General features: G+C 43.0%; 1 protein-coding gene across 6 annotated transcripts; it reads right to left on the bottom strand.

The window, feature by feature from the left end:
• Positions 1 to 20,641: 20,641 nt before the first annotated feature.
• Positions 20,642 to 57,339, bottom strand: LOC309400522 (transcription factor Sp2-like). Of its 6 annotated transcripts, XR_014176676.1 has the most exons (8): positions 57,239 to 57,338; positions 45,429 to 45,504; positions 27,366 to 28,310; positions 26,640 to 26,952; positions 25,542 to 25,695; positions 24,135 to 24,328; positions 22,600 to 22,823; positions 20,642 to 22,503 (listed from the first exon to the last, which is right to left on the bottom strand). XR_014176676.1 is itself a non-coding variant. In XM_081969075.1 (7 exons), the coding sequence occupies exons 2-7, from the start codon at positions 45,489 to 45,491 to the stop codon at positions 22,403 to 22,405; spliced, it is 1,479 nt and encodes a 492-aa protein (XP_081825201.1). In that variant the 5' UTR covers positions 45,492 to 45,504; positions 57,239 to 57,339; the 3' UTR covers positions 20,642 to 22,402. The 6 variants fall into 6 exon arrangements, 5 of the variants coding, with proteins under 5 accessions (XP_081825201.1, XP_081825197.1, XP_081825198.1 ...); XM_081969075.1 differs by lacking the exon at positions 22,600 to 22,823 and having other exon boundaries at positions 26,931 to 26,952; positions 57,239 to 57,339; XM_081969071.1 differs by lacking the exon at positions 22,600 to 22,823 and having other exon boundaries at positions 57,239 to 57,334.
• Positions 57,340 to 72,089: the final 14,750 nt, after the last annotated feature.

Genomic DNA, 72,089 nt, shown 5'->3' with positions numbered 1-72,089 from the left:
CCATGAACTGCCATCCTATGGTCATGCCAAACCAACCTTCTCTTCAGTCTTCCCTTCAGGGAATCATTGGTTTACAGAAGTCTTTCAAGAAACCTCTCCGGAAGCCAGATCCAGCTGCTTTTCACGGAGCTCTCTGTTCAACTAGCCATTTGTGCTGGCAGCTAGCCCCGCCTCCCAGAGGTGGCTCTTTTTTGTTGTTGTTAAGCACACATACAAAAATTTAAAATTAAAACCATCCCCCCTCCCCTTCCAACTAATTTTTATTGGGTTGTGGTCTGCCCATAAATTTGGTTCAATTTCAATCTCTTGTACATTTTGGAACACATCGAAACCAGAAGCGTCACGGCGAGACCAGTTGGAAAATAGCGGGCTCCAATTAGCACCATGAAAATCCAACCAGACAAACCGCTGCCAGGGGGTCTTCAGACCGGAACTATCTTGAAGAGATGGGGAAGGAGGAGAGGCGTCTTGGACAACCAAGAGGAACAGGCAAGTTCCTCGGTAGGTCGGAGAAAAGATCTTTAAACTGACAGCCGGGGGGGGGGGGGCTGCCACATTCAAATAACCGTTTTAAAGCTGGGGCAACCGGACTAAGTTTTTTGAGTAGAAGTGGTGTCGGAACAGAGTGTTGGAACCAGGTGAGTGATTGTCCAACTCACAGGTAAAAAGAAACTTTGAATCTGGACTTAAAAAGGGTCCTGGAGCTGAATTAGCAGCTAATTGGCATTTGGGAAATTTCATGGAGGAAGAAGAATAAAGCGGAGGTTAAAGTACTAAAGCCTTAGAAGATTCTTGTTTGTATATTTGGATTTGAAGACATTAAAAATAACAAAAGGAAAGAACCCGGGGGTAAAGTTCCTTTTTTTTTTTTTTTGTGGATTTAAAGTGGCTTTTGACAGTTTTTGACAATCAGCTGGTCAGAGTGTATTGCAGAGACAGAGCCATCTGCTGGTGAGAAGGGAATACTACAATACTGGCTAGACAAGAAGGAAGGAAAAGCGGGGATATATTACTAGTTTAAAGGGAATTGTATTACTATAGTTAATGGTATGTAGCCAATTAAGATATAAGGGAATTATAGTCAAAGCTAAAAACAAAATGGCCAAAGTATCAGATTTATGTTGCAGAATTGGATCCTTTTCGTAAGCATTATCCATTGGCTTTGGTAAATCATTATATGGATGATATTTTAATTGGAGCCCCAAAGATACAACCTAATTGGATTTCAGAAATTAAAAAAAAATGATTTAAGTGTTTATGAATTGCAGATTGCTCCAGAAAAAGTACATCTTCATGAAATGTTGCAATCTCTTCTTGCTCCAGTTTTTTCTTTGTTTAAATGTATACGAAGGTATTTTGCTAATTAATTTACAGCAGTCCTGGGACCCTTGCTGGTACATTTATTTGATTTATTGACCAAAGGAAAACAGTCCGGCGATCTCATTGCGATGTTTTTTCTTTTTTGCAGCCCTTGCCACAGTTGAAAAGATTAATGAGATTTTGAGCATTCCATTTGTGAATCATATAAATTGTCAGCTAACTCTTTTGATGTTTTTTAAGACAAAAAGACTCCGTTTCAAAATGTTTTGCCATTTTTTCAGGCAGTTGTTGAATTAATAACCTTGGGTTTGTAGTAGAAATTGGACTGACTTAATTAATATTATTTTTCCTCTTCCAAAATCTGATTTTAACTTTTATTTTCAGAATAATTTATCTCTTCAGTGTACTTTAACTGACTAACTGACTACGTGGGCTGTATTTCATATAATTTGCCTAAAGATCTTCGGGTTGCATGTTTAATGACTTTTCTTTTCCTATTCGTCTTTTGCTTTCATTTCTCTGCTTTCGCAAGATTGTTTTTTCAGATGGAGGGCGAACGAGAGGAGTAATTGCTTACAAGGACTCTCATGAAAGTTTCCTACCCTGCAATACAGTTGTTCCTGCAACACTTAGAATTGTTTGCTGCTAGTTTAGCTTTCTAAATCTTCTCTCAACAGCTTTTTAACTAAATTTCTGACTTTTATTATGTGTGTCAACTTATTTTTAATCTTCCATGTGCTTACATCACACCCAGGATTGATTCTAATCTGATGGCTTTGTTTTGGACTTTGCAGCAATTATTATAAAACTGAAAGCATTTATATTTTGTCTCTCATATACATAGTCATTTGTCTCTTTCCGGACCTCTTTCTGAAGGTTCCATTTAAGCACATGTTGTTGTTCATGTTTTATCTATTCTCTTTTCAGACCCATTTTTTTAATTATTATTTTTTCATTATGTTAGGGATGTAAACCTAGGCTTGGCTTGGCAATGTATATAAGCTATGATTGTAACAAATATATCTGTTACTTTAAATGCTAGAGAGATGCAATTGGCTTGTTACGTCAAGCAGCCATAAGAGGGAGCCAGAATGACTGTTAGCTCTCTGTTTGTTAGACGCTGATCGGTGTATTGTGAGGTACTGTGGTTTGTTACTGTTAGCTGTTTTGTGTGCTAGACTGACTATTTGATAACTGAATGACTGAACCGTGTATGACCTTGGACTGTTAACTGGACTCTGAATACCTCTATATTTCCACATAGTAAACTACTATATTTTATACTATTCAGTGTCCCTGTATGCTGGTTTGTGCGTGTTCATTCATACCACTCTCATTATGCTTCTCTGCACACTCGGTCTCCTAACGGGGAGCTTACTTACTTAACACATTAGAATGTCAGAGGGCTGGCACAAACTTGCCATATTCCATTCGACCAGGCCAAGCAGATTGCTTCATCTTGTCCCCAATATTCTGGGGCACCCCCTCTGGGGACACGGAAGTTAATCCCCGTGGTTTGGCCCCTAATCAACTATGGCAAATGGATGTCACCTATGTTCCCTCTCTGGCTCTCTGAAAGTATATTCATTTATCTATTGTTACCTATTCAGGAGTGCTGTGGGCCTCATCTTAACGAGGAGAAACAACTAATCATGTTATTTCTCTTTTTTTTTTCAGCCATTACTGCCTTGGGCAAATCTTTCTCTTTAAAAACTGATAACGGCCTATTTTTCATTGGCCTTTTTGCAATTTTGTATAACTTGGAACATTGTTTTAATTTTGGGGCTTTTTTATAATTCCACAGGTCAAGCCATTGTGGAACGTGGTAATTGGTCCTTTAAGGTGTCAGGCCTGTAGTTATGTTTCTTTTAGGATCTTTGGCCTGCCACACTTTCTATTATTTTCCTATGCTGTTTCATTAGTGTAGTAGTTGGGAGTGGGGAATAGAAAGGAGTAGGATTGTGGAATGTATTGTTGTGATTCTTTCTAGAAGCTCAAGGTCATCTTTTGTCTCCGCACCTCGACACCTGACCAGAAGCAGATGGGTGTAGATGCCAGTGTGGAAAAAAAGGATTGGACGTGATGGATTGTGGGTGTGGGGATAGGATGAGAATCAGAGTTGGAATTCCATAGCACAATGCCAACATGTCTGTCTTATTAAATTGGAACTTTAAGGAAAGTTTTGCCTTTGATTCTGATTTAATTCTGCATGATATTTGGAACGCTGACATTATTCCAACTCTCTCTTTAAAATAAATCACTAGCACCCCCCCTCGCACGGGGGGGGCGGCTGGTGAGGGGGGTGCTGAATTCCCAACACTGACCGGGACAATGTAAAATATCAGCGAACAATTATGAGAAAGCTTTTGGAGATAAGAAGCTGAAATGAGACGCTTCTCTGCTAACTTCAAAGGCAAAGGACTTTCTGCTTCAAGATTTATTGCATCTGGCAAGAAGCAGCAGCCTAAAGGGGATGAAATGGAGGGGCTGGAAAGGCTTTTCCTACCCACGACTAGAAGATGAAATGAATGGAGATCCCAGCCACCCTCACACGATCATCTCTGATGGGCTTCCCGGACCAGCTTGGACAACTAAACATGAGTGTATGCTCCCCCTCCTTCCCCCCAGCTTGGAAGCAAGGCTTGGAAAAAAACCTGGAGTGGAGGTTTTGACTCCTTCCAGACAGCGATAAATGAAATGACTTATTACCCTGCAACTGAGTGGGAGACAGATTCCCTATCAAAATGGGAATTTCAACCCAGACAGCAAGAAGGGATTTGGCCTGCATCTTTCACTTGCCAGCCACAAATTGGGCTGCAACCAGTGAATGAAGCACCACCAGATTGGGTTTTCTTCCCAGAGTATGGATGGATAAGATACCACTGGGCACCTCCTTTGCCATCAACATGGGAAAACGCTCCAAGCCAGCAGAGGGAACCTACTTGGCCCATAACTCCTCCAAGCCAATAGAAGGGTCCTTGGCACATAAACCCCCCTAGCCAGCCATTGTTGGTTGAGCTGAAACCTGTGAAGCAGCAACCCCGGGATGGGTCTTAACCCCAGGTCATGGATGGGAGGAATGCCAGTGGGCACCTGCCCTCCCTCAGCAGATGGCACCAGAGGAGGATCCCCAACTTAAGGTGACAAAGAGTCCTACCAAGGGGGAGGCCTCAGAGGGGGAAAAGCCCAAACGACCTCTGGAAGAGGATCCCCAGCTTAAGGTGACAAAAAGTCCTACCAAGGGGGAGGCCTCGGAGGAGGGAATTGCCGAAGAACAAACGTGTGTACCAATCGCCACGGTGGTAAAGAGAGGGCCCCAGATGCCACCACAGAAGAGTCATCTGGGCCAACAACCTCTGGAAGAGGATCCCCAACTTAAGGTGACGAAGTGTCCTACCAAGGGGAGGCCTCGGAGGAGGAAAAGGGCAAACAATCTCCGGAGGAGGATCCCCAACTTCAGGTGACAAAGAGTCCTACCAAGGGGGAGGCCTTGGAGGGGGAAAAGCCCAAACAACCTCTGGAAGACGATCCCCAACTTCAGGTGATGAAGAGTCCTACCAAGGGGTAGGCCTCGGAGGGGGAAAAGCCCAAACGACCTCTGGAAGAGGATCCCCAACTTCAGGTGACGAAGAGTCCTACCACGGGGTAGGCCTCGGAGGAGGAAAAGGGCCAGCCGTGGATGATTGAATCCAAGAGCCCAGAACCTACAGCACCTGCAGCAGAGAGCCCTAACCGACCATGGGAAGAGGTCGCAATGGACTTCATCGTGGAACTCCCAGACAGCAGTGGGCATAAAGTAATTTGGACAGTTATTGATTTGGTTTCTAAGCAGGCACACTTCATTGCTTGCTCAGGATTGCCATCCGCAAACGAATTAGCGAAAATGTTTTTGAAACACATTTATCGCCTGCACAGAGTAACCAAGAGGATCATTTCAGACCGCGGAGTCCAGTTCACAGCCAAGTTCTGGAGAGAGGTCCTGAGATCCATTGGGTCCACACAAGAACTGAGCTCAGAGGTTCATCCCAGCATGAACTGCGCAGCAGAGAGAGCCAATGCGGTGGTGGAACAATACATCTGGTGTTTTGTGGACTATCAACAAGACAAGTGGTCGGACTTGCTACCCTTCGCCGAAGTGGCATACAACGATGCGGTCCACAGCAGCACAGGATTAACGGGTTTCCAGATTACCAGTGGCATGGAATTTGTTGCCATGCCTGAGTTGCCTAGAGAACCTCCTTCCTCCATGTCTTTGAATGAATGGATGGACACGCTAAGGAAAGCATGGGAGAATACGAAGAAGGCTCTAGCAGTTGCGGCAGAAGCCTACAAGAAGCAAGCTGATAAACATCGCTCACTCCAAAACCCCTTCGGTGTGGGGGACAAAGTTTTTGTATCTACCAAATACATAAGATTAGGAATGCCTAGTAAGGAATTGGGTCCAAAATTTCTAGGTCCATTCCCAATAGTGAAGATAGTTAACCCAGTTACAGTTTGACTCAGTCTACCCAGAAGTCTAGGGAAAATTGACCCAGAATTTCATTGTAGCTTGTTGAAACCAGTAATTGGATCTAACATAAGAGCATCCACCCAAGCTCACACTCCACCTGTAGTAATAGGAGGGGAAGCACAATTTGAGGTTGAAAAAATTGTAGACTCCAGGCTGAATAGGGGTCGCTTACAGTACTTAGTGCACTGGAAGGGTTACCCTTTGTCTGAAGCTACTTGGGTGAACAGTGGGAACCTAAAAGTGGAGAAGTTAGTAGAACAATTCCATGATAAGTTTCCCGATAAGTCAAAGGGTCCCCCTGGGGGGAGGAGAGGTGGTTAATTTTGTTATGTTAACTTTTATGTTATTCTCTTTTCAGGAAACGTTTTTCTTCTGAGAGGCCGCCTGTCAGGCCTGTAGTTATGTTTCTTTTAGGATCTTTGGCCTGCCACACTTTCTATTATTTTCCTATGCTGTTTCATTAGTGTAGTAGTTGGGAGGGGGGAATAGAAAGGTGTAGGATTGTGGAATGTATTTTTGTGATTCTTTCTAGAAGCTCAAGGTCATCTTTTGTCTCCGCACCTCGACACCTGACCGGAAGCAGAGGGGTGTAGATGCCAGCAAGGAAGAAAAGGATTGGACCATGTGATGGATTGTGGGTGTGGGGATAGGATCATGAACTTTCAACTGGGTGGAATTCCAGGATGAGAATCAGAGTTGGAATTCCATAGCACAATGCCAACATGTCTGTCTTATTAAATTCGAACTTTAAGAAAAGTTTTGCCTCTGATTCTGATTTAATTCTGCATGATATTTGGAATGCTGACATAAGGACTGTCTTCACAAACAAATAAAAAAGGAGGGATCTCGGGTACCCAACAATTTGGCATACCCCAATTTGGCTAATTTGGCATGGGTAACACAACAGGTTAAAGAAGTTGGTTTGCCTCCCCCTCTAGGGGGACGAGGATATGCTGTGCTTGCCTCTACAGGTCTTTGTGCATTTTAGCATGTGGTGTTCGTCCAGCTAAGGATATCGTGGTACCAGCCCCTGAATCCAGTTTTAGAGATGATCAAGGTGACTCTACAGACAGCACAGTGGCCAATACGATCTTGTCAGACCAGCTGTCCAGTGATGTGAAAAACCCTGACCACCAAAGCGCAAGCAGTGCTGCAACAACGACACATGGAACAAATCCCCAAGAACTTATGCGCTGCCATTTTTGCGGTTTTCACTGCCAATTCCTTAGTCATCATTTGTTTATGTTTAATTGTTGTTTCCCTTTAGCGATAGCTGCTGTCATCTCACCTCAAAACTCACTTGAACAGAGACTGAAGCAAAAATCTATGGGTGCAGCTAGCATCACACACACACTGATGTCTCTTGCTTATCTGAATTGTACATGGAACATTTTCTTTCTACATGCTTGGTTCCTGTTTGTATCCTGCCTGCAGTATATCAACACTTCACTGGTTTGATGAAAACTTTAACTATAAGACTATATCTAGTTGGGGGTTGATTGCCTATGATCCGCCCCTGATGCAATTGCTTTATATACTCCAATAGTAGCAGTCCTTGAGAATACAACATGCGCAAAAGAAGTTAATTGTACAACTTCAAGTAAAAAAACCCTCAGTTTTCATATTAGTTCACCTGCTTTAAACTGTACAGCTTTGAGATTTCTTTTCACTTTGCTCACGTTTGGTTCCCGCAAGGATGATTTTTTATATATAGTCAAGAAACTTAACATTCCTGCTAATATTAGTGAAGCACAATGTTGCCTTAGCTGGTTAATTCCTGTTTTGCTTTCCAAACAGCAACTTCATTGCAGCCGTTTTCGACGTGGAGTCACGCTAGACATCACTTGTGACTCTGAGACAGCTTTGCTTAATAAAGTAGAATATGTAGCATTGTCTGCATTTATAGTGGGTGTGCCAGAGGCATCATTTGTGCTACTTTGATTGGTAGGTGCAGTTTTATTCAATGTCTTCCCTCCCTTTGCAAAATATGTGTATCACAGCTTTTTGCCCTAAACCCTCTTCTGCATTGCCTCAGGGTCAAGTATATGCCCTGTATAAACAATTGCAAGGATGTTCCTCTCCTGATTATGACCCTTTTATTAACCTCTCTTACGATGCCTTGTCAAACAAAACAAAAAAGTGTGAGATGTAGGAATGAGAGGAAACATTACATAAAGACATGCACAGCAAACTGCCATGATCTCAGTGGCTTTTACCTTTTAACCTATGATCTCACCTAGCAGAGACAGGCCGTACCAGGGAGTTATGTGAAGCCTCTACTCTGGCTCACATTTATGATGGTTGTAGTCTCCCAGGGTCATGTGATCTCCTTTTCCAACCTTCTGACTGTCAGGTTTCCAAAAATTGCCCTAATTGATTCATGAATCCTGAACCAAATTTCAAAAGAAAATTAATCATTTATTAGGAGCATTTATTTTGGCAAGACCTTTTTGCAGTCAGATCTGAGCATTATTTGAATTATAGCTGAACTTTACCCGTTCCTTCCCTCCCCTCAGTCTGTGTCATAAATCACATTCCCCAATGAGGTGTACCCCTCCCAAGTCTGCTGCGGTAATCTGAGATCCGACTCTAGCCAAAAGTTTACATGGAATGTGCTCCCAACCCCCTTTCCTCACCATGGCAACTTTAGGAGTTGACACTGACAAGCAAAGTCAATGGGGATGCCAGATTCACTTAACAGCCATGTTACTAACTTAACAACTGCAGTGATTCACTTAACAAATGTGGCAAGAAAAGCCGTGAAATGGGGCAAAATTCACTTAACAAATTTCTCACTTAACAACATAAATTTTGGGCTCAATTTCAAAAGTGAATTTTATTCAAGGAATTAAAGCGTGTCACAGAATGCAAAAATTGTCATCAATGGTGATTTAACTAATTCATGTGAAATTCAAAAGTGTACAAGACAAGGATGTTCTTTGTCCCCTTGGTTGTTTATTTTGGTTTTATAAGTCTTGAATAGAGATATTAGACAGGATGATAAAATATGGCATATAAATATTAAGAAAGAAGTTAATAAATTGAGAGTCTTTGCGGATGATTTCATTATATTTCTACAGGACCCAAAAAATAATATAGAACATTTGATGAGGAAATTGAATGAGTTTGGGGCCCTGGCAGGTTTTAAAATAAATAAACAGAAAACAACAATGTTGATTAACAATATGTCTTTTCAGGACAATGATATATTGAATAAAAAGTCGGGTTTTAGGGTTGAGAAAAATGTGAACTAACTAGGGGTTATGCTGACAAACACAAACATAAAACCATTTGAAAATAACTATGTCTCCTTGTGGAGGGATATTAAACAGGATTCTACAAAGATGGGAAAAATTGCATTATCACTGCTGGGAAGAATCTCCGTAATTAAGATGAGTATTTTACCAAAGGTGTTCTTTAAATTTCAGATGTTACCAATACTCACATCTGACAACACGTTTAAACAATGGCAGAAGGATATCTCTAAGTTTATATGGCAAGGGGAAAAACCAAGAATTAGATATAAGCTATTGCAAGATGCCAAGGAAAGAGGGGGGTTGGGTTTACCAGATATGAAATTGTATTTTGATGCTTGCTGCTTGACCTGGGCAAAAGAATGGGTGAGTCTCCAAAACAAGAGGTTACTTGAATTAGAGGGCCATGAATTCTGGTTTGGATAGCATGGCTACCTATGGTATGACAAAAATAAAGTTAATGTTGATTTCAGTAACCATTTTGTTAGACGTGCCATACTAAGAGTTTGGAATAAACATAAAACAAAACTCTCCATGAAAGCCAGATTGGCTGACGTATGGTAAAATTTTATCTTTCAATTCCAGTGACCAAAGAGGGAAGAAATTGAATCAGAAGGTTATGTTTCCAATTGGTTTACTTATCAGCAATTGAAAGAAAGGTTCAAATTGGATAAAAAGTGCTATGGATTTGACTTCATTAAAAATGAATTGGAAACTTCACTATATGGTTAACGATGAACACATTATCGCTAAGATTTATAAAATGCTACTGAAATTGAATTTGGAAAATGAACATGTGAAACATTGTATGATTCAGTGGGCAAGGAACTTTGGATATAATTTGCTTGAACGATGGAAAAATATGTGGAGGGGTCTAAAATTTACATTAAATTATAATTTAAAATAGAATTTTTACACAATGATGTATCATTGGTATTTAACACCAGATAAGCTATCTAAGATGCATAAAAGGTATGTCAAATGTATGTTGGAAGTGTAAAACAAAGAAGGGACCATCTATGGTGGACACATGATAAAGCAAAAAAAAAAATTGGACTATGATTCATATTTTAATACAAGAAATCCTGAAAATGGAGATAAATATGAAACCAGAACTTTTCCTCTTGGGTCTAATGGAAAAAGAATTGGAGAAAAAGTTTGGAATTTTGTTACTATATATGTTGACAGCAGCAAGATTATTGTATGCGCAAAAATGGAAGGACACTTCAATTCCTACTATAGAAGAATGGTTGCAGAAGTTAATGGAGTTGGCTATAATGGCAAAATTGACTACTCTGCTCAAAGAAAAGAATATTTGTTTCCACATGGAGACCGCTTCTGAACTTCGTGCTTGATGTGGAAAAGAATGAAACTTTGATTTTGGGTTTCACAGATTGACTGATAGACTTTTGTAGAAATGACTGGTTCATACCATTTGAACTGAGGCTGGTGGGTGGAGCTATTGGCTGCGAGAGGGGAGTCAAAGAGAACCAGAGGACTATGGTAGAGTACATTTGGCTATATTCATATATCTATAAACCAAAAATAGCAATAATACATTCTGGGTTAGTGTGCTTGAGATTGTGATTTTATTTTATTTCAAAATGACTGGCTTAGTTCAATGTAATAGTTCTTTTGCAACTGTCTTTCACAGTACTCTTTTCAAATTTGGATACTGTCTATCTTGTAAACGAATTACTAGACTACATAGACACATTACCTATCTAGAATCTCTAATCTGTGCTCTCCAAGCAGAAATTAGGTGCCCAATTCGGCCATTCCACTCCATGGAGATGCCACACTACCAGCTCCCTCTACCGCAAAGATCCTGAAGGAGAAGAGCAGTCTGGACAACTGTGGGATCTGGCAGGATGAGAGCTGTGAACCATAAACACAAAGCTTTTGCTGTGTCCCAGCATAACAGATATAGGTCCCTTGCTGACCTTAATGGGGACACTAAAGTGACAGATCAAGGTAGTTGTGACAATGATGACTCAAAAAAGCAGGGGATCATGGTCCAAAATGAAGAACTTACTTCAGAAAGGTGAAAGTGTGAATCAGGTATCATACATCAGTTGCACAAGAAGAGCAAGGTATCCAAAAAGAGAAGTCACCTTCTGGTTGGTGATTCAATCGTAAGGGATGTAAATTTAGGAAAGAATATGGAGGTTTTGAAAGAGGTCAGGTGTCTGCCAGGTGCTACTGCCAGCAGAGACAAGAGGTGTATTCTTAAGATAGTCAAGAATGCAAGTAACGACTGTGATGTTGATGCTATTATGCATCTTGGCACAAATGATCTGTCCAAAAAAGATGGACTTTCTGTGCAGAATGATTTCCAGAGCTTGGGGTATGAACTTAGTAGTATAGGTTGTAGGCTTATCTTCTCAGAGGTTATGCCAGTATATAAGGAACAAAAAGGGAAGGGCCAGCGTGTAGCAGAGTTTAATGTGTGGCTAAAGGAGTGGTGTAAAAGGGAAGGCTTTGGTTTTATTAGTCATGATGTCTGCAGCTGGTCCAATGAAAAACTGTACAAAAGAGATGGTTTGCACCCATCCAAGAAAGGGACTGAGTTACTTGGCATTAAATTCACAGATTTTCTGGATAAACATTTAAACTGAACAGCGGGGACAGAGAATTAATTGATACAGAACATTTCTGTCCCCAGCAATCTAAATTTTATAGAGTTATCAGCGCATGTAACATAGATGTTTGTGCGGGTAAGATTATCGGTCCTGCTTTCAAGCAAAACCAAGCATTTAATAGTGAGTGCCATACCATGTGCACAAATCATACAAGTGGCAAGAAAATAAGGGCAGTCAGACATAACACAGGTTATGTAGACAGTAAACACAGGGTCAATCAAAATGGACTCAAATGTCTATACACCAATGTACAGATTATGAGGAATAAACAGGGTGAATTAGAAATCCAAGTAAATGAGGGCAGATATGATACTGTTGCCATTACAGGAACTTGGTGGGATGAAACCCACAATTGGAACATGCAGCTAGAAGGATTTAAATTATTTAAAAGAAATAGACCAAATAAAAGAGGAGGTGGAGTTGCACTATATATAAGAAATAACTACATCTCTACAGAAATAGAGCACAACAATGATGAGAACTATCTTGAATGCATTTGAGTCAATATTAAAGGGGGGGGGGGGATGACATTGCCATAGGTTTATACAATACAATACAGTAACAGAGTTGGAAGGGACCTTGGAGGTCTTCTAGTCCAACCCCCTGCCTAGGCAGGAAACCCTATACCGTTTCAGACAAATGGCTATCCAACATCTTCTTAAAGACTTCCAGTGTTGGGGCATTCACAACTTCTGGAGGCAAGCTGTTCCACTGATTAATTGTTCTAACTGTCAGGAAGTTTCTCCTCAGTTCTAAGTTGCTTCTCTCCTTGATTAGTTTCCACCCATTGCTTGTTCTACCCTCAGGTGCCTTGGAAAATAGTTTGACTTCCTCTTCTTTGTGGCAACCCCTGAGATATTGGAACACTGCTATCATGTCTCCCCTAGTCCTTCTTTCTATTCTATTCCTCGCACAGAGAGGGACTTCTCCAGGTGCCGTCTACCAAACAGTGTCGGGGGGCGACGCCTAGGAGCAGAGCCTTCTCTGTGACGGGCCCAGCCCTGTGGAATGACCTCCCCCCTGATATCAGGACTACCTCTGACCTCCGCTCCTTCCGTGCAAAGCTCAAGACCCACCTCTTCCAATTAGCTGGCCTGGCTCAACCATAGTTTTACCTTATCGCTCCTGACGGGTTTTTAAATCTTGTAATTTAATTGAGGGTGTTTTAAATTGTCAATTTTAAATTCTATTTTATATATTTGTTACCTCCTCCATGTATATGTGTACGTACGTGTATGTGTTTATTTTTATCTGTATATGTATTGTTCATTTGTATATTTTATGTCCTTTTATTGTACGCCGCCCCGAGTCCTTTAGGAGAGGGTGCGGCTAACAAATAAAATTTTTTTATTATTATTATTCTTATTATTCTTATTATTCTTCTTCTTCTTATTATTATTATTAAACTAGACATAACCAGTTCCTGCAACCGTTCTTCATATGTTTTAGTCTCCAGTCCCCTAATCATCTTTGTTGATCTTCTCTGCACTCTTTCTAGAGTCTCCACATCTTTTCTACATCGTGGTGACCAAAACTTAATGCAGTATTCCAAGTGTGGCCTTACCAAGGCATTATAAAGTGGTATGAACACTTCACGTGATCTTGATTCTATCCCCCTGTTTATGCAGCCTAGAACTGTGTTGGCTTTTTTGGCAGCTGCTGCGCACTGCTGGCTCATATTTAAATGGTTGTCCACTAGGACTCCAAGATCCCTTTCACAGTTACTACTGTTGAGCAAGGTACCATCTATACTGTACCTGTGCATTTCGTTTTTGTTGCCTAAATGTAGAACCTTACTCTTTTCACCATTGAATTTCATTTTGTTAGATAGCGCCCAATGTTCAAGTTTGTCAAGATCCTTCTGTATCTTAAGCCTATGTTCTGGAGTGTTGGCTACTCCTGCCAGCTTGGTGTCATCTACAAATTTGATGAGTTTCCCATCCAAATCATTGATGAAGATGTTGAAGAGCACTGGGCCCAAAACAGAGCCTTGGGGTACTCCAGTGCATACCTCCCTCCATGTAGATATGGTTCCATTGAGGACTACACGTTGAGTGCGGTTGGTCAGCCGGTTACTAATCCATCTGGTGGTGATGCTGTCTAACCCACATTCTTGTTAGGGGGGAGTTCCACCCTGAATTAACAAAGGGTGGATCGTGGCTTTTCCTGGTAGCATACTTTTGAAGACAAGCAAAAAAAAAAACCCGAAGCAAGATCTAATAAAAACATTTTTAATATAAAAGAAAATAAAAATACAAAAGTGCTAACTCAATTAACTACATTTTGGCAAGAGCTATGTGCCTGCCACCTTCTTGGCAGGCGAACAGAAGATCAGAAGAGAAAGTAAAGGAATGTGAATGAGCATGCGTACTAAATCACTTGCAGATAAGAACTGGAGCATGCACAATAAATTTTCAGCAAAGCTAAGCAAACCAATTAACGCAGTGACAATTCTTCTACTTTATCTAGTAGTAGGTTATGGTCTACCTTATTAAATGCCTTACTGAAGTCCAAGTAAACTATATTGACGGCATTCCTCTGGTCCACTAATTTTGTCACTTTGTCAAAGAATGCAATAAGATTAGTCTGGCATGATCTGTTTTTGACAAACCCATGTTGGCTTTTGGCTATTACTTTGTTTGCTTCTACGTGTTCGCTAATTCGTTGCTTGATTATCTTTTCCAGAATCTTTCCTGGTATTGAGGTCAGGCTGATAGGTCTATAGTTTCCTGGATCTGTTTTTTCCCCCTTTTTTGAAGATGGGAACCACATCAACTCTTTTCCAGTCCTCTGGTAGTTCCCCGGTGCTCCAGGATCTCTGAAAGATATAGTTCAGTGGTTCTGAGATCTCGTTTGCCAGTTCCTTCAGAATCCTGGGGTGTAATCCATCCGGTCCTGATGATTTGAACTCGTCTAGGGTAGACAGGTGCTCACTTATCATTTTCTTCCCTATTTCAACTTGTGTTCCTAATCTGATTTTTGTGGTGCTGTTTTTGATAGGTTGGACTGTTTTATCCCTTTGTGTAAAGACAGATGCAAAACATGAGTTAAATAGTTCTGCTTTCTCCCTGTTGCTTGTCACCTTCTTGCCACTTTCTCCCAGCAATGGACCAATTGTTTCCTTAACTTTTTTCTTGTTTTTAACATGTTGGAAGAAGCTTTTTTTGTTATTTTTTTCTTTTGTCGCAAGCCTTTCTTCATTGTGAGCCTTAGCTTTCCTCACTTCATCTTTACAGGCTCGGGCTATTTACTGATATTCTGCCTTAGTTATGTCCCCCTCTTTCCACTTTTTATATTTATCCTTTTTGTCTTTCAATTTTTCAGAGAGTTCTTTATGCCGCCATGCTGGTTTCTTTTGGGAGCTGTTATTTTTCTTCTTCATTGGTATTGTGCTAGACTGGGCTTTTATAATCTCGTTTTTTCAAAATTTCCCAAGCTTGAGTTGTTTTCCCAACATCTTAAGAAACCCCCAAGACAAAATCCAGCTAGAAAACCAAGGAGTCTATGAAATACCATGCAAAATCTGCCCTGCAACATACATAGAACAAATGAACAGGAGAATAAATGCATGCATCGCAGAACACAAGAATGCAGTAAGAAAAAAAGAAAAAACTTCTTTCCTTTTCCAGTACTTTAAAGCTACAGGACATGAAATCAACTTTGAAGGAGCCAGGTTAATCTCCAAAACAGAACACCTCCACAAGAGAATAATCATGGAAGCTATCGAAATACAGAAACACCCCCGCAACATGAATAAATGTGACGATACCTCCCGCCTACCAGACATCTGGAAACCAGCCCTGGCAAACAAACGAGCCCCACCCACCACCCAGGCCGTTACAACACGAAACAACGGACACACAGCCAGCACCAATCAGCACCAATCTACCAATCATGATACAACCACACAGCCAATCAATCCACTTACTGAAACAAAGCCAGCACTCCACACATCCCCACCAAGATTTATAGAAAGACGGCAGCTCCGACCACGCTTTAAGCCAAAAACACCAGCCTGAAGATGGCGAGTGAGACCTCACCGAAATGTTGCCAAGACAATCTCAATCTTACATGGGAAAAGACCCGAATTGTTGTATTCGGGTCTTTTCCCGTGTAAGGTTGAGATTGTCTTTGCAACGTTTCGGCAGGATCTCACCTGCCATCTTCAAGCGTGGGCTCAAAATGGGAACGGAGTTGCCGTCTTTCTGTAAGTCTTGGTGGGAGGGGATGGGGTGCTGGCTTTGTTTCAGTAAGTGGAATGATTGGTTGTGTGGTTGTATCATGATTGGTAGATTGGTGCTGATTGGTGCAGGCTGTGTGTGCATTGTTGTTTTGTATTGTAATGGCTTGGGTGGTGGGTGGTGTTCGTTTGTTGGCGAGGGCTGGTTTCCAGATGTTTGGTAGGCGGGAGGTATCATCACGTTTGTTCATGCTGTGGGGGTGTTTCTCTATTTCAATGGCTTCCATGATTATTCTCTTGTGGAGGTGTTCTGTTTTGGAGATTAACCTGGCTCCTTCAAAGTTGATTTCATGTCCTGTAGCTTTAAGGTGCTGGAAAAGGGAAGAAGTTTTTTCTTTTTTTCTTACTGCGTTCTTGTGTTCTGTGATGCGTGCATTTATCCTCCTGTTTGTTTGTCCTATGTATATTGCTGGGCAGATTTTGCATGGGATTTTGTAGACTCCTTGGTTTTCTAGCTGGATTTTGTCTTTGGGGTTTCTTAAGATGTTGGCTATTTTTTGGTCAGTGGTGAAGGCTGTCCTGATATTGTGCTTGTGGAGAATTTTGCTGATTTTATCTGTGGTGCCTTTGATGAAAGGGAGGAGGGCGATGCCATTGTCCTGTTCTGTGTCTTGGTTTTTTGGGGGAGTCTCTTTTTGGATTAGGTTGGTGATTGCTTTTCTTTGGAATCCATTGGAGATTAATACATTTGTGAGTTTGTGTAATTCAGTTTTCAGGTGGTCTTTGTCGGCTAGGCGTTTGGTTCTGGAGATGAGGCTACAGAGTTGATCTGTGCAGGGTGGTGATGGGATTGTGCATTTAAGTAGCGGTTGGTGTGTGTTTTTTTCTGGTAGATGGTGTGTCCTAGGGAGCCATTGGGTTTTTTGTAGATTAGGACATCCAGAAAGGGAAGTTGGTTGTTTGCTTCTATTTCCATGGTGAATTGTATTTTGGGGTGTAGGCTGTTGAGATGTGTGAGGAAGTTGTCCAGTTTTTCTTTTCCGTGTGGCCAAATCACGAAAGTGTCATCAACATATCTAAGCCAGAGTTTGGGTTTGTGTTCAGATTTGTCTAAGGCGTTGGTTTCAAAATGTTCTATGTATAAGTTTGCAATGACAGGTGAGAGGGGTGATCCCATGGGTGCTCCTTCTATCTGTTTGTATCTTTGTCCATTATGGATGAAGTATGTGTTGGTTAGGCAGTGGTTGGTCAGGTCCAGGATGTGTTTAGGGGGGTTGTGTTTTTTCTGGATGGCTGTCAAGGCTTCTTTTATGGGCACTTGGGTGAAGAGGGATATGACATCGAAACTCACAAGTAGGTCGCTGGGTTGTAAGTTTTGTTTCTTTATTGTTTCTATGAAGTGGAGTGAGTTTTGTACATGTGAGGTGATGCATTCTGCGTAGGGTTGGAGTTGTTTGGCGAGGAATTTGGCAAGATTCTGTAGAGGTGAGCCTATGGAGCTGACTATGGGTCTGAGTGGTGTTCCTTCTTTGTGTATCTTGGGGAGGCCATAGAGTTTGGGGCATCTGGAAGATTTCTCTCTGGGGATGATTCTTTGCTGGATCTCTTCACTGATGGCAGAGGCTTTTATTTTGGATTTGGTGGTTTTTTCCAGGTAGGTGGTGGGGTCTGTGTTTATAGGTTTGTAAGCAGGGTCTTGGAGTAGGTTGGATAGTTTGGCTTGGTAGTCAGATGTGTTCATCACCACTGTGGCATTTCCTTTGTCTGCTGGGAAAATGATTATGTTGTTGTCTTTCCTCAGGTTACGAGAGGTCTACGAAAACAAATATGTATATGAATATAGGAAGGTCCCTAGTCTCTTGAACATGAGATATGTTAATAGGTAAGTTCTTCAGCCTCCTTTCTTATAAATTAATACAGCCATCAAACACTACACTTTTATGGTCTCAGGACTTTAACTTTTAATATTGTATTGCTTATACATAAGAAGTTTCAAAACCAAGATGGGAGAAAATGTGTGAGAATGCCTGGGATCTTGAGGGTTTCAAGCTTTACAAGGACAGCCAAAAGTGGGAATGCATTATATATACACTAAGCCCCCATATAGAAGTAGATGGAAGGTTTGACTTTCTGTCAACAGCTTGTGTAAATGGTATATAAGGCATGCTCTACTGGGATGTTTTCCTGCACACCAATTGAGATACTGTAGACTTTCATACATTTCAATAGGAGAAAACCTTTTGCAGAATAGTGCTACAAATCCTTGATAAAGCCAAGCTAACTTGCAGCCAAATGTTTGTTTTGCTATTATAAATCAAGGCAGCTTGAAATGGCATTCCATTATGATTCACTGTCACTATGGATTAAGCATGACAGCAGCATTATGATCAACATTATAAACATAACAGCACTTTACACTATATAGTGAATATAACAGGTCAAAGATAACAAAGTTTGCAAGTGCATTTTTTGAAAGTTGTTACTTTTTTTAAAAAAGAATTTTATTGGTTTTTAAACATTTATGGGGAAAGGTAAAAGGGTACATAGAAAATTTTGGCAGCTCCCATGCTAGTGGTAGAAATCCCTCCAAATCTCACAATTTTTACAATGTTAAAGACAACGTATAAAAGATAAGTAAAAACAGAATCTTGTTCTACATTATATCAACCATGTGTTCAATCATCTATTTTTTGTCACTTTCTAGTATATCAACAATTACAATAATATTTCAAATGCATTTATTTTTGTGACCTGAGCCTTTTCGATATCGCTCCCTCCACCCTGTCCCCAGATGGAGCCACAGCCCCTCCCTCCTTCATATCTTGTACATTACTACCTTTTTCACTACCTCCCATATTTTCGTCCTCTAGCAGAGAGCTGTGTTTTTTAATGAAGGCTTCTGCCTCCCCCACTGTATTAATTCTAATTCTATTTCCCTCCCAAAAGATCAACATTCCCTCTGGCAATAACCATCTAAACCAAACTCCTTTATTATATAATTTCTTTGATAAGGAGGAGTACTTCCTCCTTTTCTCTCTTATTTTTTTTGGAATTTGCTTAAGAATGGTAATTTCTTTGTCTTTATATTTTAGTGGTCCCCCCCTTTGAGCCCCTAGCACCTCATCCCTCATGGTCCTCCTAAGAAATTTAACATGTACCTCCCTTGGAACATTATGTGTTCTAGCGTATGTTGAATTAATCCTGTAAACCAGATCCATATCCCATCACAACTGTTCTTTGTCTCTCTTAATATATTCTGCTAAAATTGTACTCATAATATCCTTAAGATCTTCATTTTCTGTCTCTGGTAGGTTCTGGAATCTGAGAAAAAAGGACATTCTTTCAAGTTCTACCTTTGCCATAAAATTTTCCAATTCTAAATTCCCCTTCTGGACTGCCTTAACCTCCCCCCCAGCACAACCGCCCCCTCCTCCAACACCTTAACTTTTTGTTTGTTTTCTGTTATATGGTGTTGTACACCTCTGAGTTCTTCTTTGAGATCTGTCACCTCCTTTTTCAGCTCACTTTGACCCCTCATAATTTCCTGAAACGTTTGGGTAATGGATAAGTCTTTTGAGCTCTCTCCAGACCCTTCTTGTTGTAACAATGAAGTAATTTTCGTCTGATGCATACTTGGGCTGGAGGTGGCAGATGTGGGAGCCAAGAATGACTTGCCCATTGGTGGTTTTTTGGGCCCCATTTCTCTGAGTTCAGAGATGGTATAAATCTTTTACAAAAGAAATGGCGTCAGTGGAGTGTGCAGCTGTGCCGATCCAAGGAGGCAGGCAAATCCGAAAGTGAAAATTTAGTTCTCCATCACAGTTCCAAGACACGGAGGTACACCAGAAAGGGGAAAATCAAATAATCAAGATCCAGGAAGACCATATAACAGAAGAGGTCCAGGGGTCCTTCGGGGGGGGGGGGTAATAATACAATGCCAGATATTTTTTCAAAGGTAGTTTCAAAAGGCAGACTTCATTTGTAAGTACAAAAACGAAGACGGAGGGGAGCCATCTTGGCTCCTCCTTTCACAGGGAGAAGAACAAAGATTTCCATAAAGTTTTTTTTCCTTTAAGAAAACAGCTCAGCAATCACCTCTTGCAGTTGTGATATGAATCTTTCTCACATAGTTAATGCAGGTGACACGTCAGCCTTTATTCTCTCTCCATTCCGATATAGAGAGAGATAATTCAAATGCCGCTTTATCCAAGGGGGGTAAAGAGAAAAAGGAACCCCCCTCTAATCTTCCAGCTTCAAACAGATTGAACACGAATTTACAATAGTCTGCTGCTTATCCATCAACGATAATTAAGGAGATTAGGACGGATCTCTCACCACCCGCATTCCAGCCGCTCCTCCTTAATTAACTCCTTCCTCCCGGAGCCCATTCAGCGAAAGGGCGGACAGCCAAATGCTGTTCCATGGCCCCCCTCCGTTCCCCGGCTCCTGGGGCGAGGCTGGAAACACCCCCGCCGGCTGCCGCTGCATCCGGGGGGTTTCCAGCAAGCCGCCCTGCGGCAGGTGGCCCCTCCGAGACCCCCTGTGCTCCTGAAAGGAGCCCACCAGAGAGACGAACAGCGGACAACAACGTCCGTCGCCTTCAGTGACCGGAAGTGATCTCGAAAGTTGTTACTTTTTGATGAAGGGAGTGAGGGGGTAATGAAAGACATATTAAAATCAAAACATTCTGACCAACTTTTTATATCTGCATGACAAAACAATCTGAGCATGAAAATGCCTTTGGACAGTGTTTAATGCGTAAAAATACTTCCCTATTACATCTTTATTGTTAACAAGCCACCTAAACAACTCATTTTTCCATTCTCTCCTCTTAAAAGAAAAATAATCCTTTGTTCCCAAATTATGGTTGGGTGTGATTCTGACATTTCAATTCATCAAGAGATGGATGGTTCTCCCCCAACCTACCACACCCTTTTAGGCAAGCTACATGCAGCGTAGACAAGTTACAGCATTAATTAAAAACAAGAATGATTTGCCATTTAAAGAAACATACTTCAACAGTTACAACTAAAAAACAAAGTGGATTTTTGTTTAAAAGCTCAAAACAAATGTCATATTTTTGAAACAATTAAACACTTAAGTGTATTATATAGTCTATGACACAACATACATTATAATACACAAAAGGAGCTTTATCAGATATAAAAAAGGGGAGGGGGAGAATCCAGTGAAGTAAACATAATATAAAAATAGGGAAAGACTGAGAATATTCCATTGTTTGAAAAGGGTCCTTGCATTTCAGCCACCATGTCCTTAATGATGTCTAATAGAGCTTGATAGTACAAATCTGCATTGGACTGTAATTCTAATTCATCTGTGTAATCAAACAATGCAGAATTGCAGATTGCTCTAGATCAGGGGTGTCAAACTCGCGGCATCACAGCAGCGTCACGTGACATATCACAACTTTTTTCCCCTTCGCTAAACCAGGTGTGGGTGTGGCTAGCACGTGATGCATCCGGCCCACAGGCTGTGAGTTTGACAGCCCTGCCCTAGATTTTCCATATGGCTCATACATTGCATTTTGTCTGCACTTTTTGTCTACATCAGAATATATGGCTACAATCCCACAGCTCTGCTACATATATACATGAGTGCCTCTTCATATATGAACATCTTCCACTTCCTTGAACAAAGTGCTGCTGCTACTACACATACCCTAGAAATCCCTGTTATGTATGCAGAGCACACCTAGTTTGTAGACCACCATCAGATCATAGAACTGCTTTTTGATAGGGATTTTAGGCTGTGCCTGCACTGTTAGGTAGGGCAAAGGATTGTTTTGTTTATAAAGAAATTATCAAATTTAAAAAATGTTTACAATACCTAATTTGCAACTGGGGAAAATATAAGACAACATTCTTTGTAGAAAAAACATGAAGCTTAAGGGTGTGTGTGTCTGTGTTTCTAAGTCTACATTTTAAAATAAAAAGTAGGAATGTGCCAGGTGGACAGAGTCTCATTTTGGATGATTTCCCTGCCTCTCATTCAAAAGCTTCACAACTACAGTGGGAAGAGGAACCAAAATTACAAGTGGGGTATATTTTCAATGGTACTATTCTCAAACCCATAAGGAGTTCCTTTGGTGCAGCAGAGGACAACACTGGCTCTGCAAGCTCCTGAGGAAGATGCATGAATGAGTTTTGCCTTGCTTTTCCAGGTCTGCTAATGGACTTGTGCTGATGATAGCTTATTTGGAGATGGAGTTGCTCCTCCATCTGAGGTTCAAGCCTTGAAGTCTGATGCATTCTCCAAGAAGTTCCAAAGGAATGTGCCAGTGTGAAGGCAGTTTGATTGAAGGAGCAGCAGCCACTACATTTTTCCTTGGGCAGATATGGCTGGGAAATCTTTCATACAGCCAGGACAATTATTTGGGCATTTTTTCTGTCCTTCACAGAGAACATCTCTCATGATGAGGGGTGAAAAACCTCTCATCACCCTACAGTTTCCTCACTTTTCCTGCTTGCATCCAGCCCTACAAGTTCTTAGTGACCAAGTGGGTTTTATAGTGCTTTGTCAGATGATCACTCCTAATGAAGCGCTTTTGGCACTGGGCACACTCAAAACGTTTGTCACCTGGCCAGAGAAAGGAAGAACAGTGAGCACACATGAAAAGGGCCATGCACATGAAAGTCACTGACAAAATACAGTGGATATAGAAAGTCTACATACCCCTGTTAAAATGCCAGATTTTTGAGATGTAAAAAAATCAGACCAAGATAGAATAAAATAGAATAACAGCGTTTGAAGGGACCTTGGAGGTCTTCTAGTCCAAACCCCTGCTTAGGCAGGAAATCCTATACCATTTCAGACAAATGGTTATCCAATCTCTTCTTAAAAACTTCCAGTGTTGGAGCATTTACATCACTTATAAATCACTTCAGAATGTTTTCCACCTATAACATAACATATAAACTGTACAATTCAATTGGAAAACTGAAATCTTTTAGGAGGGAAATTAACAATAAAAAGTACAATAATGTGCATTGTACCCCATGTCATGTACAAGTGTGACCAAGGCTATCTCTGTACTAAATCTTGTCTTAAAACCCAACTGAAATGGGTCTAGATGCTCTGGTTCCTCCAGGGTCCTCTGCAACTGCAGTCCACCATTTCACCAACCTTCCTTAAAAAGGGAAGATTGGAGACAAGACGATAGCTATCTTAATTGTTGGGTCCAAGGCTAGCTTCTTGAGGAGGGGAACACACCATTGCCCAATTCAAGGCTGAAGGTACCACCCCCAGCCTCAAAGAAGTTGTTATAGAATGGACTCAACTACAAGTCACCTGCCTGGCCTCTTTAACGAGGAAGAACCTGGTTCTAACAAACAACTGGTTGAACTAACAGCATGGAAACCCCTTGCATCATACCAGTCCACAAGGGATATCTCATACTGATGCGCCCCTCCACACAAAAAATGCAAATCCCAACACAACAAAAGTAAACATGGAAGACTAATCTGGTATATCACTTCCTACATGGAAGGAACATTTAAAAATTATTGGGAAAATACTAATTACATTATTAAAAAGTATGGTATGCCATTGTTAGACCTGCACTCTGTAAGGTGCAATAGCTTCTAGTGTGCTTCCAAGTACAATTCAAGGTGCTGATTATAAAGCCCTTCATGGCATAGGACAATATTTGCAAGACTGCCTCTGGTTATTTCTACCCACCCCCATTAGAATAATAGAAGGGGCACGCTCCAGGTCCTGTTTATTACAGAATGTCATTGAATGAGACCAGGAAGCAGGCATTTTTGGTACAACACCTGCCCCATGGAACATCACACTTTCCAAGATCCAACTCTGCTAGTATCCCTTAAAAATATGGCTATTTTCCCAGATGGGGAGGTCAAAAGGTTAAGGGGCCCATGGGATGGATGCAATTGTTGCTCTTGATTTTATGTATATTATGATGACTGGTTGTTTTTATTGTACTTTCAATTCTGTTAACTACCCATAATCGCTGTTTGACGGAGAAGTGGCCATATAAATTGACTTACATAAATTAAATTTCTTCCTGTTTTGAAATCAAGTCTTTCAACATTAAATCAACCCCAACATAACTTTATTGTAAAGATGACTGAGATAAGATAAAATGCCCTTTTCATATTTAGTATTTACCATTTTTTCTATGCATTATATTGGGAGAACTACAGCTGGGATGCAGCAGAAGGGAGAAGAAGAGAAATGACTTGACAGACCTGTATGTGTTCGGGCATGCCTTTGCAGCTCATCACTGCGTGTGAATCTCTTTCCACAAAAGACCCAGTTGCAGACAAAAGGTCTCTCGCCTGTGTGTAGACGTACATGGGCCCGCAGAAGGGAAGTCTTACGGAAGGTCTTCCCACATTCAGGTACATGACAGATGTGTCTCTTCTTCCCTTGATCCCCCAACCTACAAAGAATGAAAAAGGGAAAAGGGAGGTTCTTAGTCTAGATTAATAAAGGTATGGATGCCTTCGTGGATTTTACTGTGGTGACATCTCAGGGATCAGATCAATTACTGTATCCTCCACTGATAATTTAAGAAGTAGCTCCATTCCAAATTGTTCAAAACAGCAAACTAATTTCATATTGACTACCCCATATGGTTTCTAGAAAAGGATCCAACAAGGATTCACAAGTACTTTTTATAAAAATACAGCAGACATTGGCTATACTGGCATTTACCAAGAATCCTCTTCACTATCCCAAGCAGAGACCCAAGCCTGTTTGAGTAATTCAACCCCATCCCATATCCCCAGTTCATTAACCTTTCAACAGTTCCAGACCTGCTGCCTAGTATAGCAAGGAAGATGCAGCCTTTTCAGCCCTGAGGGTCACAGCAATTGTTAGTACTGCACATGTGCATATGGATGCAAATTTACACCTATTCAAACATCACCCACAGAAAGAATCACAGAATTTCTGAAGGCACTTTCATTCCTCTCAATTCAACCTGCTCAAGATTGCTACCAAGAGCAGTGAGAAAGGAACAATTTATTTTCTGCCACTGAGATGATCCTTTTTAATAAGCTGATCAGCTTGGTTATAAGAAAAAGCAAAGCTCCAAGCCTTCCTGTTCAATAAAAAAAATGTCCAAAGCCTTTATGAATTGCCCAACCATGAAGGTGAGTATCTCTGGACTGCTCTGAGCAACAATTCAATACTGTTTCAATTTTCTCAGAGATCAGTAACTTGGGAACAATCCTGTCTCTTCACGCAGTTTTATTTGTTCATGCTAAAAACACAGTGCAAAAAGTATTATAGGAAACAACATACATATATTCAAATATCAATGCTCTATGTCTAAAAGAATGAAGACACTGTATGAACTCTTGTTTTTAAAAATGGTTTTATAAGCTCAACAGCTCCAACTAAACATGCACTTATTTGTTGTATGTGGCCACTTTTAATAAACTTGTGACCAGAAAAAAAAACACCAAAAATCAAAACATTTTTTGGACAAGAGAACAAGGATACCTTTTCCTGTTAAAAGCTCAGGGATGGGTTGTTGGGTGTTAATTCATAAAGGGTATGAATTAATTATTTAGACAAAGCAGCAACTGAAGCTGTTGGCAGCTTTAAGGCTTTAACCTTCTTTTTTGCTCCCAATCCCCATACTTTACCTTTTCTCCCCATCCTTGCAATTAGGACAGGTGCAAGCCATCCGCCGTCTTTTTTCCCCAGGCTGCAGGTCCCCCAAGAGTGCTTGTTCCATTTGTAATTGGATTTGGGTAGGGCTCAGGCCTGAAACATTCTGCAATGTTAACTGCTGTTGGCCTGCAGAAAGATGAATGCAGAAGATATGGCTTGGGAATTTCCACTGTTAAAATATGGAGACTCAATTATGTCTGTAAAACTCCATGCAAACTCAGGCTGAAATATCATGTACGGTAATATGAGTTCCATTTTCTCCCCTTGCCTTTTTGGATGTCAGAATTGCACAAGGCTTGAAATAACACCCAAGTTCAAGGTTCCACAATTTCATTCCTGCTTGGTCCAGGCACCTAATTTCTCCTCTCATCTTACTTACATTTATATTGCTCCTATAGTTTCAAGCCCTCATTGCTCCTGTTTATAATATTACTATCCAACTCCAGTGCACATTTTCATATTTTGCTACATTATGAAAATTAAGGCTTTCATACCTTTTCCAGCCTCATGAAGATAGGAAGCATGGAATCCTTTACTGCCATCTCCCCCACGACATACAGAACAGAAAGAATGCAATGCTTATAGCTACACATTCTAATTGGAGTCAGCCTCTGAAAGCCAGGAAGCCATATACCAAGCCATGATAGCATAACAATATAAATATGCCATTATATTTAGGTATCCACACCTATTACTAGAATAAAGCAAGACTAAAATGGCCTTTGGGGAGTGCAAAATTAAAATGAACATAAAATGCTTTTTTTCCTTAGGTGTGTCCATTCCCCAAGACATGACTCTTTCCTCAAATTCCTTAGCACTGGGCTAAGATGGAAGTTGAACTGGGAGGTTGTTTGCTCTAGCACCTGTAGGGCAGGGTACTTCTGTTTTTATCTGTTTTTTATTGTTAGACTTATGAGATACATGACCATATAATTCCTGTAAATACATACATAACCCTACTTAAGTATATTTTTCTGTGCTACTGATAATATTCCAATTTTAAAAACCAGGATACTGTATCACAAATTGAAATATTGCACATCACAGGAACATTGCATCATATATCCCACCTCCAGTACTGGTGATGGTAACAGGAACACCTTGAACTTGCACACCATTGATACTAATTGTTTGCATTGCCTGAGCAGCGGCAGCAAGTTGCGCTGCATTGAGGTTGATGCCTCCAGCAGGGGCAATCTTTGGCAGAGCACGCTCTTTACAAGCCCCTGTCTTTTTGGTACTTCCTCCTGACTGGGAACTGCAGGGTACAGAGCTGCTGCAGGTTGTGGCTGAGGCAACCGCAAGGGAAGGGGCCAGAGTTACGCTTGGGGCTTCTTGGAGTAGTACTGTCTGTAGCTCACCAGAAGAAGTCTTGAAATAGACCTAAAAAAATGACACAAAAATGAATCACAGGATGAACCTTAGTGTGGAAGCAATGTAGAACTTAACCTCCAAGTAGTCCCCCATCCACGAGGTTTTCATAGATGATTATAAATCACATAATCAGAATAGATGCATGCCAAATTGTTTATACCTCATGAATGCTTTTATAGGAAACTGGTACTTAAATAACGTATTTATATGAAAGCAATCAGACAGGCATTTTTTTCTATTAGAAGAACTGGAGTTTTTTCCTAGCCTCTTTGCACCCAAGAATTCTAGTCATTATGTATTTCTTGGTGACTCCAAACTGAGGTTCTTTTGTCAATGATAGTTTGAATTGATAAAAATATTTGTAAAACAAAAGCAAAAAAAAAAAAAACCGGGGGGGTGGGGGGTGGCGTTCAGTGAAATACCTGAGTGGGAATTGGCTCCGTTGTCTGTATCTGAAAGTTTTGTTGGGACTTTTGGGGAACTGTAGGGAGTGTGGCTGAGGCTGCCTGGACCACCCGTAGGGCTTGCTGAGGTATCCGAACTGCGTGTTGCTCTTGTTTGGGCTGAACGACTTGCACCTGTTGGACCACAGCTGGCTGCCCAGAGCCAGGACTCTGTACAATCAACAGATTGCTCCCTGCCTGGATGATGTTGTCAGCTGTAGTCTCTATTAAGACTGCTTCAACTTGCTCTGTCACAGCCATTGCAGTTGTTTGAGCTTGTGGTACCATTTTCTTTCGAGCTTTTCTGCTTGGCTTAGAGGGGCTGCCAGGTACAATTTGAGTCTGAGTACTAGTCTCCCCAGCAGTTACAAGATTGTTCACTGGAAGCGTAAGTGTAACATTGCCACTGGTGTCAGTTAACTTGACAACACTGCTTGTGTTGTGGAGAGCAGCTACTGATGACTTATGAGCTGGAGCTGGCTTTATTGGCACAGGCCTATGAGCTGATGAAGAGGAAGAAGGGGTGATATTGCTGGGAATCTGTATTTGATTGCCCAAATTTTGCTGCACCTGAATCATCTGTCCTGATGTTGTTTGGTTCTGTGGTACCGCCCTATACTGAATATTGGCAGGAGAGAGGGCTCCTTTGCTGCTTACAGCTGGGTTCTGGATTGTAAATACCAGCTGTCCACCAGGATATGAGGTGCCCAGTTGAGACCCTTGAATTTGGAAGAGGTTTCCTTTTGATAAGATTCCAATGTTGTTCTTGTTAGAACCTAGTGGGAGTGGAGCAGGCTTAATAGGAATCAATTTCCGAGGGGCAGGTTGAGGAGGAGCAGAAGAAAGAATAGCTGCTTCTATAGCTGGAGGGCCAATCTTGCTACATGTGGCTGCAAGCAGGGCTAGTGGAGATGGCTGAGAATCCTATAGAAATGGAAGAGAAAAAGCTTGTGTCAAAGGCAGTGGAGACAAGTAGTGTGTTCCAGAGATAATATAACACAGCTGAAGAATTAGAAAATCCCAGATTTTTATAACACAGAGTTTGGGCGTTGTATTAAGTTAGTACAACATCAGATTCTCAAATCAGAAAGTATCAATAGAGTTGTATCCAGACTTAATGAGAAGTGCTTCAGGCTCATGAAGTGAAAAGAACAAAAACCTGACTAATTTAGGATCTATTCCAATGAATTTTAGTTCAGCAACCATTCCAGCTAACATATACCATATTTTTCGGAGTATAAGATGCACTGGAGTATAAGACGCACCAAGGTTTTGAAGAGGCATTTTTTTAAAAAAAGTAGGTAGGTAGATAGAGGGATAGAGAGGGAGAGAAAGAGAGAAATACAGTAGGTAGGTAGGGAGAGAGAGTATAGGTAGGTGTTCTGACCCCCCTTCCTCCGTTGCCCACACAGAACACACTCCGGAACAGTACAAGGGAACAAGGTTTATTGCACAAACAAACAAGAGGTTCCGTGGCAGCAAGCCACCAAGACAAAACTCACAGGAACAGAACACAAAAGCAGCTATCCAGCTTGCTAGAATTCCAGACTAGAACTTCTGGCATAAGTCTTCTGTTGACTGCTGCAAAGGGCGTATGCACAGTCAACCCTTTTTATAACCTGGAAAGGAGCCTCCCAAACAGCAGCTGAGAGCTCTCACCGCCGGTAATTACGCCCATGCTCCTTGCGTCTATGGGCGCGGCGATAACGAGCGTCCAGAAACTCCCTGCTGAGTTCTGACTCACTGTCTCGTGACTCTTCCCCGCTGCTCCAAGGCATGGCATCGGGAGCCCCCCTCCTCTGGCTCTCCCCGTTGCTCCATGCCTCAGGCGCCTTCTTGTGGCCGTCCAGACTCTCGGATCCCTGCTAAGCGTCCGAACCCTGTCCAGGGTCCCCCATCTCCTCTGGAGCTGACTCGTAGGGACCCTCACTCTCAGAGTATGGTGGCAGCGGCAATGGCTGGGCCACAACAGGTAGGTAGGTAGATAAAGGGAGAGAGAGAGAGAGTGAGAGAGAGAGAGAGAAATAGAGAGAGTGTGTGTGTAGGTAGGTAGGTAGAGGGATAGAGAGAAATAGAGAGAGAGAGAAATACAGTAGATAGGTAGGGAGAGAGAGGAGTTAGGTAGGTAGGTACATAGAGAAAGGGATAGAGAGAGAGAGAAATAGAGAGAAATACAGTAGGTAGGTAGGGAGAGAGAGAGTGAGGGTAGGTAGGTAGGTAGAGAAAGGTATAGAGAGAGAGAGAAATATATATATATAGAGAAATAAAGTAGGTAGGTAGGGGGAGAGAGAGTGAGGGTAGGTAGGTAGGTAGAGAAAGGTATATATATATATATATATATATATAGATAGATAGATAGATAGATAGATAGATAGATAGATGATAGATAGATAGATAGATAGAGATAGAGAGAGAGAGAGAGAGAGAAATAGAGAGAGAGAGAGAAAATACAGTAGGTAGGTAGGGAGAGAGAGAGTGTGTAGGTAGGTAGGTAGAGGGATAGAGAGAGAGAAATAGAGAGAGAGAGAAATACAGTAGATAGGTAGGGAGAGAGAGAGAGTAGGTAGGTAGGTAGATAAAGGGATAGAGAGAGAAATAGAGATAGAGATACAGAAATACAGTAGGTAGGAAGAGAGAGAGTGTGTGTAGGTAGGTAGGTAGGTAGGTAGGTAGGTAGGTAGGTAGGTAGAGGGATAGAGAGAGAGAAATAGAGATAGAGAGAAATACAGTAGATAGGTAGGTGTTTCTGCTGGCACAGCACTTGATCAATGTAATTCTCATCAATCAGTTAAAGAGCTTTTCAAAAGGCACTCTGCAAACCTCCCAAAAACAGCCCGTTTTTCATGAAATTGGGCCCGTGTATTTTTCAAAAAAAGGCATGAATAGCCTTGGGGGGGCTTTCAGAGTGCTCCGGGGGGGGGGCAAAAATGAGCAAAAAGCCATTTTTTTGTGAAAACGGGCCCATTTTTTGTAAAAGAATTTGCATGCATAGCCTTATGGAGGCTTATAGAGTGCTGCTGGGGCTGGGGGGGGCAAGAAATGGCCCTTTTTTCACTCATTTCTGCCCTCCCCAGCCCCAGGTGTGGATGGAATGGACATGAGAGTGACAATTGTGAATGACAATTAAGGCAAATTGCTCATTTCCTGTCTCTCTCACTGAAGAGGGAGTGGGAGGGGGGGGGTTGCTGCGTCAGACAAAAGTTTTAAACTGATTTTACTTTTCTCTGCAGAAGGAGGGGGGTCGCGGGGGAGCTGCCTCACATAAAACTGTTCTTTTATTCTGCTCTGCAATAGTAAGGGGGGGGGGGGCTGCACATTAACAGGGAGATAGAAGTTAGCACCTTAAAACCACTAGCCAGGATATTAGGAACAAGAATAGCTGCTTATAAGAAAAAACGAAAAACCCACATAGCTGTCACACTTTGCAAGATACCCATGACCTGGGGTGAAAAACAGCTGACGTGACATTTAGCTATTTAACATAACAAGCGTAAGGGTTTAGGGGGGCTGAAATCCAAATAACCAATCGATATCTGTTATGCATGCATTATTAGGGGAAGGGTAAAGGGTTGAATGCGACCATCCCTTGACTATAAAAACTGCTGTAAGATTCTAATCTTGGCCCTTGTAAAGTAGAATAAAATATGGATATAGTATGGATTAAAATATAAGAATGAAGCCGTGGCATAAAAGGGACAGTTAGAAGCTTGCTTAAAGGGACAGGGAAATGTCATCAGCCTTCAACCACAACATGTTCCAGCAAATGTCCCTCTGTCAAAAGTCCAAAACCACAAGGTTCAATTAAAGTTCGTTAATGGCACGTAGTCCATACCTGTAACAAAAGGAGAAGTAAGACCCCCATCTCCTTATAAGGCTTTTTCCTCAAGGTAACCAATAAGAAATGAGTTAAGTGTTTCCGTGTTATGCTGTCTTTGAGAATGTATAAGAATGCGTGCTTCGATAATGAAGGTCGTTCAGAAATTCGCAACCTTAGCCATGGGCTAACTTTCTGAACCTGGCTGCAAAATAAACTCCTCCTGTATCCTGAGAAGTCTAAAGCCTGTCATTTTCTGCAACAATTCTGGCGACCGTGGGCAGGTTTTAGAGTGATATTTTGCTGAGGACAGAACGGACCAACGGAGACCTTTCTCTGGAAGAGGGCTGATGACCTCTCTTGGGCATCCGGAGGACACCACCGATCCAAGAATCTGACCAGGATCAGGACAAGTTAATAAAAATTACGCCGGCTGAGAAAGAAGACGCCTGCAGGCAAGCATCAAAAGAATTGTAGACCCACTCAGTTAGGACTGGAAGAGGGGGCCCGATCACCCCCCTGAGCCCGGGATAGCGCCCCTTCCAAATGGAACCGGCGTATCCTAATGAGGCTCTAGGTTTGTGTGAGTGGTTACGTCACTGCAGTTCCTGAAGGCGACCGTGATACTCCGGCACCCCAGGTCGGTGACATTGTGTTAGAAATAGAACATGGGAAGGTGGGGAGCGTTCCTCGAACGCCTCTCCAATGCATGTCCAATGCATGTTGAATGTTTAGTAAAGTCTCTGGCAGAGAAATTATCCTCACCCCTATTGTACAAGCCTCAAGGAGGAAAGAAAAAGAAAAAGAGTGTCTCAACGAAACATTTACTTCCTCTCGGTTTTAACTTGCATGGTTGTCCTTGATGATGTGTTTAAGTGTTTTTTTGTTTTGTTAAAAAAGAAAGAACAAACGGTCCTATTAGGTGGGGCCAGGAGAAAGAAAACCAAAAAGGTTATCAAAGGGACAGATCAAGTGCACCACAAACCTGGTCCAAGGGAGCAGTTGAGATAAAAACTCAAATTGCCCCTAAGGGAATTTTATTGGCAGAAGCTGAGGGGGAGCTACGTAAGATGTGGATATATGCTCCATTCTCAATGGCTGATTTATATAATTGGAAAGATCAAATTCCTGCTTATAGAGAATGTCACTGCGTTTTTTGTTTGCCAGCTGTGCTTAAACTCTAAGACATACGGTAGACTGATCTGACTCATATCACTAAGCTCACTACGCATGTCCACATTCTTTCTTTTTATTTTTTTTGTTCACCTGCCAAGAAGGTAGGCAGGAACACTGCCTAAATGTAATCATTAGCTAGTAAGTTTTGTTTTCATTTTCTTTACAATAAAATGTGTTTTCTTAGAATATATCTCGTTTATTTTTCTTAATTTTGAAGTATACTTCAAGGAAAAACCACGGTTCATCCCTCATTAAATACAATTACCCCAGGAGGGGAACAGGGCTGAAATTCCACCCTGACACGTGGTAGCAGAGGATGGTTTGGAATTATGGCTATTTTGGATTGATTTATGGTTTTTCCTTGCTTGTTACTTTGATGATAATAGTCTAGGCTAATTAGGCAGATGATTATTTTCGTGACTGTGGAACGCTGATTTAAATCACTTCTAAAATGCCAAAAAAGAAGAAAAAAAATAAGAAAACATTCCACAAAAGATATAAATGTCTCTGGTCTCTCTGATGAAGAAGCAAAAAGTATTTTACACAGGCATTCAACCCTTCAAATGCCGCTTGCTTGAGCAACCAGACTGGATGGAGAAATTGCTGTGGGAGAAGAAATGGAGGAAATGTTCTTACACAGGTTTCAAGAAGAAGAAGAATACAGAAAAGCTGCTCTTAAAGGCGACGTGCTATGACTGAGGTCAGTGACGCCCCCTTCTACTTATGCATGCTCCCAAACAGTTCTTCGAGAACCTTTAGAATTTAAAACACTTGGTGCAAGGCCAAAGTTTTTACAACCGGAAGAGAATTTTTACTCCCACACAGAGAGAGAAACTTATCATTCTCCTCAAAGCTCTAAGCAAGCTATAAAAGGCTATCGTGATCAAATAGAAATTTTTGAACGTGCGCTATCCCAGGCAAAAATGGCCTTATCTATGCTCGACCCAGATAAGAGGGACTCTCCTGTTTTTCAAATTTCTGAAAACGCCATCTTGGCTCCTTCTTCACAGCCTAAGACACCTCCCCCTGAAGGATATTGTGTCAGGCAAATCAGAACAGAGAGCTGTGTACACGTCACAATTGTCACATGACATTCTTTCGTCTCAACGTACACATGCCAAGCAGGCAGAAAGTTTAACTGAGCAGCCTAAAACTGAAATTGCAGCACCATCTGCTGGCAGAAGTAATTTACTAGAGAAAGCCGACATGCATTGCAAATTCCAGGAGCAATTACAGATATTGCAACAGACTTTACCAAACATGTCCTTAACTCACTCAGATATTCAGGCTGCAATGCAACAAGTGTCTCCACAGGACCAATCTTCAGCAACCCATGGTGGTGCTGGTGTCTTCTTAGATGGAGCACAACAATAATTAATGCAGCAATGGCAAATGGCTGCGTCTCCAGCAGGCCATGTTAATATTGCAGCTCAAGCACCGGCCGCAGCTGTAGTACAGCAACCTCAGGTTCGAGTACAGCAACCACAGGGTCAACAAGAAGTATATTTACCTTCACAGCCAGCATTTCAAATGCACATTCCTCAACAGGCATTTTCTGTTGCTCCATTGACTGGTGAGTCAAAATTAAAAATGTCAGGACAGAATTATAAGGCCTGGGTCAGTGAGGTTGCACTTTTGCTTCGCAGAGAAGGTACCCATTGTATGGTGTTTAATCAACCTGTCCAGCCATGGACTCCTGCAATAAGAGACTTAGAGACTAAGGCTTGCACAACATTATTGATGTCCATGGATACTGAATTGCAGGTTCCTTTTCCGCCTGATGCAACAGCCCAACAAATTTGGGTCCAATTGGAAAATTGCTACAGGCCCGTTTCAATCGAATCTTCATGTTTGCTCATGTCTGAGTTCCATGGTTCGAGGGTGAAACCTGGTGAACAAATTGGAGGACATTTAACCAAACTGAAAGGAATGAGAAAAGAATTGAGAGAAAGAGGCCATTTTATTGATGATATTCAAATGATTAGCATTATCATTAACTCATTGAATTATGAATGGAAAGATACCATTGCAAAGATTAACCAAGTGCCTATTGCTCAACGCACAGTGGACAATGTTTGCAGACTTTTAATTGAAGAAGAAGCACTCATGTTAGCCACACCACATTTGCGATGACCACCCGCATCAAGAGCTCCAGCGAGGCATCCCTTCCGAGGAAGAGCCTACGTTCCAAAGATGCCAAGATGCTACATCTGTAACCGTGTGGGACATGCCACCCGGGATTGTCTCCAACAAGTTCCAGCTCCCGTCACATACCAGCCCAGAGGAACAGATTCCGGAGGCAGAGGCGGAAGACAAGGTCGTCATGGTCCAAGGCGTGATCCACAAGCTCCACTCGCCACATTGGCCTTAACCGACGATCCACAACCTGATCCAGAGTACGACAGACAGCTTTTGTGGACCTTGGACAGTGGCGCAGCGTTGCATGTTACCTACAGAAAGGAATTTTTCACAGAGATGCACGAGCCTGAACCTGAACTACGTGAACTGTATTCTTTCTCCAATCATCCCTGTAAGGTCATGGGAAAAGGAACTGTTTATGTTGAAGAGCTCGATGAATTCATCCCTGATGTTTATTACATACCTACAGCAAATAGTAATTTGCTTAGTCAGAGTCACTTGTCTAGAGTGTTAAAGTTCCAGGTTCACCACCTCGAAAAAGCAAGTTACATAGTTAAAAATGGAGATATTGTTGCTGAAACCATGTTAATTGGTGGTGTTTGTTACATAAGACCAAAGCCTAAACCGCAAACACAGGCAAGTATACAAACTCCAAAAGAGGAGGGCACAGGCCCAGAGAGAGATGTTCCAGTGAGAGATCCTGTAGCTACTTCAAAGGCTCCTAAGGCCAACAAAAAGAAAATAAGGAAACAGGTTGCTCAGAGCAAACCTGCGGTTCCTCACAAAACTGTTAATGTTGAAAATTCACTAATTGGTAAACCTTTGTATTCCAGGTGTATCCACAAGTGGCATAGAAGATTGGGGCATGCCAGTTTCCGTGTTCTTAGGAAAATGCCGGAGTTCGCAAAAGGTTTGGATCTAAAGGGGTGTAAGGGGTTTTTAGATTGTGCTGTCTGCAAGAAGGCCAAATCCAAAGCAGCAGCCGTTCCCAAACACGCTACACGCCTGTCAACACACATGTTTTATTTGGTACACACTGACATAGTGGGTCCTTTTCCGCCAACACTTGGTGGTAAAAAATATTTTCTAACAATTGTTGATAATTACTCTAGATATGCATATGTATATCCTATGAAAGAGAGATCTGAGACCTTTCAGATTTTTAAAGACTTTGCAGCTCTTGTTTCTACCCAATACCAAGTTCGCACCGCCAGAATCCAGAGTGATCGTGGTGCCGAATTCATGTCTCAGCGTTTCCAGGACTGGATGCGTAAGAATGGAATTCTTCATCAGACATCGGCTCCGTACACACCGGCTCATAACGGAGTCACAGAACGAAGACAAGGGGTCCTACAAACCATGATGCGTTGCCTCCTAGAAGACGCCAATCTCAGTAACCCATACTGGGGTGAAGATATCAAATGTGCAAATTACATTGTCAACCACACCTGGATCAGACTCCTTTCTTCATGATGTATGGCTACAAGCCCGATCTTAAGAACCTCCATATTTTTGGTTCATACGCTATTGTGAACATTCCCTTAGCTCAAAGAAGAAAAGGAGGTCCAGCAGCAAAGAGACTGAGATTTATGGGTATTGATGATAATTCAAAATGGAGCAAATTTATTGATTCTACACATGTAATTGTGATTTCCCAATCTGCTAATTTTGAGGAAGATGTTGATTGGACCAGGATTCATTCCAATGATCCTGGAGTTTATTTTCCTAGAGATGATGTTATAGATGCCACACAGCCTGATGACCAAGATTCACAAGCAGATATTCCATCTACTAGTTCTTCTCAACCTGATGTTCCGTCTTCACGAGCCGCGGATGCTGATGGTAGTGACGAATGTGAGGACGAGGACGAAGCAGAAGAAGAATGGACTGTTGTTCCGAGATGTTCCAAGAGGGTCACAAAAGGAATCCCTCCACAGCAATATTCGTGGCAACTGACAAAAACACCCTTGCCTTTGATTTGCAATGTTACACTTCCTCCTGATACATTCACACAAATCAAGCAGCTTCCTGATTCAGAGCAAGACAAATGGTATAAAGCAATGCAGGATGAAATGGACAGTTTAAAGAAACTTAATGTATTTACACCTGCAAAACCTCCAGCAAACAAAACAGTCATTGGCACTCGATGGGTCTACAGAATCAAGAAGAAACCAAATGGTCTGTCATTATACAAAGCCAGACTTGTAGCCCAAGGTTTCGCTCAACGTTATCCTGAGGACTACACAAACACCTACTCACTGACAGTCAGAACTGAGAGTGCAAAAATTGCTTTAGCCACTGCAACTATCCTTGGTTTAGAGGTTTTCCAGTTCGATGTTGAAACGGCTTATCTACATGCTGACCTAGATGAAGAGATCTACGTAAGAGGCCCTCCAGGATTCCAACAGCAAGAAGGGCATACCTGGTTCCTAAACAAAAGTCTTTATGGTCTGAAACAGTCAGGTTTAATGTGGTACTTATGTCTTACTGACAAACTAAATTCAATGGGCTTTAGATAATGAATCGGTGGTTTATATTTCTGAGTCACATTTCACAGGTTCTAGGTCTAGACACATTGACATTCGTTATCAAAACACAAAGCAATTAGTTAAACAAGGTTTTGTTAAATTGCGATATGTATCTACACATGATCAAATTGCTGACATGCTCAACAAACCGCTTCCAGTAGCTCAACACGAGCATCTGCTTAAGAAGATGTGCCTTATTTAGTCGTGAAGGGGTGTCACTGCGTTTTTTGTTTGCCAGCTGTGCTTAAACTCTAAGACATATGGTAGACTGATCTGACTCGTATCACTAAGCTCACTACACATGTCCACATTCTTTCTTTTTAATTTTTTTGTTCGCCTGCCAAGAAGGTAGGCAGGAACACTGCCTAAATGTAATCATTAGCTAGTAAGTTTTTTCATTTTCTTTACAATAAAATGTGTTTTCTTAGAATATATCTCGGGTTTATTTTTCTTAATTTTGAAGTATACTTCAAGGAAAAACCACGGTTCATCCCTCATTAAATACAATTACCCCAGGAGGGGAACAGGGCTGAAATTCCACCCTGACAGAGAAAATCCAGGTGAGATGCATGTCCTTTTTGCATCCATTTTTCTGAAATGCATTTTTCTCACCAGTCTGCTTGGGCTGACATACAAAGTCTGATGGAAATTTTATTAACCCAAGAGAAAAGAAGGCTGGTGAAGGTAACCATGAATAAGCCTTTGCAGACGGATCATGTAAAAAATCCAGACTGGACATGGTTACTGAAGAAACCAGATTAGGAACCTAGTACATTTAGCTGCAAAACTATTGGACCTTAGTTTTGTTAGGATTCAAACAAAAGTTAAGAATTTAGGGAAGGTCTATTAAATTCAACAGAAACAGGATGAAAATCTAGGGGAAATCCTAGAATGCATTTATCAAATCTTTAGGCACTATACCACATTAGATCCTGAGGTTGAACAAAATAAGAGAATGGTCAATATGATCTCCAGAAGATAGGCTAAAGATACAGAAGGTTCTTGACAAACTTGAACATTGGGCACTATCTAATAAAATGAAATTCAATGGTGAAAAGAGTAAGGTTCTACATTTAGGCAACAAAAACGAAATGCACAGGTACAGTATAGATGGTACCTTGCTCAACAGTAGTAACTGTGAAAGGGATCTTGGAGTCCTAGTGGACAACCATTTAAATATGAGCCAGCAGTGCGCAGCAGCTGCCAAAAAAGCCAACACAGTTCTAGGCTGCATCAACAGAGGGATAGACTCAAGATCACGTGAAGTGTTAATACCACTTTATAATGCCTTGGTAAGGCCACACTTGGAATACTGCATTCAGTTTTGGTCACCACGATGTAGAAAAGATGTGGAGACTCTAGAAAGAGTGCAGAGAAGAGCAACAAAGAAGGACTAGGGGAGACATGATAGCAGTGTTCCAATATCTCAGGGGTTGCCACAAAGAAGAGGGAGTCAAACTATTTTCCAAGGCACCTGAGGGTAGAACAAGAAGCAATGGGTGGAAACTAATCAAGGAGAGAAGCAACTTAGAACTGAGGAGAAACTTCCTGACAGTTAGAACAATTAATCAGTGGAACAGCTTGCCTCCAGAAGTTGTGAATGCCCCAACACTGGAAGTCTTTAAGAAGATGTTGGATAGCCATTTGTCTGAAACGGTATAGGGTTTCCTGCCTAGGCAGGGGGTTGGACTAGAAGACCTCCAAGGTGCCTTCCAACTCTACAATTGTATTGTATCTTCATTGGTCACTCTGCAGATGACATTAGGAAAAAAGGGGGTCCAGGAAAGGCATCTCTGAACTTGTGGAATGAGCATACAAAGCGTAGATTAATTAGGGCTCAAAACCTCACAGAAGAAGGAACTTCAAAAGGCAAGAGGAAACACATTTTTTCTCGCCAAGGCTCTTAGATAGAGTGGGAAGCAAGGGGACCTGCCGGAAGAATTGTCGAGGAGGTTGTTTGCGGGGATCGGTAGTTAGAGGCACATATGCTGTTGTTAATCAGGTTGCTGCAGCCTGTCTCTGTTGTGACAAAACAACCCAAAGACAGGATGGAAACTTCCTTTGGAAGTCCTTCTACAGGGCTCCCAGGTGCTGTGTGGCAAATAGATGTCCCCACAATTTTCCCAGAAAGTGGGATTTAGAGATCTCTTGATTTTGTGTGTACTAAAAGACATTGTGCCAAGGTTTGGGGTGCCTTTGAATAGGGCCTCAGATTCTGGCCACCATCAGATGAATCAAGAGCCCCACCCAGATGCAAACGATGTGTTAATGAGTCTCCATACATCTTGATCTTTAAAAACATGGCAGCACGGGCTGGGAGGTTAAGATAGAAGAGTTTGGATCTTTAAAAATTAGCTAGCGTCCCGCTGGCAGATCCAAATTAGAAAAGCAACACCAGGGCAGAGACAGGTATTAACAATCTAGTGCTTAAGGAGATAGAACAACGGGAATAACTTCGAGCAAAAGTAAGAAATTTAGCAGGTAATAAAAAAAAATTGAAGACTTCAAGGGACAGACCCTCCCCCAGGTCTGAAAGTGTTGTTTCAGGGTATTTGTGCATGTAGGTCTGTGTGGATTGAATAAAATGGAAATTGCATGAAAGGTCTTTGTGAAAAGTAGAAGAAAGAAAGAAAGATGATAGGATGCAACGTAAAGCTGAATTGCTGACAGTTGCATTGTCAAATAATTCCAAAGCCCAAAGCAGAGGTCGATGTAATTGGTGTAAGGAAAAAAAAGGCCACTGGCTACAAGAATGTCCCAAGACATGCTTGAATGCCCAGTTCCTCTTTTGGGTCGTGATATCCTATGCAAAATGGGAGCTACACTGTCCTTTGAGGAAGATAAAATGGCCCTAATGATGAGGCACTCCCCCAGATGAGATATGGTGAGTAATGGTGGTTCAAGAATCCACCAGGCCATGTGTATCCTCAGGCACCTATAATTATACAAGTAAAGCTTCTAGCCATGCCTGTTCGCCTACGCCTTCTTCACCATCTCAAATACATAGAGACAACTAAAAACTGTTTGCTTTTGAGTAGGAAAGACCCAGTAACAGGTCAAAAGAGGCAGTTTGCTTGGACTAGGTTTCCCCAAAGATTTAGAAATTCACCTACCTTTTTGGGGAAGCCTTGGCCTCAGACCTAGAAAATTTTCAGCCTTGCAAAGATGGAGATGTGCTACTCCAATATGTAGATAATATCTCAGTAACCGAACAGACGAAGGAGATTTGTTGAAGAAAAAAAAATACCAATCAATTGCTTCATCTGTTAATGGACAAGGGACATCATGCCCCAAGGCAAAAAAGCTCAGCTGGAAAAGAGTCTCCACATCTTTTTTACATCGTGGCGACCAGAACTGAATGCAGTATTCCAAGTGTGGCCTTACCAAGGCATTATAAAGTGGTATTAACACTTCACGTGATCTTGATTCTATCCCTCTGTTGATGCAGCCTAGAACTGTGTTGGCTTTTTTGGCAGCTGCTGCACACTGCTGGCTCATATTTAAATGGCTGTCCACTAGAACTCCAAGATCCCTCTCACAGTTACTACTATTGAGCACGGTACCACCTATACTGTACCTGTGCATTCCATTTTTGTTGCCTAAATGTAGAACCTTACTCTTTTCACCATTGAATTTCATTTTATTAGATAGTGCCCAATGTTCAAGTTTGTCAAGATCCTTCTGTATCTTAAGCCTATCTTCTGGAGTGTTGGCTATTCCTGCCAGCTTGGTATCATCTGCAAATTTGATGAGTTCCCCATTTATTCCCTCATCCAAATCATTGATGAAGATGTTGAAGTGTACTGGGCCTAAAACAGAGCCTTGGGGTACTCCACTGCATACTTCCCTCCATGTAGATGCAGTTCCATTGAGAACTACACGTTGAGTGCGGTTGGTCAGCCAGTTACGAATCCATCTGGTGGTGATGCTGTCTAACCCACATTCTTCTACTTTATCTAGTAGTAGGTTATGGTCTACCTTATCAAAAGCCTTACTGAAATCCAAGTAAACTATATCAACGGCATTCCTCTGGTCCACTAATTTTGTCACATTATCAAAGAATGCAATAAGATTAGTCTGGCATGATCTGTTTTTGACAAATCCATGTTGGCTTTTGGCTATTACTTTGTTTGCTGCTAGGTGTTCGCAAATTCGTTGCTTGATTATTTTTTCCAGAATCTTTCCTGGTATTGAGGTTAGGCTGATAGGTCTATAGTTTCCTGGATCTATTTTTTTCCCTTTTTTGAAGATGGGAACCACATCAGTTCTTTTCCAGTCCTCTGGTAGTTCCCCGGTGTTCCAGGATCTCTGAAAGATATAATTCAGTGGTTCTGAGATCTTGTCTGCTAGTTCCTTCAGAACCCTGGGGTGTAATCCATCCGGTCCTGGTGATTTGAACTCGTCTAGGGTAGACAGGTGCCCACTTACCATTTTCTTCCCTATTTCAATTTGTGTTCCTAATCTGATTTTTGTGGTGCTGCTTTTGATAGGTTGGACTGTTTTATCCGTTTGTGTAAAGACAGATGCAAAACATGAGTTAAATAGTTCTGCTTTCTCCCTGTTGCTTGTCACCTTCTTGCCACTTTCTCCTAGCAATGGACCAATTGTTTCCTTAACTTTTTTCTTGTTTTTAACATGTTGGAAGAAGCTTTTTTTGTTAATTTTTACTTTTGTGGCAAGCCTTTCTTCATTGTGAGCCTTAGCTTTCCTCACTTCATCTTTACAGGCTCGGGCTATTTGCTGATATTCTGCCTTAGTTATGTCCCCCTCCTTCCACTTTTTATACTTACTTTTTTTGTCTTTCAGTTTGTCAGATAGTTGTTTATGCAGCCATGCTGGTTTCTTTTGGGAGCTGTTATTTTTCTTCTTCATTGGTATTGTGCTAGACTGGGCTTTTGTAATCTCATTTTTCAAAATTTCCCAAGCTTCTTGAGTTGTTTTCCCCTCGAGGATTTTCATCCATGGAATTTTCCCCAAGCTCTCTCTAAGTTTATTGAAATTAGCTTTCTTAAAGTCCAAGACTCTAGTTTGACTTTGTTCAACTACTTGTGTTTGGATAATGTTGAATTCCAATATTGCATGGTCACTTGCCCCCAGGGTTCCTATGGCTTCAACACCTTCTATCATTTCCTCTCTGTTAGTGAGAATTAAGTCCAATATGGCTGATCCCCTTGTTTCCTTCTCTACTTTTTGGAAAACAAAGTTGTCTGCTAGGTTTGTTAGGAACCTGTTGGATCTTCCACTTGGTGCAGAGTTTGTTTCCCAGTTGATATTTGTTGTATTGCATATTCATTCCTCAGGAATTGTCCCCTCCAGAGGAAGACAGGTGCTGAGGCTAAGATCATTAATTGTAATCAAGAGGAAAACGAATCATCTGATGACACTTATGTTTGAGGAACCGTGGGAATTGGTTCTTTGCAGTGTAATAGGAGTTTTCAGATTGTGGCTGATATGTTTAGCAAATAAGATTTGGTTTTGTGGATTGCCCAAAGCTGATATTGCCATTCCTTAAACTATATATAACCCCTCCCTGATGCAGTGATTCAGTAGGATAAAAGAATTGTGTTAGGAGAAGTTTTGTGTGAGGGACGATTATGAGCCTTTTGTGGCTCTGGCTGTTATTGGCAATAAGCTTGTTAAGTGATAACGTCTTGAATGTTGCGAAAATACCCGAGCAACCCCCCTTGCTCTTCAAGAAAGATCCGAGGATGTTAAAAAAATCCTGCAGAACAGGGTGGAATCAAGTTACAGGATGCGGAACAGGTCCGCTCCCGCCAACGGCGCAACATTTATGCTTGGGGACGGAACTGTAAGCCAATCCCAACACCTAAAGTCAATTATCTGACAAACCCTGTAAGAAAAAGGGCAAAGCATAGGGAAAACAGACCCCTGCAACAATTGAGAAAAGGGGACTATATGTTAAGAGTGCTGGAGTTAGGTCAAAGCTTAATCAATCAGTCTGGCCCTGCCCTGGGTCAAAAATACTGGTTGTGTCTGTCTGCTGGACTGTCACCTCCTTATCATGCTGTTTCAGTTGAGCCAGATCTTTGGGGGGGGGGGGGGGAAGCTACAATAGTCTTTGACAAAGGAGGTAGATGGGGAACCAAAACGGCAGAAGCCCAGCTACATGGCGATCTATATGACGCACTTAAAAGACTGGGGATGAGCCGTCTCCCCATCATTGGCCCCATAGCAGTTGGTGTAGAAATTATAGGGTCACCCTCCTTGTGCATCAAATGATATCAGGAGCCTGGTATTCCTGTGGGGTCACTATCAGAGGAACAATGCCCATCTGAAATGTACCTTGCCCCCAGGAAAACCCTTGTAGATGTGAAATTAACTCGCAGCATGTCTCCCTCTGCTCACAAGCTCTTCCAACAGAAAGTCACTTTCTCGCTCCCACCTCCACTCGTTTTTAAGCGATGGGAGGGGAATCTGACTACTGGAAGGTGCCCAAGGCCATTCCAACCACCCCGACTTCCCATTTGGCTTTCAATACAATCCACTATGGGAGTCTGTGTTTACTTTCCCCCTGGAAACGCCAGTTCTCAATATCTCTTTGAAGGACCAGTCCTTAGGAATAAGCTAATGGATGCTAATCAAGAAGTTCCATTACAGCCCCTGACTGGTATGTTCCTAGCAGGAACCTTACAAGTCTGGACTAATGAAAGGAACCTCCGAGCCCATGCCTTCTCCATGAACATCGGCGTATGTGTAGGAGAAAATGGAGTTTTCTTTCTATGTGAAAGACATGCCTATCTGTGCTTGCCCACTAATTGGACTGGCACATGCACCCTAGTACACCTCCTCCCCCAAATGGGGGTGGTAAGTGGGGAACAGGCCCTCATGGGACATGTCCAGAAAAGAGTGCCGCTCCTACTTCCACTATTAGCAATCTTGGGAATAGGGACAGCAGTTGGAACGGGTGTAGGTGGAATGACCCGTTCCATTACACAGTTCAGGCAACAGTCGGAAGAATTCCAAGAAAGCCTGAACCAAATTGCTGGCACCTTGGTCCAGGACCAGATAAATTCCTTGGCAGCCGTAGTGTTACAGAACTGGTGTGCCATAGATCTTTTAACTGCTGAAAAAGGTAGGCTATGTGTATTCCTGGAAGAATGTTGTTTCTATATGAATAGATCAGGAGCAGTTCGGGGGGTGGGCCAAGAACCACGAGATAGAGCTTCCTCTATTGGTCAAAAAGTACAAGGAACAGATGTGTGGTTCTCTTGGCTACCGGGAACAGGTTGGATCAAGCAAATGCTATTTCTTTTATTATGTGGAATTGCAAGTTTAGCCTTCCTCCCTTGCATAATACCTTTGCTTAAACAACTCGTTATGAGGTCTGTAAAAGAACCACGGGCTGAAAAGGAATTAATGTTAATGGAAAGCCTAATCACACATACCCTCAAGGAAGATGATATTCAAATTGCACTCTTAGAAGTAGACAAAGTGATTTTGGAAGATAAGCCCTAAGATGTATATTGCTTGTATCCTTGCTTTTTCGCTATTCTGTATCCTGCATGCTTATATTGTTAATCTAACAGGCTAGACTCAATTGTGGGTATTAATAGAGTCTAGAAGGGGGGAAATAAAGTAGAATAAAATATGGATTAAAATATAAGAATGAAGACGTGGCATAAAAGGGACAGTTAGAAGCTTGCTTAAAGGGACAGGGAAATGTCATCAGCCTTCAACCACAACATGTTCCAGCAAATGTCCCTATGTCAAAAGTCCAAAACCACAAGGTTCAATTAAAGTTTGTTAATGGCACATGGTCCATACCTGTAACAAAAGGAGAAGTAAGACCCCCATCTCCTAATCAGGCTTTTTCCTCAAGGTAACCAATAAGAAATGAGTTAAGTGTTTCCGTGTTACGCTGTCTTTGAGAATGTATAAGAATGCATGCTTCGATAATCAAGGTCCTTCAGAAATTCGCAACGTTAGCCATGGACTAACTTTCTGAACCTGGCTGCCAAATAAACTCCTCCTGTATCCTGAGAAGTCTAAAGCCTGTCATTTTCTGCAACAATTCGTTAGCTTTTTAAACCGGGGTCCTTATATCTTGGTACCAAAATAAAAGTATAATTCTGTATCACACCTTGTGTCTGGTGACTTATCGGCTTTGACACCAAGCAAGTGCCCAGGTTTGGGGACAACATAAGGTTCAAATTGTCCCCATTAAAAATCAAATTGCCCCCCTGTGGGGCCCCACGTTGGGAACCACTGCTGTAGACCAATAAATAAAATCAGCAAATATGTTTGTAGGCTAGTAGGAGTCTTCTCTACAGTAAACACCTTCACCAGAAAGCTTTCAACAGTGCAAGATTCCAGGCCAAACACACAAACTTTTATGCAGTAATACCATCAACAGAAACAACCCACCTGAGCTGCTGAAGCAGCAGACTGCAAGTATTCCCTGGGGCTAACTGCAGCAGTGGCAGACATACTGTCTCCAAATCTGCAAAAAGAAAAAATAAAAGAATTGTGATTAATTTGAATTTTTCAATATTGATAGCAATATTTTCAATGTGCACAAGAGATATTGGTACTGAATTTGTCATAATACATCAGACTCACTTAAAATTAGTCACAGCATAAAGCTGGAGAATTATACCCACATCTAAAGTATTTAAATGAACTGTAATCCATTTTATGCAATTTTTTGCCAGTGAAGCTGACAGATATCAAAACTATTACTAAACAGAAGGTTGGACTGCATTCATTAAAATTAGAAAAGTATTGTAAAAACTATTACATTGGGGGGGAAAAGTAACATATTTGAAAGAATTTGACATTGATGCCATCAATACTTAGCAGGACTTTTTTCGTATGATGTTTATCACATTTGGAAAGAAAAATAAGCTCACCATAATAGAAACAATCAGCCAAATAACTGCAAGGTTAAAAGCCAGATGGAATTTAGGCAAACGTTTTTACAAACGGTGAGCACCAAAATAAACCTATATGCATTGTTTCTGGTGCTTACACATTTGTAGTATGTAATAAACTAAAAAGATGGCAATACTCGCTACTGGCTTGACACATCCTACAAATATCCATTCTAAATTGCTAAGTAGCAATTATTTTCTAATTATGAAAACTTATTTATTTGCTGTCCATATCGCCACAAGGCAACTCTTATTCATCAAGGTCTGTATATGAGGAGTGTTCCAAAAGCAAACCTCTAGATTTTACAGCTGTGGAGATAAACTTGCAAAGGTAGGGGAGATGACTGACAAAATGCAAGATCCATGGAAAGATGGTAACAGAATGACCAGGGTCAGGGAGGAACAAAAGTCTTTTAGACTTTTCTAAGGACTGTTTTGTGCATCCTGCATAGTCCTGTGACTAAAATCCCAAAGGGAAAAGGTCATTCAGAGCATGTATGGAAGCATGTTATACCTGTCAGTGCCTTCTCAAACCAATCTTTTCAAGCCTAAGAAAAGATACAGCTTAAGGATTTGCCGCTAGGTGTAACACAAGTGTCCGTGTCCATTCAGAATTACAGCTTCCTTTGCACCACCCTAATAAGACCATATGCAGAGTACATCATGTAAAATGCCAGGCTGAATGAATCACAAGCTGAAATTAAGATTGCCAGGAGAAATATCAACAACCTCCGATATGCAGATGATACCACTCTAATGGCAGAAAGTAAAGAGGAACTAAAGAGCCTCTTGATGAGGGTGAAAGAGGAGAGTGGCTTGAAACTCAACATTAAGAAAACTAAGGTCATGGCATCCAGTCCCATCACTTCCTGGCAAATAGAAGGGGAAGAAATGGAAGCAGTGACAGCTTTTATTTTCTTCGGCTCCAGGATCACTGCAGATGGTGAATGCAGCCATGAAATTAAAAGAGGCTTGCTCCTTGGGAGGAAAGCTATGGCAAACCTAGACAGCATATTAAAAAGCAGAGACATCACCTTGCCAACAAAGGTCTGTATAGTCAAAGCTATGGTTTTTCCAGTAGTAATGTATGGCTGTGAGAGTTGGACCATAAGGAAGACTGAGTGCCAAAGAACTGACACTTTCAAATTTTGGTGCTGGAAAACACTCTTGAGAGTCCCTTGGACTGCAAGGAGATCAAATCAGTCAATCTTGAGGGAAATCAACCCTGACTGTTCTTTGGAAGGACAGATACTGAAGTTGAAGCTTAAATATTCTGGCCACCTAATGAGAAGAGAGGACTCACTGGAAAGGACCCTGATGTTGGGGAAAGATTGAAGACAAAAGGAGAAGGGGATGGCAGAGGATGAGATGCTGAAATAGTGTCATTGACACAATGAACATGAATTTGGGCAAACTCCAGGAGACAGTGGAGGACAGGGGGATCTGGAATGCTATGGTCCATGGGGCTGTGAAGTGTCAGACATGATTTAGTGACTGAATAACAACAAAATAAGACCATACTTGTCCACATCACAGCTTTTAGTTTACACATTTCGTACTTTAAAAACGGCCCCAATTCCCAATGAGTGATATGCTGATCAATTAGCAGAGCCACAAGTAGAAGGCTCAATATGGATCCCAACTAGACTAGAAAAATGATATACATCAGCAATACTCTCTAAATCCACAAGGGAAGCATGTTTATAAGAAACACTCCAAAATTACAATTAGCTCCTTTAATAGGCACAGGCATCCTAGATGACAAATCTAGGTGAGCATGTTTTATGCAAAGGAATCTTTACGTAGTTCTTCAACAATGCCTACCATTTCAATGGAAGCATTAATTTGGAATCTGAACAAAATGAATGCTTGTTGTAAACCACATTGGCTCTCCAGGAAGTGTGGCAGTATAAACAATGACCTATCTCTCTAGAGAAATTAGGTCAAGTAGTCCACTGCAAATGTGGAGTTCTATTGCTACTATTCCCTTCCCACATTAAACATAACTAGACTGGGTCCTCCTCATTCTACCAACCACATAAGATTAGGCAAAATGGGATGACATTGTTTGAAAACAGGATGAGAAAGAGAAAAATCTACCACTTCGATCATTACTTTTGGTAATTAGGTTTCTATGTATATTTATTTAAAAGATGTGCATGGCTGCCTCTCTTAAACAACTCTGAGCAACTCACAATACCAATAATGATCAGGTGACATAAATAAAAAAGGTGGTTCATAAGTTTTCAAAAAGACAAGTTATGATGGAATCAAGATAATTTTATGACCATTTGTTTTGGCAGAATTTTCTATGTTCTACATTCATGATGGCTTTCACAGTTCAGAGTATGGTGTGGTGGAACTCCGGCATCTTTCTAAGAACACGGAAACTGGCATGCCCCAATCTTCTATGCCACTTGTGGATACACCTGGAATGCAAAGGTTTATCAGTTAGTGAATTTTCAACATTAACAGTTTCATGAGGAACCTCAGGCTTGCTCTGAGCAACCTGCTTCCTTTTTCTCTGTTTGTTGGCTTTAGGAGCCTTTGGAGTAGCAACGGGTTCTCTCTCTGAAGCAACTCTCTCTGGGCCCATGCTGTCCCTTTTTGGAGTTTGCATACTTGCCTGTGCTCTTGGCTTTAAGTAATAAACACCACCAATCAACATGGTTTCAGCAACAATATCTCCATTTTTAACTATGTAACTTGCTTTCTTGAGGTGGTGAACCTGGAACTTTAACTCTCTAGACAATTGACTTTGACTAAGCAAATTACTGGTTGCTGAAGGTATGTAATAAACATCAGGGATGAATGTATCGAGCTCTTCAACGTAAACAGTTCCTTTTCCCATGACCTTGCAAGTGTGGTTGGAAAAGGAGTAGAGTTCTCGATATTCAGGCTCCGGGTCGCCCATCTCTGTGAAAAGTTCCTTTCTGCAGGTAACGTGTAAAGCTGCGCCACTATCTAAAGTCCACAAAAGACGTCTGTCGTATTCTGGACCAGGTTGTGGAACGTTGGTTATGGCCAATGTTGCGAGTGGAGCTTGTGGATCACACCTTGGACCACGACGACCTTGTCTTCCGCCTCTACCTCTGCCTCTGGAGTCTGTTCCGCTGGGCTGGTATGTGACGGGAGCTGGAACTCGTTGGAGACAATCCCGGGTATCATGTCCCATACGGTTGCAGATGTAGCATCTTGGCATCCTTGGAGCGTAGCCTCTTCCTTGGAAGGGATGTCTAACTGGAGCTTTTGACGCTGGGGGTCGTTGCAGATGAGGTGTGGCTAATTTGATAGCTTCCTCCTCAATTAAAAGTCTGCATACATGATTAACAGTGCATTGAGCAATAGGCACGTGATTAATCTTTGCAATGGCATCTTTCCATTCATAATTCAATGAGTTAATGATGATGCTGATCATTTGGATATCATCAATAACATGGCCTCTTTCTCTCAATTCACTTCTCATTCCTTTCAGTTTGGTCAAATGTCCACCAATTTGTTCACCAGGTTTCAACTTCGAACCATGGAACTCAGACATGAGCAAACATGAAGATTCGATTGAAACGGGCCTGTAGCAATTTTCCAATTGGACCCAAATTTGTTGGGCTGTTGCATCAGGCGGAAAAGGAACCTGCAATTCAGTATCCATGGACATCAATAATGTTGTGCAAGCCTTAGTCTCCAAGTCTCTTATTGCAGGAGTCCATGGCTGGACAGGTTGATTAAACACCATACAATGGGTACCTTCTCTGCGAAGCAAAAGTGCAACCTCACTGACCCAGGCCTTATAATTCTGTCCTGACATTTTTAATTTGGCCTCACCAGTCAAAGGAGTGACAGAAAATGCCTGTTGAGGGATATGTATTTGCGCAGGTAAAAATGCTGGTTGTTGAACCAGGGGGCGCTGTAATTGGACCGGTGGTCTCTGTGTTACAGGTGCATTTGAAGCTTGTGCAGCAAAATTAAATTGGCTTGCTTGAGAGGCTGGCATTTGCCTTTGCTGCATTAAGTTTTGCCTTGTTCCATCTAGGAAAAATCCAACACCACCAGGGGGCATTGAAGATTGAACCTTTGGAGGCATTTGCATTGGTGCTTGGACATCTGGACGAGCTACAGATATATTTAACCAAGACTGTTGCAATTTATTTAACTGCTGCTGTAGTAGATTATTTTCGCCAGGAGATGGCAGTGCAGCTTCATTTTTCAGCTGTATCAATTTTGCCTGCGTGCCATAAGTAGGAGAACAAAGGAGATCACGTGGCTTCTGTGACGTGTACATATCTCTCTGTTCTGATTTGCCTGACACAATATCCTCCAGGGGGGGTGTCTTAGGCTGTGAAGAAGAAGGCAAGATGGCGTCCTCAGACATTTTGGAAATGGGGAAACCTCTCCTACTTGCCTCTAATCTTATCATAGTCCTTTCTGGCTTGAGAAAGTTCCTTTCCAAAGAAATCTATTATATTACGATATCTTTCCATATCTCGCTCAGAAGCCTGGGAAGATTCATAAGTTTCACTTTCTACGTCGGGGTGAAAATCTTCTGCCAGCTGTTGCTTCGGGAGCTGTGGCCAGGCATCAATTGTTTCATAATCTTTAAGAGATATTTGGGAGTGAATTTGCTCTGGCATGGAACACCTTGGTTTAGCCCCGAGCATTTCATAATCTCTTGGAGATATTTGGGAGCATGCATAATCAGAAGGGAATATAACTGACCTCGGTCTGTTTGTTTCAACTTCGAAAGCAGCTCTATCTCTTTGAGAAGTTCCTCCCATGGCATATTTTTCAACCAGTCTGGTTGCTGAAGTTTGGAAACTTGGAAGGCAGCGTGAAAAATCTTCCATCTCTGTGTCAGAGGGGAGTGACCCCTCGGAATGTGCTTCATTTCTGCCTTTTTTCTTTTTCTTCTTCGGCATGGTTAGAAAGTGGATTTAAGCGTATCTCAATAGCTATAAATCATTCTTCTAATTAGGCTAGCCGCTTTATCTCTTGGAGATAGCTTAACAAGGAAGAAGGCTGTAAATTATGAGAACCATCCGTCTGCTGCCAATTTGTGAAGGGAGGGAATTTTCCCCCCACCTTCGATTGAGGTGCGGATCGCCAGCCCTTCCAAGAAGCATATCTCTTGATAAGAAATAAACAAAAACCCGAGAACATGTTCTAATGAAAACAAACTTTAATATGAAAATAAAATAAAACCTTATCACCTAAATTCTTACATTCTGGCAAGAGCAATTGTCGCCCACCTCCTTCGGCAGGCAAACGAAGATCAGAAGGAAAATACAAGAATGTGTGACGTATTAAAAAACGTGTTAAGAAGCATGCGCAGTAAATCATTGTCAGATAAGAAAAATATTTCTACAGTATAGCTCAGAATAGAGGCTCAAGTAGACAAACCAAAATAACGTAGAGACAAAATGGGACAACATTGTTTGAAAACAGGATGAGAAAGAGAAAAATCTACCACTTCGATCATTACTTTTGGTAATTAGGTTTCTATGTATATTTATTTAAAAGATGTGCATGGCTGCCTCTCTTAAACAACTCTGGGCAACTCACAATACCAATAATGATCAGATGACATAAATAAAAAAGATGGTTCATAAGTTTTCAAAAAGACAAGTTATGATGGAATCAAGATAATTTTATGACCATTTGTTTTGGCAGAATTTTCTATGTTCTACATTCATGATGGCTTTCACAGTTCAGAGTACGGTGTGGTGGAAAGCCACACCAGAAGCTCTAATATGGCAAATTTTTATTTGCAAGATGGAGGTTATATTATCATTCAAGCAGCAAGGAAGGATTCAAAGACTTAAAAGCTTAAACTCAAAGAGAAAAAAATCTCAGCCACAATTAAGTAACCAAGTATTTCTAATGTCATTTTTAAAACTTAAAATATTTACATTGTATGCTAAAGTCCCTCCTGTTTTAACTGGAGGAATCAGTTTCCATCACGACTTTCCAAGATCCTCAAGTCCTGGAGAGCAGTATTATTGACTGTTGAACTCATCTTCCTTAAAAACAAATAGGAATAAACACAAGCTATACTGTAGGCTCAGTACACTATTCACCGTTTTATACTAACATTTGGATATAGTCACACTGTGTGTGTGTGTAACTTTTTGCCACATTATTTAAAATACAGTAGAGCAGTGTTGGCGAAACTTTTTGTCACTGAGTGTCAAAACGGGAGCGCGCACAAACATTTTTGGCCTAATATGGGTGCACACGTGTGCACACACTGAAGACTAGATGGTCATCTGGTTTTTGGCATGCGCATACGCACCAGCCATGTGGTCTGCCAGTTTCTGGCACACATGCGCGCACAAAGACCAGCTGCCTGGTGCACATGCGCCGGCTCCAGATTTCGGGGGTCCTCGCGCTTCCCTGCCCGCCCACCTGCTCCCCATTGGGGTGGCGGGACATCCCCACTGACGATCCGGTTCTGCAGCCCTGGACAGGGAGAGAAAGTTGGGTGGGAAATGTCACCTCCCTCCACTGGAAAGCCGGAATCCCTTCCCGGCCTTGGAACAAGCCAGCACAGCCCCCTCACCTCTCCCACCACTTCATCCAACGGAGCGCGACCGCTTCCCAGACGGCACGTCTCCATGTGTGAGGAGCTGCGGAGATGGGAGCTGGTGGATGCGGGTTTGATGGTGGACGAAGGACCCAGCAGGACCAGCCTATGGGGGGTGGGGAGAACAGGAGCGTTTGACATACTCTAAAATTTGGGGGGGGGGACGACTGCCCTGCTGTATAATTTAAACCTTGGAGAAGACAAACGCGCAACAAGAGCAGAAATGCAATGCAAAATGAAGGGCAGGGAAATCAGTGGGGAGCTGTGGGCTGCGGGAAGGGTGGGGGCAAGAGGAAGAAGGGGAACGGCGTGGCTGAGTGAGGGGGACATACTTTCTTTTACAACATTTATATTCCCTCCCCCCAGTGATGGGTTGCAAATCCCATTCCAACCAGCACGGTTGGAATGGGGCCAGCGGTGTCCTCATGGACGCACGAAGTGCACGTGCACATGTGCACAGTGTGTGCATGCATTCAAGTGCCTCCGCAACACTCCAGCTGCTCCGCAGAGTGTCACGCAGGTGCTGTACGTGTCATGCCCCTGCGCGGAAGCGCAGAAGCCTTTAAATACCAGTAATGAGCTCAGGGGGGCGTGTGGGCCCTCCGGAGCACCATACCGGAACGGTATCTCGTGCTCCGGGCTGGCTCCAGTACGCCTGTACCAGGGCGTACCTCCTGCAACCCACCACTGCCTCCCCCCTCCATCAAACACGCCTGTTATCCTTAAACATACTAAAAGCGATTTGGCTGCGTTCCTCCCCAAATGGAGGAATGCAGCCAACGCATGTTTGTGGAGCGGTTGCCCGGTGGTGGGGAGGGGAAAAATGTCAGGGGGGTTTAAGCCAGAGCAGCGGCATTGGGGAGGGGGCAAAGTCGGGCAGGGGGCGTTAAGCCAGAGCAACCAAGGTGTCCCCAGCCTTTGAGTGAATCTGGAGGAAGGGGGAGCTGCGTTTATCCTGGCAGCTGACTTGGAGGGCAAGAGGAGCAGGGGGTGGTGTCGTCCCCCACCCACAAGTCCCACCTGAGACACGCTTGGAGGGGGGGAGTGCTCGGCGAGCGCTTGCCCCCAGCCCAGCAGTCCCCGAGCTTCACCTCCCAATCCATCCCATCAAACAACAAATTAAACAAGGCTGTTTTCTGAAAGGCTGCTGGGGAGCCTTGCTTGACTTCGCATACTCTCCGAGACCCTTAAATACATTTATTACTGGCAATAAAAGCACATTGTGTATTTTTTCTCTCTCTCTCTCTGCTCCTCCAGATCACAACTTGACATTTTCAATTGTTGCTCAGGCGGAAGGTGGGCACTGCCGGCTCTCCAGGGAAGTCCCTCAGAGGTTCCCTGGCAGGGTCTGGCAGAGGGGGGTCACTGCAGAGCCCCCAACAGGGCTGACCCCACCCCTCCCCTCCCTCTCAGTCTCCCCCCTTCCCAAATCCCCCCCAAGTGCAGCATTTCTAGGAAGCTCTGCACAATTAAGATGAAAGGCGCTTCGGGTTTTTTTTTGGCTGCCTCGGTAGAGTTGGGGCCTGTTTATGGGATGGGAGTGGGGGTTTGCTCCCAGGGGAACAAGACTAGAAGAGTCCCCGTGGTTGGTGTGTGTGTCTGTGTGTGTGTGTGTGTCTGTGTGTGTGAGAGAGAGAGAGAGAGAAAGAGAGAGAGAAAGAGAGAGAGAGAGAAAGAGAGCAATCAATGTGGAGGGAGCTATGGGGTAACGGCAAGAGAAAACAAGGTTGGATGAAGAAAGGTGAACATTTGATGAAGCGTGCTGTACCTGCTCAAAATGCCGTCGCTTGGATGAAAGGGGACGGCCTGGGATGGACATCGAGCACGTGGGGGGGGGGGGGAGATGGAGGAATTGTGCTCTCCTCCAGCCCTCCTGAGGCACCTCACCTCCCCCACGGCAGCTTTTCCTTCACCTGGCTGCTCCAGCACCCGAGCCAGAAGCGACACTGTGACAGCCGCCGGGGACGAGGAGGTGGTAGTGGCAAGGACAGGCCAGGGCTTCACTCCCTCCCCACCTAAGCAGGCTACTTGCGTGGCCCCAGCCGTCCAGCCCACAGCACTGATGTGGATCCGTGGTCTGGAGTGCCTGGCCGGCTCAGGCACCCCAGGAGAGCCAGCTGGCCCCTGCACAGCCAAAAGAGCAGCAGCAGCAGCCATAGGGGGAAGGGCAGGAGCGACCGGGCAGCCACTGCAACCGCGGGTAGCTCGCCTCCTCGCCAGCAGCTCCTCTTCCAGCATCTCGGCTGGAAGCGGCAGCTGCTGCGGAAGGAGCAGCAGGCAGGGCAGCCCGCCTTCCAGGCAGCAAATGCTGCCCTGCTGCCACGTGTGCCCGAACCAGCCAGGTGCTCCGGACCGCAGATCCTCATCAGAGCCATGGGCTGGAGCTGTGCAAGAAACCTGCTCGGGCAGGGAGGGAGAGAAGCTTGGGTCTGCCTGTCCTCGCCACTGCCGCACCTTTGCCCCTGGTAGCGGCAGCTGTTGGAGACACCACTGAGGGTCTGGCTCGTTCGCTCCAGCCCTTCCCCCTGTGGCTGCTGCTGCTGCTCTTCTGGTGCCAGCCGACTATTCTGGGGTGCCTGAGCCGGCCAGGCACTCCAGACCATGGATCCACGTCAGTGCCGCGGGATGGAGGGCTGGGGCCACACAAGTAGCCCGCTCGGGTGGGGAGGGAGGGAAGCCCTGGCTTGCTCTTGCCACCGCTGCCCCCTTGCCCACGGTGGCTGTCACAGTGCCGCTTCTGGCTGGCGTGGGAGTGGCTGCAGTGGTAGGCCTGTCGCTCCTGCCCTTCCCGTTGTGGCTGCCACTGCTCTTCTGGGGCGCCTGAGCTGGCCAGGTACTTCGGACTGCAGATGAGGGCTGGGGCCACGCAAGAATCCCGCTCAGGTGGGGAGGGAAGCCCTGACCACAGTTCTGCTCCGCTAAGAAGCGATGGCTGGGATCTCCTCTCCGCGCCTTTTGGCACGCACGGCCGTTGCTCTTGTTGCTGGTTTTTGCGCACGCATGCACACATGCACGTATGCACGCCAGAAACCAAAACACTAAGTGGCTGATGCGCATGTGCGCGCTGGAAACAAAAATCATTTTCCTGGCCTGCGCATGTGCACCGTGTGGCTCCTCTTCTGCTTTCTGGCACTCCAATTGGCATGAAGACCAGCTGGCTGCTGCGTCAGAACCCGGAAGAGCAACTGGTGATGGCTCCGCGTGCCAGGAGAGATGGCTCTGCGTGCCACTTCTGGCATGACTGCCATAGGTTCGCCATCACGGTTTTTTCACACTCCGGAGGCTTCAGGGAAGCTCCTGAAGCCTCCGGAGGACCTCCGGGGGGGGGCTGTTTTCGCCCTCCCCAGGCTCCTAGAAAGCTTCTGGAGCCTGGGGAGGGTGAAAAAACAGCTCCAAAAGCGGGGGGGGGGGGGGGGAGCGCTGGTCGCACATGCATGAGTGCAGAGGGGGGAAGTGCACACATGTGTGGCATGCCCACGCACAACCCCTCTGAGCTCCCCCCAGCTTTTGGCAAGTGAGCAAAAAAAGTTTCACCATCACTGCAGTAGAGTATATAGTATGCATTTTGAGGGGGAGGAGTGTCACCATGCCCTTGCAGAGGATCCATTCTTTTTCATTACATTTAACTTTCTATCAGCCCCACTCCACTCACCATCTCTAGTAAGTCTTTTTCTGCTGATCACCAAAGAGTAAATAAAGCCTTCTGGCTCAGTAGACCCAGCATTTAGCCCCATGATCTGTGCTACACCTTCAATGGCAGGTGTCTCCTCCAAGTTGTTCTGAACAAATCATCTTTACAACTTCATGGACAATTTCTCCCACAACCCCATTGACTGGGTCTGCAGAAAACACTGACCTAAACTATGGTAGCTACTTGATAGTCTTGTGAATGTAATTCCTCTTCCATCACTTACAGTATACTCAACTACTACATCTATATCCTGTACCTTTGCTCTGAACATCTACCCCATGATTAGAGAGGCAGCATCATCTCAGTCCATTTTTTTTCTTTAGAATCCCATATCTATTTTCTGTCCCCTGGTTCCAAGCACCCACCATTCTAATTCTGAATGGTTCCTAGGTTGCCCCAATGCCCTATAACCACTTTTCACTGTCAGCTACCTTAGGTGACTATTTCAACTATTTTTATGCACACATTCTCTACTGTAATTAACAGGACTGTCCCTGTCCATCCTCCAGCTCTTTTAATTCTCCATTCTTATGCCACTTTCGTAATCCACAGACGTTCATACATCCCTGTACCGTTCAAAATAGCATGACACTAGGGAAAAAAATAAATCGACATATATTTGAGGCAATAGTATTACACAAAGGTCCACTTGTTTGCTTTCAGGTTACTGTTAAAAGTACAGGTATACAGCCATTAAAAAAAAATCAAGCAACAACGACAAACTATCAACTTATCCCCGTCACCTTCCCGCCTTCCGTTCTGCGAACACAAGAATGAATGGACATTCTCATTCTCCCCCGTTACCCATGCCTGTTTTTCTTATGGGTTCCCGAGGGGGGCTCTCACCATAGCACCGCCTTCTTCTGGTCCCAGTTGCTTCAGCCCCGTTCGTACGCTCAGGGTAACCTCCCACGGAGGCCACCTACTCGCTTTACAGGCCTGACCTTTTCCTCCATTTAACTACTTTTCCTCCTATCTCTTGGTTTCGCCTCCCATTTCCCCCCGAGCCCAAACCCGCTCCACCGAGGTTACTCGCCTGTAAGAATGGAGTCGGCAGTGATCCGGACACCCCTCACGATGACATATTCCTCCTCCTCCTCCTCCTCCTCCTCCTCTTCAGCTGACGAGGCACCGCCCTGTAATTCCCCCCCCCTCAACAGAGAAGAAGCCAATCACCCTTCAAGGATTATACCTTTTGATCAATCAAAATGCACGTTGTTCGCTCAGATAACCGCCTCTGGATGATTGGCACCTGTTCTTACCAATCTTTCTCGTCTGCTGAAGTGTCCCGTTTAAGCCAATAGAAATGAGCGGTTTTGACAATGACGGACGTCAATGGAAAGCCCAATCGCTTCCACGGAATCACAAATTGACTTGAGTCTCACCAATTGATGTTCAGGGTGGAGTCACGCCTATTGATAGAAAAGGACTTTTGAGAAGACGACGAAAACCAAAGAGAAATGTAGAGCTTAATAAAAAAGGTGGGATCCTTTGCAGAGAAGTTTAATTGGTCAAGTACCAAATAATTACCTGAAAAGCCAACAGAAAACACGCACACATTATATGATGGGGGTGGGGTGGGGTGGGGAGTGGGTGATATATTGGTGATGGTGGTTGGAGTACCTTACCTGTGCTGGAACTCCCGGAAGACCTGTGGGAGGCAGCAACGGGGCAGACTTTCCTCTTTCCTTTTGCTGTCTTCTAGTTGATCTGCAGGTTTATAAGGTAACCTTGGTTCTAGGATGCGACTCATCAACAGCTGCGCCGTTTAAGGGAATCTCTTTTTAGATGGCGTGGTGTGATCAGAAAGCGTAGCTGTTGGAGTGCGCCGAGAACCCTTTGCATACATGACAGGAGCTCAGTGCGAGATCTTTTAACGTGTGAAACTGACATGTTTCAAAGTTTGTCCGTGCAACCTTGATTTTATTTCTTTACTAAAGAAGCCACAGCTTGTTTAAGTAGGAGACAGCTGTAATGATGTGTATGTTTTATGTTATATCTCAAGTTCAATTGTTATGCCCAGTTCTTTATGCATGTTAGGAAACAGTTAACATTTCTACTCATGTGATCTGGGGGCAGGAAGTTGCTGTAAGATGGATGCTGCTGAGTAAAAACAAGCCTCTGGTTCAAGCTCCTTGCTGTCTGCCTTTATATTGCGTTAAATCATTACATGGTACCAGGAGTGGGGTGAGAAGAGTCATGGCAGCAAACAGCAACACAAAGAACATTCCTTCCCTGGATTTGGAGTCAGGGAACATATCTGAAAACTGGTCAAAGTGGAGGGAGCTGATAGAGCTTGTGTTTGCAGGACCTGATGCAGACAAATGGACTGATCAGCAGAAAGCAGCACACTTTCTGATATGTGTGGGACAGAAAGGCCATGATGTGTGCAGAGCCTGGCAAGCAAGTGGGGAGATCACTACAGAGGACAAAAAGAATACAGAGGTACTGTTTGCAAAGTTTGAAGCATACTGCAACCCAAGGAAAAACTCCACAGTGCAGAGAAAACCAGTGTGGAGGTGAATCTGTGGATGAATAGGTGACACAGCTGCGCTTGCTTGCTAAAGACTATGCTTTTCATGGTGCTGGAGATATGGTTAAAGACCATATTCTGATGGGCAGTAAGTTTAAGGAAGTTCAGGAAAAACTGCTGCAGGAAGAAGACTTAAATCTTGAGAAAGCCATAAGGATTGCCAGAGCATATGAAATGTCAAGAAAGGACATGCAGGTGCTGGAAGGAACACAGCACCAGATCAATGCTATAGAAAGTCAAAGCAGTAGATATGGTCAAGAAAGGGCACACGAAGGAACAAAAGGCACCTATGGCACTGGGACAAGTAACAGAGAAGCAGCTTGTGGATATTGTGGAAACATGCACCATAAAAATAGTGTCTGTCCTGCAAGGGGGCAGATATGCAATGAATGCAAGAAAAAAGGACACTTTGCCAGGGTGTGTAAACTGTCTTCACAAACCGGAAGATCACAAACATGGGCTGTACACGCCATAGAGGACAATGATGACAATGCAGGATCAGACTCGGGCTGCTCCCCGATATATCTTGCAGCGGTACAGAAAGCACATCAGTCTGCAGATGAAGCAAATGTAACATTACAGATAGGGTCATAACAATTGAACTTGAGATATAACATTCAAGGTATTATGACCTTTAAAGCGCTCCATGGCTTAGGCCCAGGGTACCTGCGAAACCACCTACTGCCACCAGTAGCCTCCCACCGTCCAGTACGATCCCACAGAGTTGGCCTCCTCAGGGTGCCGTCGGCCAGACAGTGTCGGCTGGTGACCCCCAGGGGGAGAGCCTTCTCTGTGGGAGCGCCTTCCCTCTGGAATGAGCTGCCCCTGGAGCTTCGCATAATCCCTGACCTCCGGTCCTTCCGACGCGCCCTAAAAAGTTGGCTTTTCCAGCAAGCCGGCCTGGCCTGTTAATTTTATCTAATTTTTTAAATGTCATTGTCCTATTAATTGGGTTTGTTTTGGGGATATGTATCTAATTTCTTTTTAACTTTTGTGATATGTGCTTTTTAATGTTGTACGCCGCCTTGAGTCCTTTGGGAGAAGGGCGGCATATAAATCCAATAAAACAAACAACAAATAAAACAAAACATAAAACATACACATCATTACAACAGCCAGGGGGAGTGATAAGCTATTGCCATCATTAGGGTTCATCAGTGAGGGTTGTGAGATATTGAACCCCACATTTTTTTTGTAAAATTTTTTATTGGTTTTAAAACATTTATGGGGAAAAGATAATAGGGTACATAGAAAATTTTGGTAGCTCCCATGTTAGTAGTAGAAATCCCTCCAAATCTCACGCTTCTACAATTTTAAAAATAACATATAAAAAATAAGCATAAACAGAATTCTTACTTTTTATCAACCATGTGTTCAATCATCTCTTTCTTTGTCACTTTCTAGTATATCAACAATTACAATAATATTTCAAATATATTTATTTTTGTGACCTGAGCCTTTTCGATATTGCTCCCTCCTCCCTGTCCCCAGGTGGAGCCATAGCCCCCCCAACCTTCACCATATCTTGTACATTGCTGCCTTTTTCCCCACCTCCGCTATCTTCGTCCTCTGGGAGAGAAAAATGTTTTTTAATAAAGGCTTCGGCCTCATCCACTGTCTTAATTCTAATTTGGATTCCCTCCCAGAAGATCAGCATTCCTTCTGGCAATAACCATCTAAACCAAATTCCTCTATTGTATAGTTTCTTTGATAAGGAAGAATACTTTTGTGTTCCAAGGCAAGGAGTAAAAGACGGCTGCTAGAAGTTAATCTTTATTTAAAAACAACAGTAACTGACTAAGCCAAGATACACAATCCCTGGCTGACAGCAATTTATACAAACGCCGTCAGTCGGGGGACCAATAGGGTAATCAGGATTCTCCCGCCGGATGTATGGGCCAATGAAAGGAAGGTCTACGCGCGCCACCTACTGGTGGACCGGCTCAGTACACAACACCCCTTTCCCCTGGTTCGCGCAGACGTAGTCCCGTAAATATCCGGGACGCTGGCGCACGCGCAGAGATCTTCGCAGGGGAGGAGTGGCTGTGGTTGACGTAGAAGGATGGCTCGGTCCAGAAGGCAGGCGGAGCTGTTCCAAAGGCCCCGCCCCGGGAGGTGCACCAAAGTTACGAGATAAGTCTGCAGATCTAAACGTGGTGGGGGACACGGGTTCGGAGCTAGCTGCGTTGTTGTCGTTAGGCCGGCAGGCGGCGTCGCTAGGGCCTAGTCTACTCGGAGTTGATGGTCTATCCGGAGACCCATCGTCAATTCGCCGCCGCAGCTGATCTATGTGGCGCCGCCACATTCGTCCGTCGCCGAGTAGGACCCTGTAAGAGCAGGGCCCCATTATGTCCGCAATACTTCCGGGTACCCACTTCGGATCACCCGCGAAGTTCCGTGCAAAAACCCTCTCACCCACCCGAAAAGCCCTAGGAGGGGGAGAGGTAGGAAGAGGGGAAGAGGAATACAGAGGGTGTAGACGGTCCAGGGTGGTCCGGATTTTTCTGCCCAAGAGGAGTTCAGCAGGACTTTTACCTGTGAGGGGGCACGGGGTGGAATGCTGGGAACGCAGATAGGTAGTAATCCGGGAGGACAAAGGAAGATTCACCATGCGGGCAAGTGATTCCTTGGCGGAACGCACAGCACGTTCCGCCAGGCCATTCCCCGCAGGGTGAAAGGGAGCGACTGGGGCATGGCGAATACCCAAAACTGCAAGGAATTGTTGGAATTCCTGGGAAGTGAACTGAGGGCCATTGTCCGAGACAATGACGTCCGGCAACCCATGGGTGTTGAACAGTGAATTAAGGATGCGGATAGTGGCCACGGAGGTGGTAGAGGGCATACGAAAAAGTTCCACCCACTTAGACCAGGCATCTATAACAAGGAAGAAGGAAGTGCCTGCGAGGGGGCCCATGAAATCTATATGGAGGCGGCTCCACAGAGCCCTAGGATGTTCCCACTCGCGAGCAGGGGCGGAGGGAGTGGCGGGACGGACCTGTTGGCATGGGGTGCAGCACTGCGCCCAAGCTGTAATGTCTGCATCCATGGAGGGCCACCAGACATACCCCCTGCCCAGGGATTTCATCCGGACTATGCCTGGGTGCCCTTCATGGAGGCGTGCAAGCAGAGACTGGCGCAAACGGTCAGGAATGACCACGCGATGGCCCCATAGGAGGCAACCCTGAAGCGCGGAGAGCTCTGTGCGGCGCCGGTAAAAGGGGAGAAAACGGGGTTCGACAGAGGAGGGAGGCCATCCCCTGCGAACATAGTTAAGGACAGCAGAAATGGTGGAATCAGAGAGAGAGGACAGGGCTATATCGGAGGCGGTAATGGGCAGATGGAGTTCATCCAGGAGGTGGATGGACTTGATGGGAGCTGGGTCGGAAAGAAGCAGGGGAAGCGGGCAGCGGCTAAGAGCGTCCGCGTGGCCCATGTGGCGGCCAGGCTTATGAATGAGGGAGTAATTGTAAGCAGAGAGGAATTCCGCCCAGCGTGACATGCGAGGGGAGAGGATGGGAGGAGTAGGGCGATCCCCTGCGAGGATGCCCAAAAGAGGCTTGTGATCCGTAAAGAGGGAGAAAGGACGGCCGTAGAGATAGTGGTGAAAATGTTTTACCCCCGCAACGGCGGCCAGCGCCTCTTTGTCCAGCTGGCTGTAATTTCGCTCAGGCTTGGACAAAGTGCGGGAGTAAAAAGCAATAGGGGCTTCCGAGCCATCAGGGTAAGCGTGGCTCAGGACAGCCCCGACGCCAAAAGGGGAGGCGTCGCAAGCAAGGAGCAGAGGAAGGGACTGATCGTATTGTGCCAGGACAGGTGGGCGCGTGAGGGATTCCTTGACAGCCGCGAGCGCCTGCGCTTCGCGGCTAGTCCATGTCCAAACGGCAGAGCTATCTAAAAGCCTATGGAGAGGCTCTGTGAGGGAAGCTTTATGAGGAATGAAAGAGGAATAGAAGTTGAGGAGGCCAAGAAAGGCCTGCAACTCAACCTTGTTAGAGGGAGTGGGGGCGGAGAGAATGGCGTCTATTTTGGAGGGGGAGGGATGGACGCCATGCCGGTCAATGAGGAAACCTAAGAATTCAACAGAGGGAACGCCAAGCTGGCATTTGGAGGGTTTAAGGCGGAGGCCCTCTTTACGGAAATGCTGTAGGACGGAGCGAAGAACTTTGGCGAGTCCTGATCGATCCTGAGCAGCGATCAGGACATCGTCGAAATAGGGAGTGACGCCAGGGATCCCATGGAGCAACCGCTCCATGAGACTTTGAAATATGCCAGGAGCAACACTAATGCCAAACTGGAGCCTTTTGCATTTAAAAGCGCCACAGTGGGTCACGATTGTTTGCGCAAGCGCCGTGGCGTCGTCAACAGGGAGCTGCTGATACGCTTGCGCAAGGTCCAATTTAGCAAAAATCTTGCCCTGGCCAAGTGTGTGCAGGACGTGTTGCACACCTGGAACAGGATAGGGATGGGCTTGAAGGGCCTTATTGACAGTTGACTTAAAGTCCGCGCAGATCCTTACGGATCCATCGGACTTCAAGGGGACTACTATAGGAGTCTCCCACGAAGAAAAGTCCACAGGTTGAAGCACCCCCTGGGCAAGAAGCTTATCAATTTCAGCGTCTACCTTTGCCCTTAAGGCAAAAGGCAGACGTCGGGCTTTGAGACGGATAGGAGCGACAGTAGGATCAAGGTTGAGGGAAATAGGAGAGCCCGTATAGCAGCCCAGAGAAGAAGAGAAAACATCAGAAAATTCAGAAAGAAGGGAAGAAAGGTCATCCCCAAGGGAAGAACACCGGGTGGAGTGGATCCCCGAAACAAATAGACCGAGAGCACGGAACCAGTCCATCCCTAGTAGAGAAGCTAGGTTTTTTTTTACAATTAGTAGTGGCAGACGCCCACTGAAAGAACCGTACGTAACAGTAGGCGACGCGCAACCCAGCAGCGGAATTGGGTTGCCCTGGTAGTCTCGAAGACGGCAGCAGGCAGGGGTTAGGTCACGTGTTCGGAAGTTAGGCAGAAGAGAAGAGAAGGTGCTCCAGGACATGATAGAACGGGCAGATCCGGTGTCCAGCTCCATGGAGCACGGGCTGCCTTCGATCTGAAGCGAGAGATGGATCTTACCACGTTCTCCCTGGGAGGAGGAGGAAGCGTCGACGACCCATTCCGGACAAGAGTCGTCGATGTCACCTAGGGAGAGAAAATTTTGGCGCCTGGCAGGGAGAGGCGGCGGGGCTGGCCGGTAGATAGAAGGCACCGTAGCAGGACGGAAAACAGGAACGGTAGAGCGGCAAACATTTGCTAAATGGCCCCGTTTACCGCACTTTCGGCACACAGCAGTGCGGAAACGGCAGGCTGAGCGCAAATGGTGGCCGCCGCAGCTGAGGCAATTCCGTGTATCTTTATAGCTCAAAGATTGCAGGTGGTCAATCGCCAAATCTAAGTCAGTTTGAAAAGAGTTAGAGGCGACAAGCTGGTTGGTGGCTGAAGAAATAGCTGGAGGAAAACGCCTCTGGTCGGGAGTGGATTGACCTGCCATTTCGTAAGCACGAGCCTCATTGACAGCATTCTTCAATGTGAGGTCCGAGCGGGAGAGAATGCGCCGGTGGAGATTAACATCCTTTAAACCATAGATGAATTGCTCGAGGAGCGCTTCGTCTAGGTCAGCGAATTCACAAGTAATAGCGGCAGCTCTAAGCGCGGCTATGTACTGACTTATAGATTGTCCATCTCGTTGAACGTAGTGGCGGAAATCTTGGCGTCTGGCAAAACGTGAGGGCGCTGGCTCATAGTGCGTTTTAAGTTTTGCCATGAGGAGCTCCCATGGCATGGTATGAACAGGGGTGGGGGCAGATAGTGCCCTTGCCATGGCAAACATTTCTGGGCCACAGTAATTCAAGAAAATGCCCCTCTTACGTTCAAGCGAGAGATTCAGCAGGTCATGGGCTTGAAGAAAACATTCAAACCGTTCCATGAACGCCTCCCAGGATTCAGCCTCAATGCAGAATGAAGCGAAGAAAGCTGTATTAGCCATAGTTCTTGTGGTGTAAGGTTCAGGTTCGCTCACCTTCGTCGCCAGTTTTGTGTTCCAAGGCAAGGAGTAAAAGACGGCTGCTAGAAGTTAATCTTTATTTAAAAACAACAGTAACTGACTAAGCCAAGATACACAATCCCCGGCTGACAGCAATTTATACAAACGCTGTCAGTCGGGGGACCAATAGGGTAATCAGGATTCTCCTGCCGGATGTATGGGCCAATGAAAGGAAGGTCTACGCGCGCCACCTACTGGTGGACCAGCTCAGTACACAACAAATGCTTCCTCCTTTTTTCTCTGATCTTTTTTGGAATTTGCTTTAGAATGGTAATTTCTTTATCTTGGTATTTTAAAGGTCCCTCCCTTTGGGCCCCTAGCACCTCATCTCTCGTGGTCCTCCTGAGGAATTTAACATGTACCTCTCTTGGAACATTATGGGTTCTGGCATATGCTGAATTAATTCTATAGACCAGGTCCATATCCCACCACATCTGTTCTTTGTTTCTCTTAAGGTATTCTGCTAAAATTGTGCTCATAATATCTTCAAGATCTTCATTTTCTGTCTCTGGTAGGTTCTGGAACCTGAGAAAAAAAGACATTCTTTCAAATTCTATTTTGGCCATAAAATTTTCCAGTTCTTTTTTTTAAAATTATTTTAATTAAACAAAAAACACACACAAAAACATTCTTCATTACATCTTCCAGAAAGCATGTCGATTGGTTACAAATAAATTTCGTGCGTTACTACAATCATTCTTTATACTTCATTCATATTGAATTGTACATTTTAAATCAAAAATCTTTATACCATCAATATACCATTATTCTCATTTAACTATATTTGTTTAAACGTGCTTTTGTCTAGAATCATTTATATTTATATTATAATAAATCTAGACAAAAATTTATTACTAGAATTTATAAGTACCCAGGAGAGATTACATCTTTATAACAAAATCTAAACAAAACAATATTAATAAAATTAATAAATCTTTTCCCCAGGTCCCATATTATAGTTTATATCCAAATTGTTTTTACCAGTTAGAGTTATTATTTCATTATTATTGTCATGATGGGTTATCTGTTAACGAATAAACATTTTAAAAACAAAAACATTCTATAAGCATCTACAACGTTCTACTTATTAATCACCAAAAATTAACTAAGTTTTTATTTTTATTTTTATTATTTCTTTTCCCATTCAATTGTGTTTTATTTGGGTTTCACCATTCTTAACTTTCTTATTTTACCCATAACTATTATTTTTGAGTTTTGTTACATTCCTTCATTGAATCTTGTTTCTTTCCTCCATCCACCTATACCATTTATCCCATATCTGGTAGAATTCTGATTCTTCTTTTCCCTGAATTTCTTTAGTTAGTTTGTCCATTTCAGCACAATCCATAACCTTTCTTATTATTTCATCTTCACTTGGAGTTAGTTTGTTTTTCCATTTCTGGGCATAGGCAATCCTTGCCGCCGTTGTTATATGTAATATTAAATACTGGATTTCTTTTTTGTATTTCGCAGACATTATTCCTAATAAAAAGATTTCCGGTTTGCATTCTATTTTAACTCCCATTATTGCCTCCAGCCAATTTTTGATCTTTTTCCAAAGCGTTTTAGCCTCCTCACAGGTCCACCATAAATGGTAATACGTTCCGTGTATCAATTCGCATTTCCAACATTTTGGGGAGGTATTTGTTGATATTTTAGCTAACCTTGTTGGTGCAAGGTCCATTGCTATAAAACATTTTGTACTGGTTTTCCTTGTATGCAACTGAGAGTGTCATTTTTAAGTTTGTTCCCCAAAATTTTTCCCATTTGTCTAATTCAATATTATATCCAAAATTGAAATAGGGAAGAAAATGGTAAGTGAGCACCTGTCTACCCTAGACGAGTTCAAATCACCAGGACCGGATGGATTACACCCCAGGGTTCTGAAGGAACTAGCAGACGAGATCTCAGAACCACTGAATTATATCTTTCAGAGATCCTGGAACACCGGGGAACTACCAGAGGACTGGAAAAGAGCTGATGTGGTTCCCATCTTCAAAAAAGGGAAAAAATTAGATCCAGGAAACTACAGACCTATCAGCCTGACCTCAATACCAGGAAAGATTCTGGAAAAAATAATCAAGCAACGAATTTGCAAACACCTAGAAGCAAACAAAGTAATAGCCAAAAGCCAACATGGATTTGTCAAAAACAGATCATGCCAGACTAATCTTATTGCATTCTTTGATAATGTGACAAAATTAGTGGACCAGAGGAATGCCGTTGATATAGTTTACTTGGACTTCAGTAAGGCTTTTGATAAGGTAGACCATAACCTACTACTAGATAAAGTAGAAGAATGTGGGTTAGACAGCATCACCACCAGATGGATTCGTAACTGGCTGACCAACCGCACTCAACGTGTAGTTCTCAATGGAACTGCATCTACATGGAGGGAAGTATGCAGTGGAGTACCCCAAGGCTCTGTTTTAGGCCCAGTACTCTTCAACATCTTCATCAATGATTTGGATGAGGGAATAAATGGGGAACTCATCAAATTTGCAGATGATACCAAGCTGGCAGGAATAGCCAACACTCCAGAAGATAGGCTTAAGATACAGAAGGATCTTGACAAACTTGAACATTGGGCACTATCTAATAAAATGAAATTCAATGGTGAAAAGAGTAAGGTTCTACATTTAGGCAACAAAAATGGAATGCACAGGTACAGTATAGGTGATACCTTGCTCAGTAGTAGTAACTGTGAAAGGGATCTTGGAGTCCTAGTGGACAACCATTTAAATATGAGCCAGCAGTGTGCAGCAGCTGCCAAAAAAGCCAACACAGTTCTAGGCTGCATCAACAGAGGGATAGAATCAAGATCACGTGAAGTGTTAATACCACTTTATAATGCCTTGGTAAGGCCACACTTGGAATACTGCATTCAGTTCTGGTCGCCACGATGTAAAAAAGATGTGGAGACTCTAGAAAGAGTGCAGAGAAGAGCAACAAAGATGATTAGGGGACTGGAGACTAAAACATATGAAGAACGGTTGCAGGAACTGGGTATGTTTAGCTTAAGAGAAAGAAGGACTAGGGGAGACATGATAGCAGTGTTCCAATATCTCAGAGGTTGCCACAAAGAAGAGGGAGTCAAACTATTCTCCAAAGCACCTGAGGGTAGAACAAGAAGCAATGGGTGGAAACTAATCAAGGAGAGAAGCAACTTAGAACTGAGGAGAAATTTCCTGACAGTGAGAACAATTAATCAGTGGAACAGCTTGCCTCCAGAAGTTGTGAATGCCCCAACACTGGAAGTCTTTAAGAAGATGTTGGATAGCCATTTGTCTGAAACGGTATAGGGTTTCCTGCCTAGGCAGGGGGTTGGACTAGAAGACCTCCAAGGTCCCTTCCAACTCTACTATTGTATTGTATTCTGCCCCCATTTTATCATTTGTTCTTTCACAATTTCCTCTTCCATTTTATACTTCAGGAGAAATTTATATATTCTCCCTATCATTTTTCTATCTGAGCTTTGAATGATTTTATCCAATTCGTGTGGTTCTGTTTCAATGTCATATAATTTGGTATCTTTATTGTATTTAGTTTTGATTTGAAGGTAAGTTAGCCAGTCAACTTTCATGTTCTGTTCTGCCAATTCTTCAATTGTTTTTAAGTTTCCCTGTCTATCAATTAAGTCTCTATATCTTAGCATTTTGTTCAAATCTATAAAATTTGGATGAGTCGTCCGTTCTGTCGGTGATAGCCAATTCGGAATTTTCACATAGTGGGTTTTTTTTATTTTGAGCCATTTTTGCAATAACACTCTTCTAATTAAATGATTTTGAAAGTATTTGTGTGTTTTATTTTTATCATCCCATAGGAATGTGTGCCAGCCTGCTTGCAAATCATGGCCTTCCAAAGTCAAAATTCTTTTATTCTTTAGCTCTATCCAATCCTTCACCCATGTTACTGATACTGCCAATGCATATTGATCCCAATTTGGTAATGCTAAACCTCCCCTCTCCTTGCTGTCTTGCATTGACTTTAGTTTAATCCTCGCTTTTCGTCCCTGCCAAATAAACCTAGTGGTTATTTTGTTTAATTCTTGAAAGAATTTTTTACCCGGATTAATAGGTGCGGCTTGCAACAGGAATAAGATTCTTGGTAGAATATTCATTTTAATTGTCGCTATAGGTCCCATGAGTGATAGTTGAATATTTTTCCAATTTTCTAACTCTTTCTTTATTTGTATCACTAATTTATTATAGTTATCATGTTTAATTGTGGAACATTTTGCCGACACCCAGATCCCCAAGTATTTTACTTTCTTAGTTATTTGCATTCTGGTTGTTACTTCCAGTTCCTCTTCTTGCTTTTTTGTCATGTTCTTGGTTATCATTTTTGTTTTGTTTTTATTGATCTTTAAACCTGCCACTTCGCCATATTCTTCTAATTTTTGAATTAATTTCCGACTGGATTCTAATGGGTCCTCTAGTACAAATACTAAGTCATCGGCATAGGCTTGGGCCTTATATTCTTCATTTTTGAGTCTTAAACCTTTTATTCCCTGGTCCTTCCGAATTTCATTTAATAAAATTTCCAAAGTCAATATAAACAGCAAAGGAGAGAGGGGGCATGTAGGTTTCAGAAATCAATCACGCAGTTTGTGTCCAAAATATCTGTCTGCCTCTCGCAGAGTTTATTTGGCTTTTTATATAGTTTTTACAAGCAAAGCACAGAGCAACAACACATTACTTTGGTTTCCTCCCCCAAATCTTCCCTGGAGAATTCAGAAAGCTTATTCAGGCGAAGGTTAACTCATGCCTTTGCTCGGTGAATTAATGGGCTAAAGATAACCGGCTGTGCATCACCTTTCCCTTATTCCCGCATCTGGTACTGCTAATTAGGTGAGCTTGTAGGTATCCAAGATAACCAGCTACTGAGATCATGGTAATTTCCTACTCATGCCTTTACATAGCCTTACCTCCCATTCCTACATCTCACTCTTTTTTATTTTGTTTGACAAGGCATCATAGGAGGGGCTACCCTTCAGGAGTTGAACATCCCTGCAATTGTTTATACAGGGCATATACCTGACCCTGAGGCAACGTAGGAGGGGGTTTAGGGCAAAAAGCTGTAATGCACATTTTGCAAAGGGAGGGAAGGCTTTGAACAAAACAGCACCCGCCAATTAAAATAGCACAGATAATAACTAAATAACTTAGAACATTTCCCAACAGACCTGTGGGTAACCAAGCCCAAAAGCTTTCCCACCAAGATCCTAGGGTATCAATTTTCAAATCAGAGGCCAATTTATATAAAATATTGAATTGGTGCTGAATAATTCTGGATTCATCGGAAAGATTAAAACAACACATCCCATCAAAACTTTCACAACCCATATGCTGGCGAAGAAGCAAATAGTCAATAGCAGCACAATTTTGCAAAATAGCTTTATGCAAAGCTTGTAGCTCATGATTAATTGCTGAAATAGCTAAAGAAGTAGCATTAATTATTTTTGCCAAATTACATGCAACAGCGTTAATATTAAGATGAGCACGAGCAGCAAGCGCTGGCACACCCACTATAGATATAGCCAATGCTACATATTCTGCTTTATTAAGCAAAGCTATCTCAGAGTCACAAGTGTTGTCCAGCGTGACTCCTCGTCTAGAACGTCTGGAATGAAATTGCTGCTTAGAAAGCAAAACAGAAATTAGCCTGCTGAGGCAACATTGCGCTTCACTAATATTAGCAGGAATGTAATTAAAAGTTTCGTGACCACATGTAAAAAACCATCCTTGCGGAAGCCAAACATAAGCAAAGTGAAAGGAAACATCCTCAAAAGCTGTACAATTTAAAGTAGGTGAACTAATATGAAAACAGTGAGGCTTTTTACTTGAAGATATACAGTTAACTACTTTAGCACATGTTACATTTTCAGGAACTGCTACTATGGAGTATACAAAGCAATTGAATCAGGGGGCGGTTCATAAGCAATCAATCCCCAATGAAAGATAGTCTTATAGTTCAAACCAATGAAGTGTTGAATTACTGCAGACAGGATTCAAACAGGATCCAAGCATGTAGAAAGCAAATTGTCCATGTCATACGATTCGGATAAGCAGAAGACATCAGTTTGTGTAATATTAGTTGCACCCATAGATTTTTACTTCAGTCATTGTTCAAATGAGTTTTTGGGTGAGATGACAGAACAAGTAAACATAAACAAATGATGACGAAGGACTTGGCAAAAATGGGAGCGCATTTGTTCCACGTGTCGTTGTTTCAGCACTGCTTGCACTTTGGTGGTCAGGGTTTTCAAATCTCCCCATGCCACTGGACAGCTGTTTTGGCGAGATCGTATTGGCCACTGTGCTGTCTGTCAAGCCACCTTGGTCATCTCTAGAACTGGATTTGGGAACTGGTATCACAATATTCTTGGCTGGACAAACATCACGTGCTAAAATCCACAAAAACCTGTAGAAGCAAGCACAGCATATCCTCGTCCCCCTAGCGGGGGAGGCAAACAAACTTTTTAAATCTATTATGTTACCTATGCCAAATTAGCCAAAATGGGGTATGCCAAATTGTTAGGTACCCGAGATCCCTCCTTTTTTATTTGTTTGAGAAGACAGTCCTTAAAGGACCAATTAGCACGTTCCACAATGGCTTGACCTGTGGAATTATAGGGTAACCCATGAGTTAAAACAATGTTCCAAGTGGTACAAAATTGCAAAAAGGCTGATGACAGATAGGCTGGGCCATTGTCGGTTTTTAAAGAAGAGGGTTTACCTAAAGCAGTAATAGCTGAAAAAAGGTGAGAAATAACATGATTAGCTGTTTCACCTCTTTGTTGAAATGTGGCCAAAAAATAAAAATAGATAAATGAATTTACTTCTAGGGAGCCAGAGAGGGAACATAGATGACATCCATTTGCCATAGGTTATTAGAGGCTAAACCACGGGGATTAACTTCCGTGTCCCCAGAACACTGGGGGCAAGATGACACAATTTGCTTGGCCTGATCAATTGGAATATGGCAAGATTGTGCCAGCCCTCTGGCATTTTGATGGAAAAAAGAATGACTGAAGAATGGATCTAAAAAAAGATTAGGGAAAACATGGACAGCAGCATCTGCTTGACTGTTACCCTCAGAAAGAATTCCAGGAAGAGATGAATGACTACGTATATGAGAAACAAAATATAAATGTTTTCGATCTTGTAGCAAGTGCTGCAAAGTTAAAAATAAAGCCATAAGGTTAAGAATCAATCCTGGATGTGATGTAAATACCTAGAAAATTAAAAATAAATTGACACACATAAT

This window comes from Natrix helvetica (genome assembly GCF_964273705.1).
Source record: "Natrix helvetica genome assembly, chromosome: W".
Taxonomy (NCBI): Eukaryota; Metazoa; Chordata; class Lepidosauria; order Squamata; family Natricidae; genus Natrix; species Natrix helvetica.
The sequence above is the reverse complement of the archived record's forward strand: the minus strand, read 5'-3'. Positions and strand labels throughout refer to the sequence as shown.

Excerpts from the sequence above, each read along its gene's own strand:
- LOC309400522 (XM_081969071.1), bottom strand. The coding sequence starts at position 45,491 with ATGTCTGCCACTGCTGCAGTTAGCCCCAGGGAATACTTGCAGTCTGCT. Across the intron at positions 28,311-45,428 it reads CTGCTGCTTCAGCAGCTCAG|GATTCTCAGCCATCTCCACT; the intron begins GTGGGTTGTTTC and ends CCATTTCTATAG. Across the intron at positions 24,329-25,541 it reads TGCAAGGATGGGGAGAAAAG|GTTGGGGGATCAAGGGAAGA; the intron begins GTAAAGTATGGG and ends CATTCTTTGTAG.